The sequence below is a fragment of the Medicago truncatula genome, chromosome 6 (assembly GCF_003473485.1).
Source record: "Medicago truncatula cultivar Jemalong A17 chromosome 6, MtrunA17r5.0-ANR, whole genome shotgun sequence".
Classification (NCBI taxonomy): domain Eukaryota; kingdom Viridiplantae; phylum Streptophyta; class Magnoliopsida; order Fabales; family Fabaceae; genus Medicago; species Medicago truncatula.
Window position 1 is genome coordinate 32,498,698 of NC_053047.1, and position 62,851 is coordinate 32,561,548.

Below are 62,851 nucleotides of genomic sequence, written 5' to 3' on the forward strand. Positions count from 1 at the left end.
GGGCTACGATTTTGGCAGATTCCCAACCTTCAATTTTGAGTCACTTTCTAACATTTCTCCACCTTGACTCTAAATTAGTGATAATTCCAATTTAAACATCAATCACTTTTCTACTCCCTCCATTTTATTTTTCCTTGCTTCCAACTGCACCAAGTAGCTCCACAAGCTTCCAAACCCTTGCCTCTTCAACCCTCGGAATGCCTTCCTCCCTATTGAAGATCACCCTTGCATCCAACTACACTAGGCATTTTAGGTAGTTCGACAAGTCTACACGACAAACCTCTTTAGCTCCCCAGAGTGATCAAATTTGTCCTCCTGAAGATTCACAATCCATGCCATACATTTTTCAAATCCCGAATGCCTTTCGTCCTCTTGAAGAACTCCCTTGCTCACAACGAGCCTAGAACCCAAGGTCTCCATAGTTGTACCATTTCCAGTGTCATCAACTCCACCTCAAGTTGAGCTTTCTATATCTACCTCAACTTGAAATGCATTCATCCACTATGACTTTCACCTTGCAATGTATCAACTAATGGCACAAAAACAAGTTTCTAAGCTAACAGTTCTCCTAAGTAAAAAATAAGGATAAAAAAGTGCAAGTGTGAAAGCACATGGATTAATATACACTTTAAGAGAAAACACTATATTGCTTGAATTACAAGTTATTCCATGCCACGAATCTGGCCAACAAACAGTTAATTTTTAAACTAGAAAGCAATTCCTTCCTTTGAAGGAAAGTTTGAAGATACCATTAACTAACCAAACAAATTAATGTTTCTGTGTTATGGGGATGAATGCAAGTTTAATTAGAGGAAAAGATCAAATTGAATTTGTTTTCCTTTCGTAAATTGAATTAATGTGCTATTATCATTTTGATTATGCATCATTACAGCATTGTCAACGTCCCATGTGTTGAGTTTGGTAATATGAATACTCTGTACAATCAATTTGTTGAGAAAGATATCAAAGAGTTTGAAGCATTCCATCTTGCTATTCTTGATAACTTCAGCTAAGCATGAGCTTCCAATTGAAAATTAACCATATGTTAATTTATTGCCTTTGAATGTTTAGAAAAAGAAGATAATTCAAAATTATATTTCATAGAAATGTTATATTTAAAATACATTTGGATGATAATATGCGCTAATTTTAATATTTTGCACACAATCAATTTTATTATTTTATCATCTAATCATACCTATGGAAACAACGGTGGCAACATTACATTAGTTTGACTGGAACTAGAATCAGATCTCTTAAGAAAAGTCTCAGAATTCAAGACTTGAATGAAAAAATGTGGTTAGAGGACGACAAAAACCAGTGGATACTTCGCAACACCAATGAAGCATGATAAAATATGGCATAGTGTGCATTGTCACAATAATTAGTTTCACATTATCACCATAAAAATATTTATACTTGCAAGTAAATTTGATGCAGCACTATCAACTAGCTATACACGGGAAGCATTATGATGCTCCATCTATTAGAGTATAGTGAGAATTAACTAGAGTTACTTAGTGGTAACTATAGTAGAAAGTTAGTTAGGGAGTTAGTTACTCCAAATCACTATAAATAAGCTACACCTATGTACTATTTCATATCTTTTATCAAATCTAGTTTACTCTACTATGAGTTTCTATGAGTATCTCCCTCATGAGTACTCTTATGCTTGCTTTCTTGCTTATCACTATGATCTTTATCCTTGGGATTCCATGATTACTAACATGGTATCAGAGCGATACCCTAGGGATGAAGATGATGATGCTTCCGCTATCGATTCAACATACTGATGAGTAAAACCGCAAGTGCACGGTTCTACCGAAGTAGTAAAAATAGAGTATCATTCCAATAGGGAGTTGTTCAATTTAATTAACTTTTAGAAGATGCTTAGAAGAAAATTCAGTTCTAAAGGTTTGGTTTTTAACGGAAGAAAATAATAATAAAAAGAGTCTTGTGATCATTGGTTCATCTTAATGACAACCCCTTCACAAACAAACTCTAAACCTAAACTTTATATTGGACCTACTTTCTAAAGACGAGTTTCTCTTAAGCGTATAAAAGTTTTTCTCGAAATCATTGAGTGTGTTCCTCTAGCAATCACGCCTATTCTCATGGTTGATTGCTATTAGAATCCTTGAAGAACGAAACTTTATATGTCTCAAGGTGCTAAACTATTCTCATGTTTCCCAACCCTTGTCTAATTTCACTTGTTCCAATATCAAAGCTCCGCGTTCGCGTTATGAATTGATATTTGAGATGATGAATTAACAAATACTAACCCTCCGCATTCGCTTTATGAGTTTGGTATTTGTTAATTCATTATAAAAACGGTGAAATTAAATTAGAAAGTATATTTAAGGGTTTATGGTTTGGTTTGATTAGGATTACGTTATTAGACTTATCCAACAATCTCAATACAAGAAGAGTCTACTCACTCATGTTCATCGTAGACATAGAAGAGAAGAAGAAGAACATAAAATAACAAGAAAGTAAAAGAAAGAACTTTTATTAAGAAAGACAATTGTCACTATTGAATTCCAAGAACAAAAGATGAATTGTTGTGATAGCTAGCTACTCTATTTATAGTTTACAATGACTTAAGCTCTAAGAAATACATCACTAGAATGTTCCACAAGAAAACACAGGCTTTTAGGTCAGAAGTAAACGAATAGGTAACTTGTCTGGGAAGCAGAAAAGGAGCAAAAGAGATCCTGAAGGTTGGATCGATCGTGTGGCTGGTGGCACGGGCTGTGCCAGGTCTCTTACTTGGGGGATGTTATATTTTTGCACCGAATCTTCGTATTTTCATCCCGAATCAGCTCCAAATCCCTTTCTTTTGCTCCAAGACTCAATCTTTAGAATATTTGTTCTTTAAATTAAATAACTTAGAATTGAAGTAAAATAATTCTAAAAAGGAAATAAACTTAAATAAAATAAACTCAAATATATAAATAAAACGGACTCAAATATTATATTAAAAACACTAATTATCAACTCATCACATACGATGAAGAGGAAGATGCAGAATCTGAAGGTACTCTCACGGTTTCTGCACAACCTATGGAATATTCAGCTTCTCATGTTCATTTCACTTTCGGTAGTTTCGAGTCTCCAATTCAACCGATTTCTAATCCTTCAGTCGAACAAAAATTCGTTGGATTCTCCATCAAGATTGGTGAGATTTCTTGCGCAGTTGTCGATCCTTGCTGCAACATCGTCAAAGAAGACGATTGTGTGTTCGTTGATTCGCAAGAAAATGAGAAATTGGAGATTCTTGAACCTGAATTGAAGAATCGCTACTCTAATTTTGTTGTTTCTGAAGCGTCGCAAGAGTTCATCATAGCTTTACCGGTGAGATTGTGGAGCGCTGTTTACGGCGTCACCACCGTGAGGCCTATCATGATGTTGCTGGTATTGTGATGAAGAAATGTTCTTGTTGTTGATGGCCATATGAGGACAAACACCATTGATGTTTGCAACAAGTAGAAAACAAATTGTTCCTCTAATGAAAGAAGAAACCAAATTGTTGTTGTTGAAATTCAATTCCCATTTTAGTTTGAAAAATTTGATTAACAATAAACCATAGCTTAGATTTTCTTAAGTAAAAAAAATAAAAAATCTACTTGAGTCTAAAATATGTTGTTGGATGATGAATTTTATTGGTGTTTCAGTTTGAGTTTTGAGTATGAAGTTTTGTGTTGCTGCTGGAATTTTTTTGTTTGTTATGGGGATGAAGTTGGAAGATGAAGAGGAAGGTGAAGATTATTTGTGATTTTTAATTTTAAGAAATTAAAGAAAAATAAGGAAATATAATAGAAATTATCATATATATTGAGTCCATTGTATATTTGTGAGTGCTTATTAAATCCAACCATTGATTATCAATCTTAAGTGACATGTGGCAACAGTTAACGGTTTTGACAAAAAAGTTAACGGAGAGGACTAATTTGATTAACAAAGTATAAATAAGGGATCAAATTGAGACGTTTTAAAGTTATGAGACCATTTTGAAAAAAAGAATTAAGTTAAGGGACCAAATGATGTATTAAACCGAAAAAATAAGTCAACATAAATTGATGTATTTGATATAAATTTTAAACCAAGTACATTAGTTCTTGTTGACCGATTTATGGTTATATTTTGGGACGGTGTGAATATATTTTTAATAAATCTTCCTTAGCTGATTAAAAACAAAACTGATAGATGTTTTGAATGTAGGATAGTAAAAATATATTATTTTTTACGCAGGATTGTAAAAATAATTTAGAATCCTTTTCTATGACATTATTCGATTTAATGTAATAAACCAGATGATTGAATGAGAGTAATAAATTAATCTATCTGGTCACTTGATTAATATTCATGTTGTCATAAGAATAAGCTTGCCTTAAGAATTGCACATTTTGAGTGTTCTTTAATCTTTCTCACGTGTGTAACCTACTTTACAGATAATGAGCTGAATATAGTATCTCCAAACAAGAATAATGTGATCTTTGTCTATGTCCATCCCTGGTCTGGTTCTACAGAATATTCTCTGTAAAGGCTAATGACAAAGAGGAAAAAACAAATGGTGCTCACATTGTAATAATGATTGTTTTGTATTTAATTTGTTTGGCATAACTTAAAACAATTTATTTATAGAGTTGTTGTAACTTTGTTTTTTTGGTAACAGTTGTAACTTTGTTTGGCATAACTTAAACAATTTATTAAGTTTTTATATTTATTTATAGAATTGTACTAAAAATTAGGAATGAGTAGTTTGACTGGTTTGAGAGTCGGAGACTCTAGTTTTAACTGCAAACCAAGCAATGTGGTCAATAGTTTAACGGTAGTGTTAACTTGTGCTTTTAAGGTACATGTTAAGAAACATAAAAGAAAAAATATTCTCTAAAATTATGTGCATTCAATTCATTAAAAAGTTAAAGATTAAATGTAATGCACATTTTTCAATAAACTATTTATATTTGATTCATTCACTTGTGCCATAAGAGCACAAGTTAGTATTTTTCATAGTTTAATTAATCAAAAAATTATTAGTAGATTAATAATTTTTAATAGAAATTTGTTGAATATAAATTTACTAGCTGATTTTTTATTTATTTTTTGGGCTAAATTGCATTTTTGGTCCCTTAACTATTTAATTAGTATCGCTTTTGAGCCTTAGTTAAAATTTGATTTATTTTGGTATCTTAACTTTCTCTCCTTACACATTTTGGTCCTTTTCGTTAGTTTTAATTCAAAAACGTTAGATTTTCTTCATCCTCTTCTCCTCCTCTTCATCTTCACATCATCTCCGTCAACCTTCAACAACAAAAATTCGAGAAAAATTCGAGAAGAAAAGAAAGAAAATCTAACGTTTTTGAATTAAAACTAACGAAAAGGACCAAAATGTGTAACTCAGAGAAGTTAAGATACCAAAATAAATCAAATTTTAATTAAAGGACCAAAGTGATACTAATTAAATAGTTAAGGGACCAAAAACATTTAACCTATTTTTTTTCTATTTTATCAATTGATCAATACATACTCAAATAAATTACATAGGCAAAAAGAAACTCAACCATAAAGCATTAATTAGGGGCATAATTTAAACAACTCTAAATATTACATTTTTCACAAGTTTAATTTCTTCACAACTCATTTCCTTTAAGTTTAATTTGTCTATATCACTCACACTATCCACGGCAGTTGCAACATCGTAATTGCAATAAAATCCTTCATTGTTGGATTCATCAGCATCTTCATCACTTTAAGTATTTTCTTCCTCTACACCATAACTGTTGTCCAAGCCCTATAAGTCAAATTTTAACATCAAATTTATAACATTATTTGCATCCATTGAATTAATTTGGATCCTCTCAAGAATTTGAAAATTCCATTTCGAGAGAGATGGAGAGCATAGCACTATTTGATGCATTGAATAGTTTAATCACAAAATTACCTACTCTCTCTCTCAAAAAAAAACCGCTTAAATTTACTACTTCTTTTTAAGATAAGCTAATAATCCACATACACCCTCAATTAAATAAATAATCAAACAGAAAATTTATAATACTACACTACACTTTTCAGTTAAAAAAAATGTTCACCTCTTCTGGGTTACCTCCAGCGAATTCGGTTTCTGGCTCTTCATAAAAAATAGTCAAAATTTAATCTACATCCATTATGTCTTTAGATTGTAGTACTTGATCAAATTAATTTTCATTAAAACAAAGTAGCATAATAGTGAACTAATTCCATTATAAAATTTGTAATTTTCAAATGTCAATTTCACATTATAACATTTCAAAATCAATATAATTTATTTGTTAAAAAAAAAAAAACCTACAACATTTCTGCATTTGCATTTCTGTTTCAGAAATATTGTAAGATAAGAAATCAATGTAAATCTTACCTTTCTAGGAACGAAATTTGTGTCAGATCTAATTGTTTATGCCTGATTCAGCAACACTTTAACTTAATTCTAAAACTACCTTTGAAGAAATTAACAAGTTGTTGAACTAAAGAAGAAGAGTTGATGTTCTTTGTTCGAAACTGAGTAGGGTACGCGAGAAGAAGAATAGTTGATGTTAAGCTTTTTTTTTCTGGGTTTTCTTATGTTGTGAGTTCTTTGAGTTCTTTGCGGTACACGAGAAGAAGAACATAATTTGATGTTTTAATCAATAACCAGTGTGTGACAAGTACTTTGTGTAACGCCCTATTTGACTATTTGATTATTTTATTGAGTTTAGAGTCTATTTTTATGACTTATGTGATTTATATGATAATTGTGATGTGTTGTTGATTTACTAAGTGGCTTATTTTATTATTTAATAGAATAAGATTTGAAAATAAAATAAAATTAAGTTGTGGGGGCTGTTTTGGAGTTTAGAAGAGTTTAGTGGAATATTTGGAAATAAGATAAAGAGGGCTGAGGGAATAAATAGGAGAAAGTAGGTCATAATAGTTTTTACGTGAAACAATTATTTGGAGAAAAAGGGAGAAAACAAGAGAAGAGAAGAACCTAAGAGGAGAAGCTTGCAATTGACTAACCTAAGGTAAGGGTGGGACTAAACTTCTTTAATTGTAAGTTGTGTAATTCTGAAATTGGATTTAACATGTTGTAGGATGTAGTTTTGGAGATTTAAGAATTAGGTTAAAAGTTGGAGAATTGGTCAATTAGGAGTATAAACCTGTTAAATTGATGTAAAAATAGTGTCAAGACCTTAGACTATTCATAGAACAATGATTAGAATCAGTTTTAAGGTTAGAACCATTGAATTGGATGAGTTTTGAGAAAATCTGCACTTCTGCCCGAGCTGTCATTCATCGCTCGCCATAGCGAGCAGATGATCTCGCCTCGCGAGTGATGAACTTCATCGCTCGCCTTGTGAGTAAAACCCCTCGCCTCGCGAGTGAACTTTTTGTCGCTCGCCATTGCGAGTGAATCACTCGCCATAGCGAGTTGCCTAGTAAGGAAAACGTGATTTTGTGGATTGATGTTAGAGGTCAAATTTTAGATGGTTTTGAGTGTCTTAACCTGTTTAGGAATGATTATGAAAGTTTTTAGATTTAATTTGGACATAGTGAAGTCAGAAAATGGGATTTTTGAGTGAAAAATGTCAAACTCCCGAGAGCAATCAGATTTAGCTCGCCATGGCAAGTAGCTAACTCGCCATAGCAAGTACCCTTTTTCCTGAACTCGCCATAGCGAGTATAGTGGCTCGCCTCGCGAGCTACTCAGTGGCAGTCAACCTTGTTTAGGGTTCTTGCGATCTTTGTCGCGCATGATGTTGAGAGTTGATCTTGGGGTAGAGATGGAAGTTAGTTATTAAGTTACAGGCATACAGAGAACCTAAATCAAATGATTAATGACTGTTGAATTGTTTAAAATATTTGTATAATGTGTTGAAAATGTATGATATGGAAATTATTATTGTTTATATCATTCTAGTTATTATTGATGTTGCTATGTTGCAAGATATTTATGTTGATGTCTCTGCTGTTGATGAATCATTATAGTCATTAAGTTGCAAGTGTTGGTTTAAGTTGTAAAGTTGTAAGTTGTTATTCCAAGATATTGGAGTCATATAAGTTGTTACGTATTTATTATGATTTATGTTGAAGATTTGTTTAAACTGGATTATTAATAAGTTATTTAAGTTGAGACCATTGTGCCAACACGATGTTGAACTTAGTTGTTTTCCGCTGCAATAAGATTTAATTTGATGACATATGATGATTGAAATATATAGTAATTTTGCTATATTTATGATTATAAGAAGTGTAACATCCTGTTTAGTTGTTTTACTCTGATTTATGCAAAAAAATTCAAATTGGAAAAACGGGGTGTTACACTTTATGGTATACTGAAGAAATGAGGAGATGCAATAGTAAGCTTGAAAAAACATTAAAATAATAAATTGAGTTTTTTTTTATTGTTTTTGTTGCCAGTTCAAAATCGACAGATGTCCTGGGTAAAGGTACTTTTTCATAGTGGAAAAAAAGTCTCAATTCTCAAATTAAACGGCACCATAAGTTCATTGTGCTATTTTTTTTAAGGAAAGTTCATTGTGCTATTGAAACACAACTTTGAACACCAACGCCGTAGACCTACTAAATACACTATAGAAACGTTAGTCTTTCTCTCTTCCCTTCCATTTTTTCTTCTATCTTTCTCTTTCTACTTTTGCTAGAGTCGTAGTAAAATACATTTTAAATTTTGCATAATAACTAAATCTGATCACTTCCATAACCCAACAACATGATATAAAGAGTCCTAATTTTTTCTTTAAAAGCACAATCGATTTATTATTAATATTTTTCTCAACATAAGCAATAGACTTCTTAAATCTTGTTTTAGGCTACAAAGCTCTATTAATGGCATATAATTGTTGAGAGTGATAAAAGTGATAGAATAGATGCGAAAAATTGATGATGTGATCGAAAGAGAGTTAAAAAAATATATACTAAATATAAGTTTGAAAATAAACAGTGTATAAATCTTATATGGATAAGGCTAAAGAATGTCTTAAGGACATGTGTTAAGCATTCAAAAATTTATAAATATTTATAAAATAAAAAAAAATAAGTGATATAATCATTATATGACTAAAAGTACTCCTCCATCTTAAATTAAATGAATCATTTCATTATTTCACATATATTAAAAAAAATATATAACTGTAAAAGAGCGAAAATATAGTTTTAAATAACTTTGTTAAGTATTGATTGATTTGAGTTATGATAATATGAGACAAAATATTATAGACATATACGACACCACAATATTATTACATTTTTTATTTTTATTTTTAAATTTTTTTCCTTTTTCTCTTTCTTCCTTTACCTTCTATCTCTTGTATTTCTCTCCATCATTGCCGACGACCAGCATCCTTCATGCTCTCTATCACACCTCACTTCTCATCGACAACCAACCATCGACGCCGTCTTCGTCATTCTCTCTCGCACACACACACACACGTGACCTCTATAACCGCCGAGTTCTCACCGGAGACGACCGACCGACGTCGTTCTCGGCATCTCTCACACACTTCTCACCGGCAACCACACTAACAACATCAACATCAACATCGTTCTCTCGCTGCTGATCTAACTGTCGTTGCCTGAACTCTAAGTGGGATATGGAATTTTTAAGCCGTCGTAACTCCACCGTCTTCAACAAAACAGTGGTTGTATGGGTAAGAGAGCTCTGAGGAAGGAGAAAGAGATAGAGGAAGGCGTGTGAGATTCAGGCTAAATGGGAGAAAGTAATGCAGTTTGCAATTACTCCTTTGCCCTTTCTTATATGTCAAAATTACAGGAATACCCTTAAAGTGATACAGTGTCTGCATATCATTTATCATGCATTTAAATTTGAAGATATGAAATCAAAAATAGTAAAATTAATATTAATTAGAGTTATAGTTTAAAAAAGTAATTAATATTATACTCAAAAGTGAAATGAATCAGTTAATATAAGATTGAATAACATTTTATATTTTTAAGTAAAAATTTCTATCTGATTTAGGGTTTATTTATGGGTTTTGTTACCTTTATTTACATGATTTTGTTACAAGCCATTCATAAAGATGTTTTTTAGCAACCTACACCTTAAGGTATGATTTCCACTTTTTAGTTATAACTTTATTAAAAAACACCTTCATAAAAATTTATTGATCTCTATGTTCATAGAATATTTGTTAAAAGACACCTCGATAAAATGTGTCTTCTAACAAAAACCTTGTTTATTTATATATTTACCATGAGAACCTCGCGGGGTTTTTTTATTCAAAAGAATATTTGGGGAATTTCGTTGACCACGTTGAGAGCATAAAGAAAAGTATGGTGATATGATATCTAGTAGGTAGGATATCTGACATAGTAATAATAAGGGTACTCTGTTCCCTTCCTTCAAAAAAATAAGGGTACTATGTTCCCTCTAATTCTTATCGCATCACTCGGTGAATACAAGCAATAGTAATTTTCTTTATAGAGAATTCCTTCAAAAAAAAATTCTTTAGAGAGAATATTAGCCCACTCATACCTTAATAATAGATCTAGAAAAAAAAATAGTGAGAATATTAACGTACCTTCAAAACAATTATTCCCTCTTACCTTATAAAATTTATACTAATATTTCGGTGTATTTTGGATGTTATATGTAACATATGGGTCATACTGATGAAGCGTAAGATAAGCACAAAAGAGTTACGTTATTTTATTGAATTTTTTAGTTTATTGCCACGAGTTCCACTCACTCAGGGTTTCGTGGAATATGTTCAATTAATTATTTAATATATAATTGTTTAAGGAATTTAGGTTGGTTTAACCATGTTATAGAGATTAATTAAGTTGACAAAGAAATACATAATATATCTAATGTTTGAGGTTTAAACTTCGGCCACCGTAAAAAATGTTATCCTATAACCCTAAAACGTTTTTCTTTCAAAGTATAATATTTGATTTTTTGTTAAGAGTCCCACATCGGATAGGAGATGGTCTGACAATATATTTATAAGTGGGGGCAATCTTCACCTCACAAGCCGGTTTTGTGGAGTTGTGTTAGTCTCAACCATAATTTCTAACATGGTATCAGAGTGTCTTCAAGATCCATTGGCCACCTGCTATCAGGTTACCGCTATCAGACCACCCACCATTTATGTCAACGAACCAAGCTCAATAATGCTGATTGTGGGGAGTGTGTTAAGAGTCACACATCAGATATGAGATGGTTTAACAATGTATTTATTAGTGGGGCAATCCTCACCTTACAAACCGATTTTGTGGGATTGTCTCAGACTCCACCACGATTTCTAAGATTTTTTATTAATGTCAATTTTGGTGGATTGAATCTATAAAGAGCTTTACTCTTAAGTATAAATGGGGTCCAACAACAGATGGATTGCACCCGTGAGATAGTTTTCATTAAAAAAATTTATTTATCCTATGAACATCTCATATCCCACGTGCTTGTACCTTAATAATTAAATGAAATTAGTCTTGTTTACTTCTTTACTTGTATATATATAGAGTAGAGGTAATTGATCAAACCATCAAAACACATACACAATATTCATACTCATTAAGCAAACCATGAGTCCCGTTTTATCCCTAACCCTTTCTTTCTTCCTTTTTACTTTCATCACCAATCTCTCACCAAACAACGCTGTTCAACCAGTATTTGACAAACATGGTAACCCTCTTACCCCTGGTAACCAATACTACATTTTACCAGCAAGTGATAACCCTAGCAGTGGAGGACTAACCCTAGACAAAGTTGGTGATTCAGTGTGTCCACTAACTGTCCTACAAAATAATGCTGTAACTGGTTTACCAGTTAAATTCACCATACTAGAAAACAGCACTAGTAACATCGTTACCGGTACCGATCTTGAGATCGAGTTCATTAACAAGCCAGATTGTGCTGAATCTTCCAAATGGTTGATGGTTGTTGATCATGTCACTCAACTAAGTTTTGTTGGTATTGGTGGTCCTGCAAACTATCCTGGTGTAGAATTAATTAGTGGAAAATTTTTAATTTTGAAACATGGATCTGGTAATGCTTATAGGGTTGGATTTTGTTTGGATACAACAGGTGATTGTGCTTATCTTGGATTACAAGAGTTTAATTCTGGTGAAGGTGGATCACGTTTGATTTTGACTGCAATTAATGCTTATTCTGTTGTATTTGTTGATGCTGCTTCTATTAAATCTGGAAATAGTGCAAATAGTGCATTACCTATTTAGTATGGGTTTTAATGAATAAGTGGAGTAATTGTATTTATTCCTTTCTTATGATGAATAATTGTACTTGTTTTGATCAAAGAAGTTGATCTTGTATTCCATTATCCTATCTTTTTATTTTTTTTGTTGATCTTGCATATTTAATTAAGACTTTTCCTTAAAAAAAAAAATTAAGACTTTGTCCATGATTTATGACATAAAGTGATAAAGTTCGACTTTATAACTTTAAAGATATTATTTGAATCAGCAATGCTATATGGCGAGTTAATTCCTCGTGAATCCACACGAATGACCATACAGTTTGTGCTATATGATCGGATTGACAACATGTTTAATCTATCAAAGACATACATTAAGTATAAATCATATGCTTGATCTAGTGGTATTGGTTTGAGATCTCGGAGTATGCTCCTCCTCAAGATCTCAGGTTCGATGTTTTTATTTTATAAAAGTATAATTTGCTCGAATCAATCTTTAATACTCCATCCGTTTTAAAAATGAGTGTCGCTTTAACAAATTGCATACAGATTAAGAAATAGAATAAAGTAGTCAAATGTCGTAGCAATTTTACCAAATTATCATAATCAACTATTGATTTGTTTTTCATTAAAAAAAAAAAAAATACTTTGAAAATAATGTAACATAGTATTAATTGAAGAGTACAATTGAAAAGAAAAAATTATTATTACATTGAAAACTGAAAATGACATTTATTTTAAAATAATTTATTTTAGCTAAGTATTATTTTTCATGAGATCCACGCGGCTGGGTTATCATATTAAAAAGAATATCTAATTTCTGAATTCAGACATAAATAAATATGGTGTGGTTAGGATATCTGACATAGTGGCGATGTAGACAGCTCGATAGTAATAATGTCTCCCTCAATCCATAGCAATCACTCGGTGAGTACAAGTAGGGATGGAAGTAGGCCGTCTAGAAGGCCCTACAACCTAGTCTATAACAGGTTAAGTTAGGTTAGATTTTTTTTTTAAATAAAGTATGTTTAAGGTTTTTTTTAAATATATTTAATTTAAAAAGTCTGATCACAGGTCTCTTAAAAAGTTTCTTAAGCTTATTAGGTCGATCTATTTAACTAATATGATTAATATTATTTATTATTATATTATATTTTATACTTTGAATTAAAATATAAATATGTAAATTTTTCAATAATTATTTAAGCTTTATTAGTATATATTAATTTTTTGCATATATAAACGTATTATTATAAACTAAAATTGAAATATGATACAATATATAGTCGAATTCCCTAAAACCTCGTGTTGATTATCAAAAGAGAGTTTAATCTAATTGAACTATTAGTTCGCTAGTCTATTTAAACTTTAGATCACATTGCTTATTTAAAGATGTTCATAAGATATATCCTTTTAAACAGGCTAGCAGGCCGTATCAGGCTTACAGAAGGTCAGGCTAAAGCTTAAAAAGTAGGTCTATGACAGGCCGCAGGCCAGAGGCATTAAAAATATATGGCAGGCCAGGCTTAGACCTTGTAAAGCCTAGCTCGACCTAGCCTATTCCCATCCCTAATTACAACCAAACCATATAGTTTTGCTTCTTAAAAGTATGGAATACACTTGGGTGTGTTATTGGCACCCCAATGTCATACAAGTGCTACCTTATACTTTGTGATATTGTTTTCTTGTAAAAGAATATTTTCTACTCTACTTGTTCCAAATTATAAGTTGTATTAACCATTTCATACGTATTAAGAACTGTAATTAATTTTTTATGAGAAAGAGAAATTAAGATTTGATTTACAAAATTATCATTAATAATTGAAAGAATATAGAGTAATAAATTGTTAGAGGTATAATATAAAAATATCATTAATGTTTTATTGAAAAAGCAATTTATAATTTGAGATAATTTTTTTTTCCAAAACAACTTATTGTAAGTTCAGATTACTGTAATTTTTTTTCAAAGCGACTTATTGTAAGTTTTGATTATTGTAAAATTTCCATAATCAATTATGGTTTTTCAGTAAAAAAAAAAAAAAACATTTCATGTAAAATTACTATATGTGAAAATCAATGTGAGTGTGTGATTTATTTTAATGAGATTTTTAGGCATTGCTTCCAGGCACGGATGCAAGTTCATCAAATTGGGGTGCTATATTACTCTAATCTCATTAAAATAAACTTAGATCCGTCCCTGATTGCTTCAACAAATACCTCGAATCAAGTTGTCTGGTTCCGCACCCTCTTCAACCCTCAAAGCAAGCACCTTCCCATATGACCTCACCTTCTTCGGCTTCGAACACTTTGTACTAATATGACTAGATTCTCCACACTTATAACAAGTCATGGTAGGGTTCTTACAATCAGCAACACGATGTTCCACTCCACCACAATTGTAGTATCTAACTTCTCCCCCATTTGGATTAGATTCACCGGTCACCTTCTTCTTTCCTTTATCGCCTAAAGTTTCATAAGGCTTACCACGATCCTGACCCTTGCTCCTCTTATCACTTACACTCTTGTAGTATCTTGCTCTAGCCTTTCTATCTTCGTCATAAATCCTACACTTGTTCACCAAAGTCGAAAACACTCTAATTTCATGAAATCCAATAAACTGCTTAACCTTAGAATGCAAACCACTTTCAAACTTGATACACTTAGATGTCTCCGCTCCCACATCATTATAATGCGAGCAAAAGCGAGAAAGTTCCTCAAACTTAGCTGCATAATCAACCATGAACTTGTTTCCTTGCTTCAATTCCAAAAAATCAATCTTTTTCTCACTCCTGACATCTTCCAGAAAATACTTTCCTAAGAAATCTTCCTTAAAAGCTCCCCACATGATAGCAACCTCTCCAACTTCCATCCTCTTTTCGAGAGTTCATCCACTAATGCCCGACCTCCTCCACTAACATATTAGCCGCCAATCTCAAGTAATCGATTACCATAGGGACGTAATCGATTACTTCAAGCCAGAAAGTCAAAATCAGCTTTTTTAAACGCGAATTTCCCCAATTAAGCACTTTTAAGGCCCCTCAATCAACTCTAGCACACCCAAAACATCACCCATGAACAAAACACTTTAAATAAGCACTTACAACACTTCAAATCATCGATTATGTATCCAAATTCATGATTTATACTCACTTTTTGATAAAATTCATGAACACCACTTAACCACGATTAAAACATGAACTTATCACCATAAAATCGTGAGGACTGAAACATTCAATATATTGGGAAAAATCCAAGTCCCACATCAGATAGATAAGACTCTTGAGAAGAGTATATAAAGAGGAGGCAATCCTCACCTTACAAGCCGGTTTTGTGAGGATGAGTTAGGCCCCAAATTTCAAGATGGTATCAGAGCTTGTCGAATTCATGGGCCACCTACCGATTCACGCACCAAGCCCAAAGAGTGCTGGGCGTGACGGGGGTGTATTGGAAAAAACCTATGTCTCACATCGGATAGATAAGACTCTTTAGAAGAGTTTATAAAGAGGAGACAATCCTCACCTTACAAGCTGGTTTTGTAAGGATGAGTTAGGCCCCAAATTTCAACAGAATACCCAAAATCATAACAACAAGGTAGAGCACGAAATCAACATCACTTCATCATCAAATTTCATGAACTTCATTCATTTTAGCTTAAAACTCAAAAACACTAACTCAACATAATCAAACTTAGATTTTCACACATCAACAACATGGTTTCACTAATAATCTCATACCCAACATAACAACAACAACTTGAGCATGGAATTGATACTAGTTCATCACAAGATTCATGAAAGTAGAGAAAAATTATACAACACATGACTACCCAATTTCTCAAAAATCCTATATGTTGAAAATAATCTACTCCCGTACCTCTTAACTCTTTAATAAAGTAGCCCCCCCTCTAGCTTGAGTCACCCTCTCCTCTTGAATCCAACGTGACATAAGTCACATTGCGTGTCCTTTTAAAGATCAGACAACAGCTTATTTCCTCATTTCCTCTTTCACATCTAAAATCTCCAAAAACTCTTTCAAATCAACCAAATCCCTAATTTCTTCCAGTTCAAATCAAACAACACTTCAATAACAAGTAAGTTTTCATAATCAAACACTATTAACATTTTATGTTTATATGTTAGATATTTCCTCTTAAATTAGATATTGTTTAGTTTAAGGGTTTGTTTAAATTTAGATTTTTTTTTTTTGTTGCAAAATATGAAACAGTGTTTACATGTAAATGACTAATGTTGCTTAATTATTTAGATGTAAGCATGTTTATGTCGTAGTTTTGAGTTTTAGGGTTTATGTATAATTTTCACTCCAATTGTTTGATGAAATGTTTGAATGAGTTTTTAATTCGCTCATGTATGCTTCAACGGTGGAAACCCTTATTTGTTCAAGGTTCAGGTCCATGCCACGCTAAAGGATCTAAAGGATCAACTAGACGAAATCAGCCAAGGATTTAACCTCGAAGACTCAAGGAGGGTGGAGGACATTCAATATGCACATGCTAGTTTATTACAGTCCGACAAGATAATGCTAATAGACGATGACAGCGTGAGGAGCATGTTGTCCGTTTATCGTCAGCACCGCTTGTTCATGAGGATTGAGATGAATGCTACGTTGCTATGATCGCCCGAAGATATTATCAAGAGTTCCATTCTTCCACAAGATTAAGTTTAGGTAGCATCATTATTATGCAGTGTCTTTATTTTGTTGGAATTTAAATTTAATTCTTGTTAGTTTGCTGAATATGTTGGTATTGAAGTGTCTTATACTTAGGATAAAGGTTTGCAAGTCTTTTTCAAAACTCAAAAGAATGAAGAGAACACAACATGTATTTTACCAAATCAACTATATAGGTTTTCACATCGAATTCCTTTTTATAGGATGAGCGTCACAGAAGGGAATGCACTTCTAAGGTGTTGTTTTGTGTTTGATCATGCTCCGCTGTCAATTGAAACTTGTTAGTTGGTAGGGCAGTAAGATTAAGTACAAAAGAATATATTGGGATACATTCCTTTATGTGGTGACTCATCCTATATGAAGGGGTTCAATGTGATAACCTATAAAGTTGTTTTGCTATAATACATGTGTTGTGTTCTCTTCATTCTGTTGAGTTTTAAAACAAACTTGCAAATTTTTACACTAAGTATAAGACACTTCAATGCAAACATTTTCGACAACCTTTCCAAAATTTAATTGAAATCCAACATCATGATGATACTACATGCATAGGAATTAGAATGTAATGTAACATAGGTGAAATTAAAACTAAATAAAATTGTGTATTTTTTAAATTGTTTTTGTGTACTTGTGCAACTTTATTCGAATTTATTCAAAACACAACTTTATTCAAATTTATTCATTATTCAATACGCAACTTTATACAAATTTATTCATTGTTCAAATTTATTCAATAAAATTAGACATTACAAGCCTTTAATTTTAATCATCTCCCTGACCACATAAATCAATTGGGCTGTCCTCGGCAGTTCTTGCCTACTTTTGACTGCAGACCAAAATAACAGGTCATTCCACTCCGTCTCATCTTGTTGAAATTGTACACGAACACACTAGCCTTGCTTTTTTGTCCGGATCCTTCACATTCGATTATGTGCCATGTCACAGTCGATTTTGCTGTCATCTTCTCACCCTCATTTTTCAATTGAACATCACCCTATTTCTGAGACATATCTACACAATGCAAACATCGAAGATCAAAACCTACTATAATCCTAAAAATTCTACCACAAATTTCTAACAATTTCAAACAATTCCTTACAATTTCTAACCATTCCTAACAATTTCTAACAATATATACCACAATTCAATTAATTATACTCTAATCAACATCTAATAATTCAATCAAATCATAAACATCTAACATCATGAAATCAAAAATAAAAAATCATTAAAACCTAAATATGTGACAATTTATTCAAAAATTCTAACAATTCAATCAAAAAAAAGTCAATGCTACATGATAATTAACACTTACTTGATTTTTGGATTGTAATTGGCGTTGAATGGCTTAAATTTGGAGAAAATCACAAGTTTGTTGATCAAAACCACAACAATGAAGTTTTGGAAATTCCTATGGTGTTGTTGTGTTTTTATAACAGAACCCAACATGAGTTTTGGAAAATAGGATGTTTTTATAACCATAAGAAGAATGTAGACCTTATTCTAAAGTTATTGGCAAACCAGGTTTACAACTTAAGACCTAGGACCTACCCGTCTAGATTTCAACCTAGGAACTGTAACACCCCGTTACCCAAAAACAATTAAATAATTAAACATACATCAGAGTAAATCCCAAACGGGCATGTCACACTACATTTTCAAATTTTTCTTAAATAGAAATATAAAACTATTTAATTAAACCTCAATAATCTGCAGCGGAATATTTGCATTAAAAGCAACAACATTAACTGTTTAATTCTCCATGATAATCCTTGGCATAAAAGCCTCAACAACATAAATTCAACCACTAAAAAGGGCTACAACATCAAGTTTCAAAATATGATACATAAGGAATGAAACATAAATAAGGTAAACCCATCCCAAATGTATCAGAGCCCTAGACACTTGAGCCACCACCAACTACTCAGGATCACCTGCAAGTTACCCATAGGAAGGGCAACATTTTCAAGCAGAAGGGGTGAGATTCACAACAATAAGATATAGATATTAAAATTCGTCAATTGAATCTAACACCCTAAATATAATCAGTTCATCATCTTACATGCATATGTATATATACTTCATAAAACAACATCATCATCATCAAATCAAATCATCATCATATAGGTATAAATATATACTTCATCAAACAACATCATCATCGTCAATATGGCAACTACAACCAACAACACCGACTAAAACAACACCCTAGACTCCTCGATAAATGCCAATATGCATGTGGTACCATAATCAGGGCCGTGACCCACACCGCTGTCGAATGGTTAAAGCATTCTCATCAGGACCTAAGTCCTCACCGCTCAACACCGCTTTTGAACAACTAGTGTTCCACCGCTTTGAACGACAAGGCGTTCCAGAGCCGAAGCTCTCCCACTTTGATGCTATGCAACTACCCAACTTGTGTATATCTACATACAACTCAACAAATGCATCTATATATATATGTATATGACTCAACTCTCCATAACTCCACACTTGTATGATTTAATGAATGTAAACATACAACACAGTCATCAATAGTTCATCATTAATCAATCCAACAATCCAGAAAAATGCACAATTTATCTTAATCATGCTCATACATCAGGCTCCATTCAAAACGTTCAAACAGAATTCAACAACTCAAAGATATTAGTAATCAACAACATCAATTATATTAGCTTAGATACATTGAGAGGCTATACCCTTATAGACAACTTCCATCCCTACCCCAAGGATCACTCATGAACTCATTAGACCCTTATACAACTTATATCTTTCCTAAAAACATCTCTATATGTTTAGGATAAGGTCCCTACACTTAGGAAGAAGTTTGGAAGCATTTGGAGTGAAGAAAATTGCATTTTTAGGGTTTATTTGATGACAGCATCGTGGCACGTTGGTATCCCATCGTGGCACGATTTTTCCAGTGTCAAACGAACTAAATTTCTGATCAAAATCGTGGCACGTTGGTCCCGAATCGTGGCACGATCCTGGTTTGACAGACAGCATCAGATTTTCGACCTTCACGTTTTCGCGCGTAAAAACCCAACCGTTAACCCGTTTTCGATGCCGTTTTCGCCTACACGCTCATGAGACATAGCTCTATCATAATCTACCGAAAAACTAAAGTTTCAACTACCAAAAATCGATTTTCCCAAAACCCACATGATCTCTTATTTGTAGAATGTTGGACACTAACTTTTCAAACATAAAATCCCAATTTTCATTAACCCAACCCCAAAACTGATTGGAACATTAGACTATGAACAACCTATAATCAGAGTACCATCTGTACACAAATACTATGGATTTTCTATTTGATTAACAACTAATGACGATTCTCCAACCCTAATTCCCAATTACCAAACCTAAGAACAACAACATGTTAAATCACAAATTCAGAATTCAATAACTATATTACTGAAGCAAATCTCACCCTTACCTTAGAATTGCAAAGACAAAGAAAACACAGCAATCGATTCCCTAGTTCTTCTCTCTTGGTCTTCTCTCCTTGCCTTAGCTTTTCTCCTCCCCAACTTGTTTTCACGTTAAACAGTTTTCTGACCTTTTCTTTCCTTAACTTCTCAAAACTATAACCTCTGCTATTTCATTAAAACCTCCCTTATTATTATTAATTTCTAATTAATCCCTATCCTCCTAAATAATTCTACTATTTTTATTATTCTATTTATATTAAATAAATTATATAAATAAATACTACACACTACATAAATCATATAAATTAATTAAAAACACCCAAAAGACTCTAAACAATTCTAAAAATAATAAAATAACGACTAGGGCGTTACAGGAACTCCTGGATCTGAGATCCCATCTCACTATCCTACAATCAATCACAACTCTTGTGATTATCAGATTTAAACACAAAATGATGAAGTTACCTCCAAACACAAACGACAACCTTGCTTCAAAGCTTTAGTGTAGTACACGAGTTACAACTCAATAAACAATACTTAACATGTATCAAGGTGATACAAAAAAGGCTCACAAATAAAAAACAGTCCTAGACTTGCATCAAAACGATACAAGAGAAGAACACACAAAGAACACGACTCAAAACCCTGAAAACTATTCTTTTAGAAATGACGGCTTGAATCAATAATTAGATCTTGAAGTCTTCCTTATATACTGAAGCAATATGAGCTCAATAACCTTGTTGGGCTTCATAACAATGTAGATCGTTCAGCTGCTCTACGTAACAAGAATTAGTAACAAATATGGAAAGTCCTAGAAGGTAGGAACTTTTTTAGGAACTTCCAAGCATATCCAAATATTCCCTAAAATATTGTTACTCCTTTAGGAAGAAAACCACCACTGATTCTTAACAGATATGCGCGTTGCTTGGTCAGCAAGATATGAGGATGTGGATTCCTTAATAAGATAAAGCGCGCGTACAATCAGGCATAAAACAAGGCACACTGAATCGTGCTAGGATATTTGAACATCACATCCAACATCCTGTGAAAATGCCTAAAACATGTTGGAACATGGTATCCAACATCATAATCATGGATATTTATTTTAGCAAAAATGCAGCCAATACAAATATCCAACAGAGATTTATCCTAGTTTATCCAGACAGGCTACTTTCAGTCTCCACACTTCGTATGAGATTGTCCACTATAATATTCAACTACTAGAAACTTCTGAATAACACTATATGTTCTTGATCACATCAGATCAATCTGTTACTCTCTATTTCTCAACACATGTTTGAGATTTTCATAAAAAAAAAAAACTCGATGATTATGATTTAATGATATAGTGAGAGAACTTGGAGTTTGTTTTATGTGAGATTTTATGTGTAGTGAAGATTTCATTCAAGTGAGAATAATTTTGGTTTTCAAACTCTTGTTTTGATCCTTCAGTTCCTCTTGTATCTATAGATGTAGAGAGGCTTGGAGACCAAGTGTAAAGGGTACATCGAAATCCAACTGTCATAAGCTCCTCTTGATTTCTCTTTTCTTCTAAAAATAAAGCGCATACTGTCTAAATGGTTCTTTTACACATTCATAATGATCAGGATGTCCAACCACTTTGTGCAGTTCACGTAAAAGGCAGCTAGCTGTAGTGAGCTGTTTGTTGTTGTGTAGAAGTGACATGTCCATGTCACTCTCTTGTACTTTGGTGATGTCATGTTAAAAAATAATAAAAGGTTGTTGCGAAATGAGAGAAGAAGGGAACATATTTATTTGTTATTATTATGTATTTTTATTAAACAATTTTTTTTTTTAATTTAAAATCTCAACCGTTAGATGTTTTTTTGCCACATGTCTTACATCTAAACCCTAAATGGAGCTTAGCCTAAACTTGTCGATCTACCATTTCCAACCTTTCTCACCACCCCCTCTTTGAACCAATTAAAATCGATCCCCTCCACTAAACCACACAAATCTTTCCACAACTTGGATGCCAACCTTGGGATGTGCCTCATCACACAATCCCAACCTACCATCCCTCCCCCTTCGATATTTATCCGCTAACACCATTTTCCATAATGATTGATCATCATGAATCAACCTCCATTTCCACTTCGCTAAGAGGCTTAAATTAAACAATATCTCATCCTTAACCCCGAAACCCCCTTTATTTTTCGGATGGCACATCTTCCTCCACTTCACCCAACAAAGTTCCCCCTCCCCCCCAAATAAACTTCCTTAGGATACGAACAATCATTTTAAGCACCTTCACCGGCACTTTCAAAAGAGATAGATAAAAAATTGGGATTGAATTCAACACCGAATTTAGAAGGACAATATGCCCCCCAAGCTCTTTAAAAAAAATTAACTTTTAAGCCAGAATCCATTTCAAACCCCCTTAAAATCGCCTATAATGTCCAAAGACTTTGGATCGACGCCTCTCCTATGCAAAGCATGTCATCCGCATGTTGTAAATGCAACAATAAAGTACCTCCATTATTCACCTCAAACCCCCTAAAAGTAAATCATTGTTTATATCGCGATAATGCAAAGGTTTAATTTGAGCATGTTTATGGAGTGATGATCTAGAAATTTTGGTGTATGTAACAGATGGTCATGTAGAAAGCAGCGGAAATGATAAGCACGAAAGAGTTATTTTATTTAAATTTTACATTATATTATATTTGCCATGAGTGCCACTCATGGTTAGTTTATTCAAAGTAAAAGTTGGGGAATTTCGTGGAACATGTTGAATTAATTTTTTATTCTATGAAACATTGCACATGCTTGTATAAAATACAATCGTAATAATTTAATCATCGAAGCCAAAAATCTTGCCTATTCTTTACTACTATATATATTAAGAATAGATAATAAATCAAAGCTCCAAAGCTCAAACAATATTTACAATCATTAACCAAACCATGAAACCTGTTTTATCCCTAACCCTTTCCTTCTTTCTATTTTCTTTTATCACCAATATTTCACCAAACAATGCTATTGAGCAAGTATTGGACATAAATGGCACCCCCCTTACCCCTGGTGGCCAATACTACATTTTACCAGAAAGTGATAACCCTAGTATTGGAGGACTAATCCTAAACAAAATTGATGATTTAGAGTGTCCAGTAACCGTCGTACAAGATATTACTGTAATAGGTTTACCAGTTAAATTCAGCATGTTAGAAAATAGCACTAGTAATATCTTGCCAGGTACTGATCTTGAGATTGAGTTCACTACGAAGCCTGATTGCGCTAAATCGTCGAAATGGTCGATGTTTGTTGATCATGACACTCAACTAAGTTTTGTCGGTATTGGTGGTTCTGCGAACAATCCTGGTGTAGAAACAACCAGTGGAAAATTTTTAGTAGTGAAACATCAACATGGATCTGGTCATGCTTATAGGATTGGATTTTGTTTGGATACAACTGGAGATTGTGGTTTTATTGCATTGGAATTTTTCAATTCCGAAGATGGTGGACCACGTTTGATTTTTACTGTGAATGATGCTTATTCTGTTGTTTTTGTTGATGCTGCTTCTATTAAATCTGCATCACATGCATTGCCTATTTAGTATGAGTTGTAATGAATAAGTGGAGTTATTTAATAATTATACTTGCTTTGTTGGAATTGATGATTTTTTTAAAGAGGAGTTGATGATCTTGTATTCCATTTTCCTGTCATTTTATTTGTTCTTGATGTTAATAAAAATTGGGAGCCACATGTTCAGTTGTGGATCAATTTCACCCTCCATTCATCTCAATATCTAGCACTTCCTAAATAAAAAGATCAATTTCAGATAATAGAAACCTTAATTTAAGGATATAGGATTTATATTTAACGGATTATACCAAGTATTAGCATTTTACAATGCAAAGAAAAGAATCACAAGGTGTTACATTCCTTAAAAAATAGAAAAAAGGTTTTACAACAAAATGAAAGGTAGAATAAAAGATGAAATTATTGTATGATCGAATGTCTTTGAAGTTCACAAAACTCCCTAAAACACCACAAATTTTGCATCCACCAAGAGAGAGAGTAAAACCTTGATTATGTTCAAATTCTTCTTTTTATTCAAGTTGATATCATTCTAATTGGATTTCTATGAGGAGAATTGATAGAGTTGTTGTATCGGAAGAGTGGGTGAATTTGTGGGGATATTTTTTCTCTTTGGATTCTATCAAGAGATGCGACTGATCATTGTCCGCTAGTGGTGAAAGTGAGTGGTTGGATTTGGGGCTCAAAACCTTTTCGATTCAATAATTATTGGATTGAGAACCGAGGTTTTAAGGTGGTGGTGGAAGATTTTTGAAGGAGTCAAAATAACACGAGGAGGAGGAATTTTGTTGAGCGAAAAATGTAACGCGTTAAAGATGAGATTAATATTGAGGAATAAGGAGAAGTATGGAAGTATGGAGGAGAGAATATTGATTTTGGTGGAGGAAATAGCTTTGTTGGACGAGAGAAAGGGGAGAGAGGAGGGTAGAATCAAGAAGTGGTGGAAAGTAGAAAAATTAAGTTTGGGGATCATTGAAGACTTTTATAGGCATAAGACACGGTAGTGGTTTGAAGATCTAGATCGAACTGGTTTAAATACGGAGACCTTAATTCAAAGTACTTTCATAGGTGAGTTAAGAAGGGGAGGAGTTCTAATACTATTAGAGTGTTAGGTTAATGATGTGTGGGTGCAATCACCTTTGGAGGTGCGTGAGGAGGTTGTCGATATTTTTAGAAATCATGTCAACTCATTGGGGAAAGGCCGGAGATAGATGGAGCTCCTTTCTCTAGACTATCTACGAAGGAAAACAAATTTTTTATTAGACTGTTTTTGTTGGAAGAAATTTAAAGTGTGGTCAAAGGAAGTGATGGCAATAAAAGTTCGGGTTTAGATGGCTTGAATTTTTCTTTTATAAAAGAGTTTTGGTATTTGATGAAAGATGAGGTGCGCATTTTGTTTGATCAATTTTAGGGTAATGAGGTAGTTCCAAGATGTTTATTGGCTTTAATTCCAAAATTTGTTACTCTGTTCACTATGAAGGACTTCTGACCAATTCCTTTACTAAGAAGCCTCGATAAATTACTTTGGAAGGTGTTGACAGTGAGGTTGTCGGGGATAATGAATTCTATTATATCGTCTTCTCAAACAAATTTTTTAAAGGTTAGAAATTTGGTGGATGAGTGTTGGTAATTAATGAAGTGGTTGATTTTGCCAAAAAAATAATTCAGAGGAAGTGTTTGATTCTTAAAGTTGACTTTGAAAAGCCATATGATTCGGTGGATTGGAGATTTTTGGAGTAAGTGATGGTGAGAGTGGGTTTATGTCCAAAGTGGGTGGCGGGGATGAAGGTTTGTGTGCGTGGAGGAAGTATGTATATCATAGTTAATGGAAGTCCAACGGAGGAAATTAACACGTAAGGGGGGGTTAAAGCAAGTAGATCCTCTTGCTCCTGTTTTGTTTCTTCTAGTGGCGGAAGGTTTTAGCGGGATGATGAGAAATGTGGTGAATATCAATACGTTTAAAGCTTTTAAGTTTGGTTCGGAGGGGATGGAAATATCACACCTTCAATATTTTGATGACACGCTTTGTATAAGAGAAGCAACAGTGGAAATCTTTGGATTTTAAAGGCATTGTTAATGGGTATTTAGATGAAATCCGGGTTGAAAGTAAAAAAAATCTCAATTTCAAAGACTTTTCGCAATTCCCTAGACTTTATGTTTGCAATTCCCTAGACTTTTAGCAATTTCAAACCATCAGGAGGTATCTGTTCGGGACATGTGGGTGTTGTCTATTGAGTTCGGAGACTTTGCTTTGTCTTCGAGGAGGAATTTATTTGTGTGGGAGGAGAAGTGTTGGCGAATTTGTTAGAGGTGTTGGAGGGAGACTTTTGTACCCAAGAGGAGGATTATTGGAAGTGGAGACCGAAGGATAATGGTTTGTTTTCGGTAAACTCTATGTAGAAGAAGGCGTGGGGATACTTTTGGAAAGGACGAGCTCCTTTAAGGTGGTGGTTTTTTACTTGATCGTATTTCAGGTGGTGATTTCGTGGAAGCTTTTACTTGATCGTATTTCAACAAAAGCTAATCTTGACATTCGTAACATTCTACCTCTAGAGGATTTGGGGAATTGTGTGTTGTGTGATAGTGAAGGGAAAATCATTTGTTCTTGTGCTGTGATATGTAAGGTGTGGACGTCGATAATGGAGTGGTTAGATTTTACGTTTATCACTCTTCCAAATTTGTTCGTTCATGTGGAATGTTGGAGTAGTGAGGCGTCAGAAAAGTAAAGTTGTGATAAGGGTATTGGCTTATCTAGCATGCGACGAATTGGATGATTTAGAAGTGCGTAATCAGATAATCTTCAAGAATACATTTAAGGAGGAGGAATTTGGTGGAGGAAATTAAGGCTTTGTCTTGACGATAGACTTTGGCTAGATTTAAGGTTCCAACTTTTTGGATTATGAGTGGTTTTGGAATCCTAAAAATTGCCTCCTAAGATGATATGGAGTGAATATGTTGCTGCGTTAGTGGTTTTTACTAGGCTAATTATTGATCGGAGGGTTTTTTCACAGTGCAGGAGGGGTTTGTTGTTGTCAATAGGTAGCTTTTTGTTGTGCACCTTTCGATAGAGGACTTCTGTTATGCTTTGTGTCTGTTCCGTTTTATTTTTTGGGGAGGGGCAGCAATGGTCGTTCTTGTTTAGGGCAGGTGTTGCTGCATATTTACGGCACTCGTTTGTTTTGTATTTTATTCCGTTCTTGCTTGTTTTGCGCGTTTTGTGCAAGCTTGACCTTTCATAAACTTTTACTGTTTGAAAAAAGACACTTTACATCCTTTAGGAGAAACCTTGAAGATAATTTTTTGCAACTAATTCGCTATTTCTTGTAAACACCGGTTGATAGAAGGTTGAAGAGCTTTTTTCTTGTCCAGACGTAAGCCAATTTAGGCCAATTTGGATTAAAAAAAATTGGCGTAGTTGTTCGAAATGGTTGATATTTTTATTTTTTATATTTATGGCCGAGGTTTGAACTACGGACCTTACATATAGTATGCATTGTTCTTACTAGCTGAGTTAAATTCACGAGGACAATGGCCGATGTTTGTTGATCATGAATCATGATACTCAACTAAGAGCTTGTATTATATAAAGAAGTTTGCAATGGAACAATCAGAGGAGACACGATCATCACAACTCGATAGATAGCTTTAAAAGTTCATGCCCAAAAGTAACAGCTTGATCTCCCAATTCCGGATCACTTTTTGCAAAACTAGATCGTCCACCCGTGCTGCCACACGGGTCATATACATTGTAAGTGTAGTAGATTTAAACAAAGGAATTTAGCATCAGGGTTAAAATAGTAAATTTATGCAATAGGTTTAGGTTAAAATTAGGGCTAAAATATGCTTCTGTGTTAACTTTAATATATAAGAAGATGTATCGAGAAATTGAAAAGGGGGAAAATTCAATAAGGTTAAACAAAGGAATTTTGCATCAGGGTTAAAATAGTAAATTTATGCAATAGGTTTAGGTTAAAATTAGGGTTAAAATATGCTTCTGTGTTAACTTTAATATATAAGAAGATAAGAAGATGTATCGAGAAATTGAGAAGGGGGGAAATTCAATAAGGTTAAACAAAGGAATTTAGCATCAGGGTTAAAATAGTAAATTTATGCAATAGGTTTAGGTTAAAATTAGGGCTAAAATATGCTTCTGTGTTAACTTTAATATATAAGAAGATGTATCGAGAAATTGAGAAGGGGGAAAATTCAATAAGGTTAAACAAAGGAATTTAACATCTAGTAAATTTATACAATAGGTTTAGGTTAAAATTAGGGCTAAAATATGTTTCTGTGTTAACTTTAATATATAAGAAGATAAGTGATGGATCGCTTGAACATCGGTTCTAGTTTTAGAGTAACCTACAAATTCAAGTGATTACCAATCATCTTAAAAATAAGTCATTAGCAATAATCTTAATTAAGCTTTTATACATTATAAAAAACATGATGGACTGAAATAAATTATTTATTAATTAGTGGAGAATTAAAAAAAAATTATAACATAGTTTATCATCTCTAATAAACTAAGACAATTTCGATGCTACTCAAATATTTTTGTGTACCGATACACTTGATGTATAAATTAATAATTAAATGAGTTTTTTTTTATAAATATTTTCTATCATCAGAATTACAATTAGCTAAATCTTATCTACTAAAAATGGTGATTTAAAATTATAATAAGTTATACGCATAAAAGTGAACATTGATTATTTTTTGCGATAAAATGTATTTTTTTTTGTATGATTCTTATAAACATTGGATTTTTGTTTTTTCAAATGAAATGATATTTCTTAAAAAAAAATTGTGTACTTTGTCATTATTTATAAGCATCTTTGACCCAGTCCAAAAGATGTATATATTTTTTTTTTGGGTAGATAGACGAAATGACAAAGTCATTATAAACTTACACACACAAGTGGAGGGAACGGGGTTCGAACCCTGGTCATGACATCTGGCCTAACAATTTCGACATTTTTTCAGTTGAGCTAGGACTTCTAGATTTGCTTTGTGAAAGAAGTACGGAGAAGAAGTCACCAATATATTAACAAGATCTTCCTACCATTATTTTTTCTTGTCTCCAAAGAATTGGATTTGGGATGGAGACCATAAGAAAGATTTGTGATTAATTGTCATTATATTTGGATAGGGAGTAAATCTCTTTTACCCAATTTTCCTATACTCTTTTCGTTATTCACTCAAAAGAATAACAAGGTTAGTCAAATGCGTCAGTGGATTGATGAAGAGTGGTGTTGATACTTTGATTGAAGAAGGGATCTTTTTTGAAGAGAGGAGAGCTTGATTCTACAAACATCTTCATGGTGAAATATTTTTATCTCATTTTGAGTGGTAAAATTCTTCCTCTAACGGATTTGAATGCGACACCTAGAAGAAGACTAAGGGGAATTTGGACTACTTTGCCTCATTAAAAAGTCTAAATTTTAAGTTGGCAATTCAGTTTTGGTAGACTTCTGACTCACTCAAACTTATCTCGTACAAGAGCTTTGTTGGTTGGTGTGACTTTGGATTGTGTGTGGTTCCCATGTATTTAAGAGGTGGAGGATCACTTGTTTTGACGGTGGAAGTATTGGTAAACTATTTTTAAATTGATCGGAACAGGGGTGATTTTACCTGGTAATATTGTTTCACTCCTTCACAATTTTCATCATCTTCTTTGGCTAAAAAACATCGAAAGGGGCTTACACTCATTTGGCATGCAACAATTTAAAAATTTTGGGAAGTTCGGTGTGGTAATTTTTTCTTTTAAAGCTTCAAAAGCAGAGGAGATCGTAGAAGCAATCAAAGTTACCTCTTGGAGATAGTTTATTTATGTTTTTTTTTTTTTTTTTAAGAAATCAAAATGATATATTGAAACAAAGAGCCATCTTCCAGGTACAAGGTGTACCATAGAAAATGCTCACAAAATACAATCAGTGTTCAACAACAAAGGAAAAATTAGTCAATTCCTGCACATAACAAAGGATTTTGGCACCAGTTGTAAAAACTATAATGAAAAGATATAAAACTTGTTTTAAACCACCAGAAGTAAAGTTGTTTGACATTCTCCAGAAGTTGCATATGGGAATTCTGAGTGTCTCTGAAAATTCTAGCATTTCTTTCCTTCCAAATTACCCAAGTTGTAGCAAACTAAATCAAATGCATAAAAGAGCATCTAGATTTACCGTAACCTATAAAAGAACCGAACTGAATGAAGTGATCCAAAATATGGGACGGATCCGCTAAGTGAACACAAAGCCAATTCCTTACCAACTGCCAAAGATATCCGAAAAAAGTACAAGATTGGAATAAATGGCAATCAGATTCATTAAGACCGCAACCACTGACACAGTTACAAGCCTCAGGAAGAATGATACCTCTACAGAACAAATTTAATTTTGAAGGTAGTCAGTTGCGAAACAAACGCCAAGCGAACACTGAAACCTTCAAAGGCACATCTTTCCTCCATAACAGCTTGGCCGGAATTTGTTCATTGACCTGCGTCATATCTGTGAGTAAGCGGTATGCACCACTAGCCATGTAACCGTTGGCTATGTCAGGGGTTCACCTCCAAGCATCAGCAGAATCAACCTACAATGTAACTGTTAACAGAAAAATCCTACACTTCTCTAACAATTCCTCCTCCCACACCCAAAGCATCCTCAGCCACTTCCAAGCTTCCCCACCAACACCCCACCCCCATTGAAACATTTGCACCATAGTAGCTAATTTATTATCAGATAAATCATATAAGCGACAAAATTTCTCACAAAGGGGGACATCACTCACCCATCTATCCAACCAGAACAAGGTGTTAACACCATTACCGACTCTAAGACGCAAGTTGTCTGAAAACCAACTCCCCAACACTGAACTACTGCGATCATGAATATTGACAATATCCTTCCACCACACTGACCCATCCCGACTACAGGGCTGAAGCCGCCCCTCAACCCCACCATATCTAGCAGACAAAACTCTAAACCACAAACCATCTCTATCCACTACCATCCTCCAACACCACTTTCCCAACAGCGCCAAGTTAAACTCCCTAAGTCTCCTAACCCCAAAACCTCCAACCTCCTTAGCCAAACAGATGGCCTCCCAATCAATCCAGACGATGATACCTAAGGGAGCTTTGAAGAAGGAAAGAGCCTAGATAGGGAGAGAGGTCAAGACATACTTAAGAAGAACAAGACGACCACCAAAATGAAGATGTTTGTTTTTCCAACGGGACACCGAGATTTTATGCAATTAACCACAGGATTCCAAAAATGCAGTCTACGCGAATCACCTCCAACAGGGAGGCCCAGATACAATATAAGCAAACTACCAATTTTACAATTTAAGACATCTGCAGCCTCTAGTAACCAAGATTCAGGAAGATTAATACCCACCAACTCACTTTTATGGAAGTTAACTTTCAAACAAAACATAGCTGCAAAATAGCGCGTATTGCCTGAACATTAGCCCAACTTTTTTTTCCCTAAAATGAGAATGTCATCTGCAAACTGAAGGTGAGACACAGATACAGAACGACCCGAACCAACCTTATAACCAGTGAAAATATTATTTGTATTCATGGAATCTATCATGACATGAAACCCCTCCGCCGCTAAGAGGAACAAAAAAGGGGAAAGGGGATCCCCTTCACGAAGCCGTCGGCCCAAAGAGAATTCATCATTGGGGCTGCCGTTTACTAAGACCGCCGTAGTAACACATTCACGCATCCACTTCCTCCAAAGAGTCGGAAAAGACATTTTCCCGATAACATCATCCAAATACTTCCAGTTGACAGAGTCATAAGCCTTCTCGAAGTCAACTTTAAGAAGAAGTAAATCTTTTTTTAATTTTTTGGCCTCATCTACTATCTCATTTGCAACCAGAATTCCATCTAAAATCTTTCTTGCTTTCACAAAAGCTGATTGAGAGTCTGAAATATGACTACTGATAACAGACTTCAACCTATTTGCTAACAATTTAGCCAGCACCTTATACAGACTTCCCACCAAGGAGATTGGACGAAAATCATTTAAACTTTGCGGACAATCTTTCTTAGGAATAAGAGTGACGAAGGTGTTATTTATACCTTTCAAAAGCTTGCCATTTCGATGAAAATCTAACACATACCTCATCAACTCCTCACGCATATCCAACCAAAACTCCTTAATGAAGCCAAAATTAACTTCATCAGGCCCCGAACACTTATAACTATCACAGTCTCAGACCGCAATTTTAAGCTCCTCCAAAGTAAAAGGTTTAATTAAGGCCGCCCCCTCCAAAGTAGATGGTTTATTGATGTATTACGAATCGTTTTCGAACCCTCTTAATTGTCTTATTTCTTGATGTTGGTTGTTTGTGTTTATGTGGGTAAAGTACCCCCTATACTTTTTTCTCGAATTGTTGGATAAATACTCTTTGTACTTCTCTCATTATTTAATAAAATTTGATGCTTATAAAAAATTAAAAAATACCACGGTAAAAAGAGGAGAGGATTTATTTCACAAGCCCCAAGCCTAGAACTAGAAAGATGATGATACAATTTAACTAACGATTTAAAAAAAAACGTATGCAACTAGACAAATGCATCATCCACTTTGTTTGTTTGTAAAATAACGTTATTCATTCTAGAAGCTTTATTCAGGAAATGATCAAAAAAATAATCATGTGCAAGGTCAACTATTTTAAGTTTGTTTATCTCCACAATAAACCAAAAACCACTAATTAATTATCTCAATAATGTACCCAAAAAAAAATTATCTCAATAATTGGTGTCTAATTTGCAAAATGAACTACAAAAGACAATTAATGAAACAAATTATTATGGTAGATATAATAACAATACATTTTAATTGAAAGCAGACAATTAGTTTATAATTTAAACTAGCATACAATCAGTAATAAATATGCCTCGTTAATGAAAATATTTTTATAAATTCAAGTCTTTAGCTCCTTATATAGGCAAAAAAAATAGACGTTGAGAATGTGCCAGCGCATAATTTGAGTCTTTGAGAAGCTTCAATCAAGAATGTCGGAATATTACTTGATATGGATAATGTCGTTGACGTGACATTTGAAATTCCTTTGATGCAACTGGAATTATCTGTTCATTCCTTTTGTCCTTGAAGTTCTTTATTTATATATGCATGTGATCAGAAGAAGACAAGTTGTACTATCTAAGTATGATAGAGACAACTTCAGAAGAAAACAAAGTTTGACGTGGCTTCTAGGTCCCTCAAAGTCTTCTGTCTTTCGGAGTTTGGCGATCTTCAGGTTCTGGTAGACTTCAGAGTCTCATGGTCTTCAAAGTCTGATGCAGATCTTCAGCTTTCTTAGTTTTCAAATGCTTTTGTATATATTCTTCCAGGATCAAAACTTGATTTTATACTATGAATTTTAGTCTATGGTCATGCACATTTGAATATATATACTAGCATATCCAATTGTTCTTGAATACTTTGTTATCATCAAAACTCTAGAGGTATTGTACGAATTAAATTTTGTTCCAACATGAAGTAAAAGTGTTATTTGATCAATTACACCATAATGATTGCCTTCAAAGAGGATTCTCTTCTTATTTTGTTACCTTAATTCTGAAGACCCTCGATGCTCACACTCTTCGGGAATATCGTCCAATTTCTCTTCTTGGAAGTGTATATAAACCGGACCAAGTTCTTGCAACCTGATTAGCCACGGTGATTGATTCCTTAATAAAATGTGACTAATCGGCTATCCTTAAAGGAAGTCTCCATGTAGATGGTGTATTGGTGGTTAATGAGGTGGTGGACTTAGCTAAAAGATCGAAAAAGGAATTTTTTATTTTCAAGGTGGATTTCAGAAAGGCATATGATTCGATAAGTTCAAAGTTCTTAGAGTACATGAAGGTGAGACATGGTTTTTGTCCTAAGTGGATAATTTGGATCAAAGCTTGTGTTTTTGCGGGGAATCTTTCGTTTATAGTTAATTGTTGCCCAATTGATCAAGTGGAAATACAAAAAAAGGATTAAACAAGGAGATCCCTTAACTCCATTTCTTTTTCTCTTGGTGGCAGAGGGGCTAAGGGCCTTGATGAAGGAAGTAATATCAAAAGGTTTTTTTGAAAAGTTTTCAAGGTCAGAAAATCAGATGTGGTTATCTCTCATTTGTAATACGTTGACGATGCTTTATTTATTTGCGAGGTTGGTGTGGAAAATCTTTGGTGTATGAAGGTTATCTTTAAATTGTTCCAATTGATTTCGGGTCTAAAGATCAACTTTTCTAAAAGTAGCTTGATAGGTGCCAGTGTTGAAGACCCTTATATCATTCCAACATCCTCTTTTCTTAGTAGGTTCTCTCCCTTTTACTTATTATGGATTGTCGGTTGTAGCAAATCCTAAAAGTCTTGATACTCAGAAATCGGAAATTTGTGCTTTGGAAAAAGGCTTGGTCGGTGGAGGAATCAGTTTTGAAAAAGGCTTGATTTTAATTATTCCTTTCTTTGGGGCGGGGGGCAACTTTGAAGAAGAAGAATTCTTGAGTGAATTGGAAGGCGATATGTAAACCTAAGGATGAAGGGAGATTAGGTATCAAAGATCTTAAAATTTTCAATTTGCCTCTTCTTATAATGTGGAGATGGCATTTGATAAGTTACAATAAGGCTTTGTGGAAAGATGTACGTTGAAGGAAAAATATGTTAGAAATTATGATTACCCTTCAAATCTTTTATGTAGAGATAAGATCAAACTTCCATCTCTTCGGTGGAAGGATTTATATGCTTTAAGAGAATACTAAGGGGAATTTGGACTAGTTTAGCTCCAAAAAAAAGTCCAAATTTTCTCTTGGAAATTAATTCTTGGTAAACTTCTGACTCGTTGAAACTTAACTCGAAAAGGAGCTTTGTCGGGTGTAACTTCAAATTGTGTGTGGTGCCCGCGTATTCGAAAAATGGAGGATCACTTGTTTTGTCGATGGAAAGATTTGGATTATTATTTTTAAATGGAAAAGAACGAGGGTGATTTTACCGGATATACTGTTTCACTCCTTCAACATTATTCATCATATTCTTTTGTTAAAAAACATTGAAAGGGGCTTACACTCATTTGGCATGCAACAATTTAGAAAATTTGGATTTTCTCTTCTAAAATTTGAGAGTTGGAGGAGATTGTAGAAGCGATAAAAGTCATCTATTAGAGATGGTTTATTACTAAAAAATCAGGGTGTCCTTATTTGTATTACAAATGGTTTTTGAACCCTCTTATTTGTCTAATTTCTTGATGTTGGTTGTTTGTGTTTATACGGGCCCATGTACTCTTTCTGAATTGTGAGATAAGTACTTTTTTCTCTTATTATTTAATAAATTTTGATGTTTAAAAAATTAAAAATACCACGGTATTTTAATAAATTTTGATGTTTAAAAAATTAAAAATACCACGGTATAAAGTTTACACCAGAGAGGATTTGTTTCACAAGCCCCAAGCCTAGAAAAGATGATGATACAATTTAACTAAAGATTTAAAAATCGTATACAATTAGACAAATGCATCATCCACTTTGTTTGTTTGTAAAATAACGTTATTCCTTCTAGAAGCTTTATTCAGGAAATGATCAAAAAAATAATCATGTGGAAGGTCAACTATTTTAAGTTTGTTTATCTCCACAATAAACCAAAAAACACTAATTAATTATCTCAATAATTGGTGTCTAATTTGCAAAATGAACTAACTACAAAAGACAACTAATGAAACAAATTATTATGGTAGATATAATAACAATACATTTTAATTTAAAGCAGACAATTAGGCACAAGATAAATAAATTTAATCATGTGATGATTCCCTTTCTCCTGAAGACATGCAAAAGAAATGTGTTATGTCATAACGTAGGTCAAATTACTATATATAATAACATCTTGGGATCCACCCAACTACAGTTATATAATGATAAACTAAGAATATTTTTAAAACCATTTATTCAACTAATCTTCTTTAGATTATCATAATAGAAATTAATCCTTCTTAACAATGTCACATAACTCTAAAGAACTCACACAATAATCACTATTTTTCCTTTCAAAGATGGCTAATGAAACGGTTGTGCGGTTTGGTATTCTTGGGTGTGCTCAAATCTCTATCAAGTTGTGCAAAGCCATAAGCAAAGCACAAAATGCCACACTCATAGCAATTGGAAGCCGTTCTCTAGAGAAAGCAACTGCTTTTGCGGCGGAGCAAGGGTTGCCGGAGGTGGTTAGGGTTTACGGGAGCTACGAGGCTGTTTTGGAAGATAATGAGGTAGATGCAGTCTACATCCCTCTTCCGACAGCCTTGCATGTGACTTGGGCAGTCAAGGCCGCCGAGAGGGGGAAACATGTGTTGTTGGAGAAGCCGGTCGCGATGAATGTATCGGAGCTTGATCGGATTCTTGAAGCTTGTGAGACTAATGGAGTGCAGTTTATGGATGGTTCAATGTGGTTGCATCACCCTAGAACTGCAAAAATGAAGGAGGCTTTGTGTGATGAGCAACGTTTTGGTCAACTCAAATGGGTATGTTTGCATAATTTGATATATGTTTGATCATTTTATTCAAAAAAATTTACATGAATAGATTATCACTGAATTGCCCTAAACAATATTAGATTGTTTTTGGATTTAATTAATATTAAAGGTTGTTTTAAATTTAATATTATGAAATGTTTTAAATTGTGTTTATTATAGATAGATAGGGGTTTTAAATTATGGACTAGATCACAATTATGTTGCAATATTTATTACAGAAGATAATCTAAAGGATCTCTAAGGCTTAGCTCATAGCTCAAATGGTTGAGATTAAATATTGAGATTGGTTAAGAGATTCTAGGTTCAACTATATGTGTAAAAAGAAGCTGGTATACGGATGGGTTGGTTGGTTTAATTTGTGCATAGTCATAATGATTAGAAAGTCAACTCGTGACGTCTCCATAAGCATAACTCAGTTGGTAAAATATGCATTATTCTATGTAGGAGTTGGAGTTCGAACTCACTCACTCCACTTATTCACTTTAAAATGTGAATTTTATCCACTAAACTAGATTATTTTACCAAAAATTAATAAAAATCAACTTGTTGTTTTAACTCTTCCAATGACATACTCATTTCAATCGTTCTATTTATATGAAACATTTTGATCGACAAAAATTGATATATTTAGTCCAAATTTTGAACAAAATTTATCAATTTTTGTTGATTCAAATGATTTCTATAAATAAGACCAAAGAGGTTGTATATTACACACTAACTATTAAAACCAAAAGAAGAAAATTACTAATATTAGTATATATTAAGAGTTATAAAAGCTTTGTGGAGCTAGCTTTCTTAAAAACAAAGTGAATTTATTAGTAGTATATTTTTTTTTGGACCAAATTAGTAGTATATTTTAATTGAGAACACGAAATAGCTAAAAAAACAGAAAACAAAAACAAATTGAGAAGAGTAATAGTACTAAATATACATTACAGAACTTAATTACCCTAATAAATCCAGCTCATACACAACCAATAGACAGCTATATATAATATATGTGGAAATTTTGAATTCATGATCTTGCTAAATGAAGATTGAAACAATTTGTAATTTTTTAGATAATGGAATTCCTATACACATGCATGAAAGGAATCATATGAGTGTGAATGCGTGTGTAATGAAGAGTACGTTAATTGAATAATAAACAACTTGGTTTAAAAAACAAAAATTGCACAAAGATTAATATTGGTTCCATGCTCAATATATCTCTCCTTTTCAGGAAAAAATGGACTATATATTCAAATTACATAAACAATTAATGTAAAAAAAATAATGATGATATTTTTCATTAAGCTATAAAATATATATTAAATGTCAATTTTTTTCTTTGAGTGATAAAATATATTAGATACTACTTCCTATGACAAAATGTGAAGATCTCTTAGGTGTCTGATAAGTAAACGTTCTTTGAAGATCGGGGTTTGTCATAACCCTGATGAGCTCTTGAAGCCCTACTCACCTAAATTTGTTTCATGATAATAAGAGTCCTGCTAACTTTTGGTCTTAGAGCACATGTTAAGAAGTTAAAAAAATGAATTAATCAATAAATACACAAGTTAACAAGATAAAATTGAAAGTTTTCAAAATTACGAATACACAATTTTTAAGATTTTATTTCCACTTTTAGTTTCTTATTTTGTTCTCTTAGAGCATAAGTTATCATTTTTTTTTTTAAATATCAAATGAATTCTATAATTCTCACAATTTATTTTGTTCTTCTCATTTTCTTTGCTATTAAAATAATTAATTTTTGTAGGCACATTTACGAATACCATAGCTTTTTTTCTAGTTTTTTTAAGATCTTTTTTGTTCTTTTAGATATTTGATGTACTTTGTTTTGCTCAAAACAAAGGGTAGATACCCCATTTTGGGGAGCTTTGATCAAAAGAAATGGATAAATCCTAGTGAGTAGGTCTCTTTTGATGTCAAATGTTTGCCAATACTTTACTAGACATGATTGTATCAAGTTTAAGCATATTGATAAGAATGTGAAGGTTAAACCCGACAACATTTTTATTATACTCAATTAAATTAAATTAATACTATAAGAATAGGTAGCTTTTTCTTGGTAACTAAGTCTGGCATCACTCAAAATTCTATAAGAATGAATATGTGATGAGAAAAGTGTGGTGGGTCATTTTCTATGGGTTTTATAAAAATATATGAACATGTTCTCACGTGTGTCTAGCATTATATTTTTCGTCTTAAACAATTAGTACGGAAAATCCGAAAGTTAAAGGATCGGTTGCATTCTTATCGATCTATGGGTCAAGAATTTCCTCAAGAGTTTTGTCTAGAAAATAAGCCATTTCAATCCATATACAGACGAAAAATTCTAAAGATATCGTTTGAGAAGTTCTAAAAGAAAATTGTGAATTAAAAATGTAAATCAAAAGATATATTAAATTACTATTACAGCACTTTTTATGTAAAAATTATACCTTAGTTCTTTAAACAATGTATGAGGGTATTTGTTAGAATTTTCTTATATAAATTAAACACACAAATTAAAAAGAAGCCAAAAGTTAATTAAAATGTGAAACAGAGAAATTGATAGTTTAACAGGTTTGAGCTAAGAGATTAAAAAGTATAATGTCATAGATAAAACTAATCTAATAATTTATTACTAACATATATCTCATTAAAAGTAAATAAACAAAGTGATAAACACGTCTTGAAATAAACAACCTTCTATTCTTAATTTATTTAGGAGAGGCAGTTGCTACTTGCTAGGCATTGTTGTTGTGGTCAATGAGGTGTTTTCTTTCTAATAGATAGTGAGATACTTTTTTTGAGGTAATTTTGGAAAGACTTATGATTAACGAAACTAAACTTAATTTAGCAGTAGAATAAATGTTGGTGAAACTTTGTTTCAACATGTGGATAATATGGATATGGATTTTCAATTCACATATATGTGTCTATTTTTTAAAGTCTTTGGTGTTAGTTAATAAGTGATATGCATAAGAAGTTAAGCTTTACATGGTCGGCAGGGTTTTAGCCCTTAAAATATGGGTCAAAAAATGATTACAAAATTAATTTAATTGTAAATACCTAATATGATAAATGTATTATACATAGATGTTTGTCGTCTATCTGAGTTAGTTAAGATGATGATCTTATCTCCTTAAAAAAAATATAAAAATAGTGGTCTTATATCTTCTTAATTTAGGTTCAAATCTAGAGCGAATTTGTTTAAGCGAAAAGTTATTACCAATTTGTATTTTTTATGGGGTTTTGTATCGTGTCAGTTGATCATCTTTTTATTATATGTGGGGTAGCCTTTAAGGTCTGGTATTTGAATTGTAGGTTGTTTGGTTGGCCGTTGGTAGTGTGCCAGAGGATTTGGTTAGTTTTTCTTAGGGCTATCTACGGTTAGCTGATATAGATAAAATTAGATGTGATTTTTTATTGATCTGACATGCGGTTGTGTTGACCATCTGAATAACCCGTAACTATTTTGTGTTCTCCGATAAGATTCTAGATGTGAAGGAATTAGTCAATAAGGTTCATTTCTCACTATGAGTGGATGGTGAAACCAATTCTTTGCTTGTGCCGGTAGTTGATGTGTGGAGGGACTCGTTTGGGTGCTTTTGAGTAGGGTTTTTGGTCTTTTTCCTAATTTCTATGTTTTATTTCTTTGCTTAAAAACCTTAAATTCTTTATCACTTGAACCAACCTATTGAACCAACCAATTTAGTACACTAGGCGTACTAAAAACGTACTTATAGCTTTATTTATATTATTTCAAGAGAGTAGACAGTATTAATCTTAACATTAAGTTAATTTTTTTTTCTTAACCAAAAAATGTTGAAATAGTGACGAAAATTTAGAGACGGAAAAAACATAAAATTTGTCACTAATTAATTATATCGTTAAATGTTAGTGATGCATAACTTGGCAACCAATTTTAGTATTTTCATCTCTAATTTCTGTCATTATTTCAACTTTATTTATTAATATTTGTTTTCAACATCAGATACATAGTTGCATGACTTACAATCCTGGTCCTGAGTTCCTCAAAAACAGCATCCGAATGAAACCAGATTTAGATGGTCTTGGTGCTCTTGGTGACATAGGTTGGTACAGCATCCAAGCAATTTTATGGTCTGTAAACTATGAGCTTCCGAAATCAGTTCTAGCATTCCCAAAAGCCACACTCAATGAAGACAATGTAATAATATCATGTGGTTCTTCATTACATTGGGAAGATGGAAAATCTGCCACATTCCATTGCTCTTTCTTAACATATGTAAACTTTGATGTAACAATTTTGGGAACAAAAGGGTCGCTTCGTCTTCACGATTTAACGCTTCCGTTTGAAGAGAGTTTAGGGTTTGGAACATTTTCGGAGTCGTCCGAGATTGATTATGCAAAGATTGAACAAGGTAGGTGGTGTCCTAGGGCAAATGAACATGTTGTTGAGACAATGTTTTCTCAAGATGTTTGGATGGTTAAGGAGTTTGCTGATTTGGTTGGTAAAATTATGAGGTTGGAAATGAAACCTGAGAAGACATGGGAAGTTGTTAGTAGAAAGACTCAAATTGTGTTGGATGCTGTGAAGGAGTCTATTCAAAGAGGTTATGAATCTGTTGAAATTGTGATGAATTAGGTTAAATAAAGTGAGAGATGATTTGAAAATGTGGTTGGATTGTGAATTTGTGATTTTGGAATTACATTGTGATCTTTGAATTGTGAAAAATGACAATATTATTTTGATAAAGTCTTGCAATTAACTAATGTTAAAGTTGTAATGTGATTTGTGAATGATTCTAAAAATTTGATGCAGTTTTCTAAGTTGACAAACACTGCATAAATCTATTACAATTACTGCTGCTATGCGGCTCACCATATCATGAGAATACACAAATGTAAATTCATTCATGTTAAAATATTCATATGATGTTTAGAACTGGTGCTGATTTTGGTATTGGGTTGACGATCAATCCATTCGCCAAAATTAAACCCTATTTGTTCTTCACATATATTCATTTTTCATATTTTTTGTAACATGGTTTTATGGCCGTTCGAGGGTTTGCTGAATTGTGTCCGTGATTAGTGCTGATTTTGGTACTGTGTTCACGGTCAATCCATTCGCTGAAATTAAACCTTACTTGTTCTTTACATATTACCACTTTTCATTTTTTTTTTAACATGGTTTCATGGCCGTACGAGGGTTTGCTGGATTGCGCCTATTATTAGTGAACTTTTTGTTACGATAAATTAGGACTGATCACTAGAACATATATATAACAATGTATCTCCATTTGAATTGTACCTAGGTCAGATCTAATGTCCCTTTGTATCTTTTTATTTTCATTGAATATAATGTTCCTTTTCACTAAAAATAAGAGGTGTTGTTTGAGTCATTTACTCTCTTTATTACTTTAGAAACATTTATGACAACCATTGTTTTTAAATGAGAGTGGACATCTATTCTTCATTAAGTGAGAAATAACAAAACATCATGAAATAATTTAGAACATTTGCTAGTGTGAACAGAAGCAATAGATTTTTTATTTCCTCAAGAATTTTGAATTTCCAAGTTTGACCTTGTTTTGAATATCTCCTATCTATATCCAAAGAAGAGACTTGGTTCAATCAACATGTGGATTGTGCATCCATTGGCAATATACTTTACATCTTTTGAAGATGAACTACATGCATATGTTGTTAGATTTTCACTATAATCTAAAATCAATTCTATGAGTAACAGCGGAAACGAAATTATAGAATGAAGCACATACCTCCGGGTATTGCTCTTCCTTGAAGATGATGAGACTCTTATAAACTTTCCATAAGTGCCGGTCTAAGGGCCAAGCAATCCAAGCAGAGGTTTTAGGCCTTAAAATTTTGGGTGAAAAAAATGCCTCTAAAAAATTAATCTAGTTATAAGTATATTATATGAGAGATAAATTACAAATTTACATAACATAACTAATTAACAAAAATGCTTTAACTACTCTTGGTCATGAATTCAAGTTTTGGTCTCCAAAAAAATTAATTTTATATAAATATTCCGTTAAAAAAATATTTTTTTAAAGGCCACGATAAAATTTTTGCTTTAAACCTCTTAATTTGTTGGGCCGACCCTGATTTCCACAATCTTAATTTGATTGCGTAAATTTCTCAAAGAGACTTTAGGCTTGGAGAACATCACAAATTAACTGCACTCATTTTGTCAAAAAAAATAAAAAATATAACTGCACTCATATATTATATGTAACTTATGTCGATCAAGAAGTTATTAAACGTGCAACAATTGCTTCTCATTCCAAAGGGAGTTGGGTAGTTAGTGTTGGAAATCAAGTATGAGTCATTATGTCCCACCACATCAACTAGAAATGAAGGAAATGTTGGATATGCAAAGAGGACACATATACTTAAAGTCTTGAGGTTGTTGGCTGAGATGTGGTGCCCAAATCTCGTGGCGGTGAAGATCGTTTGTCATAAATATTTATACAAAAATATATAAAACCATAACCATTAAAATGATAACGTCATTACCATTAAGCAAAACAGTGAAAATTACAAAAAAAAAAAAAAGTATATTACTATATCAAAAAACTAAATACACGAAGAATTACAATTGCCCTCTTCGTGACGTCATATTTTTAAAGCGTTGTAAGATTTTTTTCATTTTCAACACTATCAAATATATCACTCTCAATCTATGTTACCAAACAATCATTCAAAAACTCATCTCTCATACGGTTGCCAATTTGATTCTTCACAAAATATATAGCAGAGAAACTCCTTTCAACAGTTGCATAGCCAGAGGTAAAAGTAATGCTAACTCCAATGCAAGCACAAGTAAGACATAATAAAAATTGGGGCAAAAATATTAAACCTAATAATGTAGTATAAGTCAAAAATTGGGGAAAAATACTAAACCTAATAATGCAGTATAAGTCAAAAATTGGGGAAAAAATTAAATCTCAATAATATAATAGAATTAGAAGACAAAAATAAGAATAAAGGTAACAACTTACATGGGATTAATGTTTATTAACAAAATAACAACAACAACTTCACCTTACATGGGATTGAAAACTTATAAGAAAATATAAAAGGTAGAAAAGCTTAATTATTTTTTGATTTTGTGATTGAGAATTGAGATTGACATAGTGGTATGGTGTGGAACTTGAAGTGAATCGCTACATCTGTCTACCTACAGTAACATAAGGTTTTTGCAATTGCTATTTCCTGCAGACACTCATAATCTTTTTATAAGTGAGTTTGTGACCACTACTTTTTTTTAATATTTTTTTCAATGTGTAAAGTGAAAGTAATATTACTATTTCTAACATATATAATATAATAATTTATATTGTTTATTTCAAGTATATAAATTGAGTCATGTGTGAGCAATCTAAAAAATTAAAGAGGTCAAACATATAAAAATATAGTATTATTGGTTAAAAAAATTGACAAAGAGTGGGGTCAGCTGAACTTCTGCTTGCATCCATGCCTGCCCAACAGTTAGTAGATAATACTATAATTTATGCACGTTTTGAGTGACTCCACGAGGGGGGCAGTGTGGGCACATCTGTCTATTTTATGCACGTTGCAGACATACACTTTTCTTAGTGCATGAGAAAAGCCTGTGATGGCAAACCATTCCACCATAACATAGGACTATGTCATATCATCAATCAAATCTGTTTTGATACAACATGTTTAGGTCGAAAAGGGTTATATATTCTCTTGGATTAGTTAAACTTCTAATCCTTTAATTTGGACTGACTTTGTATATGTTTAAATTTATAAACGATTCTCCATGAGTTTAGTAAGAGCAATACTACATAGTTTCAACAAAACACAATCTTATGGAGGCTTTTCTGAGTGGTATGGGTGGATTATAGTCACATAATTCTATTAATATGTTGTGAACTGCGAATTGATACTTACATTACATACTGGTTCGTAGTGCTTTTACGAATTGTTTTGCATAAATTTTCGTTATAATTATTTGAAATTGTGAACCGGCGAATCAAATTAACTGAAGATCAAAGAAAGAGGAATGTCTCATAAAATAACACCAATAAAAAAAATAAAGAAAAGTGAGATATCAAAAAAGATTATGATAAGTGGATACTATAAGGATAAATTGTTCTTTTATTGCTATCGGTATCACCAAAACATAGAAAAATCGAAAGAAAGTATTGTATGACAAAGGGTAGCACTTAGGTGACATAGAGTTGGGTGACATTAGTGACATTGGTCAATCACAATGTCACAATGCTTGTGTTTCTCGCTTTTTCACAAGCATTGTGACATTGTGAACACATGGTCCTTAATGAAAAAATTATCGTACGGTACGTTCTTTAGGAAACACATGCTGATGTTGCGGTACATGTTCCTCTTGATGCACATGATCCAGTGGCAGATCTGTTCTTGTTCAACCTTCCATTGTTGTTGCTGCTGAAACTCTTTCTCTAGCTATGGATACTGCTCAATCATTTCTTGGTGCGACCCTAAAATAATTCATTGCGCTAAAGTATGGGTCTTACACCTTGTGTATGGCCTCATGCACAAGATGTGTGAGGCAATGGCGAATTCCACGAAAATGCACTAAAAAATTGTCAATTGATCCATCTTCATATTTCTAGTACCTTGGACAATAAGAAACCACTTTTTCACTTTCAAACATGAGATTTTAAAGAATAAACAACAATCTTATGTTGCAGCAAGTTCTTAGGGTTTGAGAGGAAAATGAAATGAAACTTTGTTTTTTATTTGTTAGAATTAAGGGTATATTAAGAAGTTTATGGTTTTTGTAAAGTAGGAGTCAAATTATAAGGGTACGATGTAAAATTTCCTTCTGGAACACTTTCGTGAAAGCACAAACATTGCAATCTTGCATAACCTAACTTTCGGTAGATTTGTTTGCATGTCTTACATTTTGAAGGATGGTATGTGTTTGGTAGGCCATATCTTGGCAACATCTCCCGAAGTATGAGAAAGAATTTTTCATCTTTAAATTAATTAAATAATAAACAAATGCAAATTTTTTTAGTTTAATTAAAGTCTCATATTTGAACCTGAATTTAGAAATCAACTAAATTAAAACTCTTAATTGCCGTCTATTTAGATCCAACAAGCAGGTCTGAGGTATTAATCTTCCTTACTACTTGGGAAAAAAAAAGTTGATCTTTTTATTCTTAAGTTCGTCATGCATATACCAGCTCGAGCCAAGAACAATAAGGTTGAGGCATGAACCTCAAACCAATAGATCACTTGGGAAGTGTTGGAACATGTGTGGAAATTGAGTAAAAAGACTAAACACAAATTCCCAAAGGTTCTCACTTATTAGTTTTGAATTTTCTCTATAAATAGAGAGCTCACACAGTGCATTCCACACACCGAAATTCACAGTTGATGCTTCCTATGTTTTTCCCTCTCTTCTCCCTCCTTCGACTTGTGTTAAGAAGTCCTTCTCCTTTTTCTACCTTTTTTTGTCCCTTCAGAATTAAAAGTGTTTTTAAGACCATATAGTTCATTTTCGGTATATTGTCCCTTCGGAATCAAGAATGGTCTTAAGAGCATAATCCCTTCAATTATTTATGTCTTTTTAGAATAAATAATATTTTAAGATCACAGTCCTTTTTCGGTATAATAAGAATGATCTTAAACATATATATTCTTCTTCAATTCATGGAGAAGTTAGATGTTAGAATGGTCGTAGCACCATATTTGAGTGGTTGAAATACCATATTGATATTTGGAGATGTTAAAAATTAGAATGGTGGTCTCAACACCATAATAGAGTGGTTACATTACCATATTGGTTTCAGTATTAAAAGAGTGGTCTTAGTACCATATTGAAGGTGTAATTCTCGAACGGTTTTCTACAATGCAGTAGTTAACCGCACAGTTGTAGTTGGACTTGTTTTATCCTGGAGACGGCGTGGTTGATAGTCTATCTTGCACAATTTTGGAAAGTGTCACGAAACGTTTTAAAGAGAGCGATCTGATCGTGACTCAACTTAGTAACAACTTCGATAGATGTTCTCTTTAGAAAATAGAATTTCGAAAACCAAAATACAACCGTTTTAAAATCCAAAAAACAACATGAAGAAACCCAAATTTTAACAACAAAAAAAAAATCTCGCAAATTGCTTGGGAATGCACATACGATTCTAACCATTTTTCAGAAAGTATAAAGTTCTAACTTTAAAGCCCGATCAAGATAAAGGTATATTAATTGATTGGATTTATTAATCTTATTCATAATTTTTAATTTTATATATATATATATATATATAATATTGTACTAGACTTTGTTATTTATAGTAGTCTTATAAAAATATGTAAAACTTGGTTTAAATTTTGTTTGTTAACAATATTGGGTTTCAATAGAGAATAGAGAAGAACACAAATTGGCTAGGATTTCTTAGAATATCAATAGCTTAACATTATGTACTATAGAAAACCTAATGTACTATTAACTTAGTAATATAAATGCCGATTAACCAATATTTTACTATCTAACACAAATTAATTTTGAATTATATTTAATTGTAGTCAAGATTAAGAAAAAATGTATATAATGGTAATGTATATTTTATTATCTAACCTTATATTGAATTAATTTTGAATTATAAACTAGATTAACAACAAATTTATATCAACTGCTGCTCAAACCATTAATAGTATCATATCAATAAGAACCATATATCAACAAATTCACCCTTACTAACTTTTCATTCGAGAGCTTAGTGAATTAATTAACTTTGGTCCATGGCTCAATCTTTTTCGTCTATTAATCAGCCAATTTGAGTTGCTATAACAGCCCCAAAAGAGCAAAAAAGAGCCACAAAATATAGTCCCACATCAACCAAAATATGTAACATGATATTGTTTATAAACTTTCAGTGTCCTGTATAACCAGAGTTGGATGTCACCCTTGGTTAACATATTTCTTGTTAGTCATGGGTGTATCAGACTTTTAATTATTTAGCCGAATTTTGTTTGTCTAAATTTATTTATGTCTTTCATTTTCCAAAGTTTTTAATGCAAATTATTTTCTTAATTTAATATTGTTATATTTGTAATCATATAGTGGAAAAATTCTTCAACTTTTTTTTTTACAAAAATAAAATCATATTTATTCATTCATATTGATTGAGTACATCATTCATCGTCGATATAGACGTATAAGATGAATCTGCGAATAAACTCAGGAAATTCAAGTTCAATAAAACAATATTTATTCATTCATATTGATTGAATATGTCATTGAACGTCGCTAAAAACGTAAAGAATGAATTTGTCAACAAACTCAAAAAATTCAAGGTAACAGTATACAACGGAAAAATGTCTATAAATAATAATATAATAAAATTAAAGTGATTGGAATTCACATATCTTTGATTCTGCAACTATGCCGAAATCAAATATTGAATAGTCGATCTTTTCAATAAAATTTGGACATCACAACAAGACGAAAAATCGAATAGTATCATTTATAACTTTGCATTATAGTCTTTAAGAAGTCCTTTAATTGTAGTCAAGACTAACAAAATCTTTAACAAGTCGAGCTCAAACCATTAAAACTATAGGTCAAACTCAAAGCTTTAAGCATTTGCAACAAATTAGGGCTTCCTTATCAGCACCCCTTCATTTTAGGGTCTGATTTTTTTTGAAGAAGCACATTTTAGGGTCTGATAATTTTGTATCATTATCAAATCCTAGACTCTAATATTTTATTGCACATGGGCATTTAAGAATATGAAAACTTAACTAATTCAAGTCATGCCATACACATGCATATGGAGATGGTAAAAGTCACCATCAACCCAACACAAAGGCAAAATAAAAGATCCCTATAACAGATCTCTCCCATGCCCTCCATGATATGAATGACACAAAAAGAGGAAAATTGAAAAGTGGGTCCAATACTTCTTGAATTGGTCCCATATTTGCTATATCCAATCAAGTAATTGTTTTTGAATGAAATTTTTAATGTAGCAATCGGTCGGTGTGACTTTCTGGCTTTTGGTTGGCAAGTTAGGCCACATGCTACTTTTGGAATTTTTGTGAAGGGACCATATGATATAGTGTTGTTATAAGCAAGGAAATCATAGGATTTACAACTTCAATAACACCTTGTATAAATCTTGTTGAATTAGCTCCAATATGTATCATATGAAGCACAAGTATATCAGAATCTCCTAAGAGGGACTTACATGAAGAGGCAGAGAGAGTAATGCAGCCAAGGATGACTTGCCGACAACATTGGCGAATGTTCATGTGATTTCTGCCTCATTGTGCCGGCAAGTTGTCCTTGGCTATGTTAGTCTCTCATCTTCTCATGTCAGTACCTCATTTTAGGTCAGTCGTGGTTTTAAATTATGTTCTCCAACTACAATATTACTAATTTTTAAGGTCTCTATAACGACATCACAACCACGAATTTCGCCATTTTGCCTCGTTTTTCTCCAATATAAATGTATCACGCCGGGGTCAATCAATGGAACACTATTATGAAGTCCTAATTCCCTTGAGTAGAGGTAAGATAATGCATCTCTATTAGATTATTTAACTTTTTTTGGTAAGTACGAAAAACTTAGTTAATATATATGATAGTTTTAATATGTTAAATGTCCCTTTCTTTTTGGTCAAGTTCTTCTTGAAGTTGATGTTTCAACTGAAAGATTTATATATAGTTCGATAATGTAGTGTGAAAGCTAAATTGAATAGCAGATGAAGATTGCTGGCCGACATAGAGCCAAGCCAAATATCAATGAAAGTGAGAAGGAAAATCTTTGAATTTTTCATTAGAGAGCATATATAAATATGATTTGATTTTAAATTGTGATCACTTTCTTGTTGTGATCTTTCTTTATGTTTTGAAAAAGGGAGTTTTCCACTTTAAATTTAGGTATACTGTTGCACTTGTTTCATAAATCAATAAATTAACGATTATTTTTACGTAATAAATAACATTTTTGAGGAATGTAATAAATAATTGTTTGTCGATGTTTGTATTTTAGAAAATAAAGAGCTATCACAATGTGATACGCTTATATTGTTTACTTATTTTAGATTTCATCACAAATCTTCATAGGATAATAACAAGGTTCAAATGGGTAAATATATAAAAAAAAAAAAAAGTATACACACCTTGTTTGATAATGAAGTTTGGCCAGCGTACAATTTCTTTATATTATTTCAAACTTCGGATTTATAGTGTACAATTTGTATTAAATACTATGGTTTAAATAACATTATTCATGTACCAATTAATTTATCAGTAACTAGGAGTCTTATCTAACAAAATAAAATAAAAAATCATGTTACGTCATATGTTATCCATGTCATTTTCATAGACCAATCAAAAAATATATATTTGACTGTGAGTGAATAGAAAAGTATAATAATTTTGTCAAAAAAAAAAGTATATTAATTAGCTAACTGCTTATAAAAAAAAATGTATGCATGATTTTCTTACACTGTTGGAAAGTGATATTTATCTGTTTTCTGTCGTAGCCATGTGCAACTAATATGGTTGCATGCACAAGTTGAACTTTTAGTACATGGGGAGCATTTCAAAATGGACCACACCTACAATCATACGTTATATGTCTGCTTGTTGTGTGCAGTCTGAAGTCTACCAAATTTTGCATAATGTACTATGTAATATGTACTTTTATGTCATAACCATGTAATAAAATTGAATTTTTCTTTTAGATTTGCTCAATTTTTTTATTATAAATTGGTCTATTGTTTTATTAACTAAAATAAAGCTAGTGTGAATTTAGTCTCAAAATCGCACACCAATAAAGTTAGATGTGGGGAGAAAGTATCAATGATAATCAACAATTAAACAATTCCAAACAACCACAAGAAACAAAATGTAAAACAACACCACAATCGAATCAAGAACAATAGGATAAAGATAGTATAGTAAAGGAACATCACACTAATATTTGTTTACTCATTTCGATCCAACAATAACCTATATATGGGGAGAGAGCATATCTTCAATCAACTATCAAAGAATCATTACAAAGAGTTTCAAGAAATTATTTTCAACATGTTTTTCAAGAACAAATATAATTTATACCCTTTGCGCACTATTTTCCCTTGATCAAAATAGTTACAAAAGTGGCCCAAGAAATTTAGCTATCAATGTTCTCTAAAAACATTCCCAAGAAATTTCACTCATTCAAGGTGTTTGCAATGTTTCTCCAAGTGTTTCCCAGCTCATATATCTCTTCCCAAACGACACCAATCTTTTTCCTAAAGTTTCCCTTTTTTGGTTCCCCAAAGATTCATATTTTTCTTGCCATTCAAATCTCATCCAAAGATTCTCAACCCTAAGCATATAAGGTTCCTACAAGTTTCCTGATTTTGTTTCATGAAATTCTCAATGAAACTATAGAAAAAAAAAATTCTAAACAAAAAAATTTGATCCTCCTTCACATTTCTAGTGCCTTGGACAACAAGAAAATATTATACCACATTCAACATAAGATTTTAAGGCATATCTCAACAAAAATTGTTGCATTTTAAACTTGATAAATTTTATTATAAAAGGTTTATATACCTTCCCGAATTGTCTTTGCTAACATAAAAAAACTTGTCTTGATCATTCCTCACTAACATAAACCAAGTACTAAAGAATTGTTATGATTAAAAAATAACGTATCAACGTTACATTTGTATACTAGTACAAAAAACCCTTTTTAAGTCGGTTAAAAAAGGCTTTTTAAGTCGGGCGCGCGGCTGACTTAACAGCTCCCGTAGTAAGAAGTTTCTTCCTTTTAAGTCGGGTATAGCAACCGACTTAAGGCCTCATTGTTTAAGTCAGTTAAAAAAGCTTTGTAAGTCGGGCACGCGTTCGACCTAACAGCTCCCGTAGTAAGAAGTTTCAGCTTTTGAAGTCGGATTTAGCAACCGACTTAAGGCCTCAATGTGTAAGTCAGTTAATATTTACCCGACCTAAGATATTAACTTCGTAAGTCACACAGTTTTAACCGTCTTAAAAAGTTAATACTTTTTCTTTTTTTTTTATATAGCACACATGCAGAATTGGCTTCCATTTTTTTTTTGTCCACTGCATGCATGCAGAATATCCAATGCACTATATTGCAGTGTAATAGGAAGATACATTAAAGTGCATAACCAAAATCCACATGTACTATTTAAAATAAACCATTGAACTTCAATGTCATTAGAAAGTAAATATTGCCACTGTGCACCGACAGATTAAAGTACATATTAGAACCAAAATGCAAATAATATAAAACTCAAAACAGGGCTAACACTAAGCTAAAACCCCAATTGCTAAAAAAAGAAAACCAGTCTCACTAAAGCTTACTCCCCCCACCTGCTCCAAAAACCAGTCTCGCACTACAATGAATCCTCATTTGCTTCGATAAGTTCCAGAATCAAATTTTCACAGCGTTCTTGAACATTTTTAACTTCATCCTTTTGAAAGGGAGTTGAATCCGCAAATATCTAAATAAATAAATGATGACATAATATTAGTTTATCATATTAGCATGTAAGAATAAAATTTATTAATTTATAATATTTGTTAAAAAAATCTTATACATACTTGCATCCATGAATCCACAACACCACTGGATATGATGTTCAACATATGTAGCATGACAAAGTATCCGCTCTCGTAAGAAACTGATTGCCTTCGACTCTGAAATTGAATATGATCAAATGTGACCGACTAATCGGTAAATATTATTACAAACAGAAGCTATTTAATATAGAAACACGACAAAGATGATAGATGAAGTAGTAGCATGTGTAAACAACTTATGGTGGGATAAAACCATACTACTTTACTATGCTTTCTCACCCCTTGTAGCTTATAATAACCTTCCAAAGCTCTACAATAATCAATACTTAATCGTTAAACTTATATCATTAAACATATGACAGTTCATGTATAATAAATAAATTGAATACTTACGAATCAACAATGACTAGTAAATTTTTATCCGACGGCTTCTTTCCTAATGAACAGAGAAAGGTTACCTCACGCTTCTTAGGATTAATTATGAGCAACTGCCAGTGACGACTACAAGGGCATTAAAAAATTAAATTATTTGTAAAATTCAAATCTCTATATTACAAGTGATTGAATATAAAGAGAGGGGAAAAAATTACTTGTTAAAGTAAGGAGCTAGGTACAAATCCTTTTTATTATGGTCCATTGTGTTTTGAATGTAGGTTTGAACACTAACTCGGTCATTTTGACCAAGAGTGTAATACGGATCAAGAAATCCGTACATTCCACTTTTGCCCAATTCAACACAACGACGGTGTAGATACCTAAGATAGTGCAACAAAATTTCATTATAAATAAAATTAAGTAATTGAATGACCATTAAATTTACAAACAAAATATACTTACGTGAGCCACACTTGCAAAATAGTCAAGTGTAATTCTTTTTTACCCAAACACAAGTCCATGATATCATCCCTTGGTAGCTCAATATCAATCCCACTATGTTTAGCCTTAAACTTCAAATCTTGTTCCATGTACATTGCCTTCACTATCAATTTTTGACAAATAGGTTCTGACTTTTTTTGTGGAACATCAACTTTCATAGGTATATCAACATCCTAAACCATTATAATAAAACATTACACAAGTCTAAACAGTATGAAGTGTAAATAGTGATAGACACAAAGATAATAAATACCTTATTAGTGATAACTCGCAAAAGTCTTTTTGGCCATTTAATGAAAGTGTTGACGGCCTGAGCAATTGTTGTCACCTCATCAGTGGGCACAGGTACTTGAGCCTTTGCATCTATCACCTTGGTAACAGCCACTCTAACCATATCATTAGCTAGCACCTGATTGTGTATAGTGGGCCCTAGGTTGTACACATTAGCATGTGCGACCACATAATTGCTTCCATCAACATACAATTCACACTCTTCTGGGATATCGATATACTCTTCATCATCTGGTGTCTGTGGAACAGTAGAGCAACTGTCCTTTGTGCTAACATGTTGAGTGGTATTAGGAGAATAAATTGGGAAATTTTGATTTGGTTGAGTGCGAAGAGTCTGTAGCACGTCCTGTGTAATCTTCTTAGTCAATGCTGCTAGTTGGGCACCACTGATAACAGACGGGGTGGAATGAGATTTTGATCCAAAGTATTCTCGAATTCCCACACCTCGACCAACAGCACGAACACGACCAGTGTGTTCATCTTGCCCAAGGGCTTTCACCAAGATGTCCTCACGTCCATTTTGCACAAATCCGTCTGACACTAGAGAATCCTACAACATCAAATTTATCATTCTTTATAATACACACAAGACTGACAATGAAACTATGCATATATATATAATAACCAATTTAGAAAAAGAAAATTGCAGCTCACATGTTTCATGGTCAAATACAAATCCATATGTCCCCTCAAATGCGTTAAATTAAATAGTAGTAGATATGAAGACATTTTGTGCTAGTTTAACACACTTTCATGAATCAACGTGGTTCTACTAGGCAATAACATTTGTGTCTGTGATTATTGGAAAATTAGCATTTCTGTTTGTGATTCAATGATTTAATAATTTGAATGATGATGGATGATGCAACCATTCCATAGAAGAAATACAACTTAAAAGCTACATGAGAAAGTAAATAAACTTTCACTTTTATCGATGTTAAAAAATGGCATTACATATTGGTCTATAAATAAGAATCCCTATATATGATTACACATTTTTTTGCTCATTTTTTGTATCACAAATACAATGGAATACTACCTTCCTGATCTATCATCACAACCTTATAGGTAGTTTCTATTAATAAAATATATGACAAAACAATTGCTTGTTAATAAACTAGCATGAGCACAACTACACAACCTCCATTAGTTTCAACTGGACCGTGGAATTGACCAATAGCCAATACATAATCACAAACACAATCAACAATAAAAAGAAAAAATATAGCTATCAAATTTCTAATGTTCTACCAAGATAAGGCAGTGAGAATTTCCATTGATTGTTTATATATAGATCATTTTTGTTGGATCCTAAGTGCTTTTAAAAATATCTTTTTGCTTTTCTTCAAATCATTACTTTGATCCAATATATTTACAAGTTGGAAAAAAGAACTTAAGCATTTTCGATGCCCAAGATAAACAGTCTTTTTTCCATGTTTTAATTGTTTGAAGCATGTTTCTTCTTCACATATAGGGCAACCTTTATGTCCTTTAACACTATAACCACACAAGTTCCCATATGCAGGAAAGTCATTGATAGTGCAAAATAACATTGCACGCATCTTGAAATTCTGCCGAGAATAGCCATCAAACACATCAACACCTTCTTCCCAAAGCATTCTTAAGTCTTCAATCAAGGGACTTAGATACACATCTATATCATTTCCTGGCTGCTTTGGGCCCGATATCATCATAGATAACATCATGTATTTTCGTTTCATGCATATCGAAGGAGATAAATTGTAGATAACTAGGAGAACGGGCCATGAACTATGGTTACTACTTAAGTTTCCATATGGATTCATTCCATCTGTAGCAAGTCCAAGCCTAAGGTTTCTTGCCTCTTTACCGAAATCTGAATACAATTCATCAATTTTCTTCCATTGCAATGAATCAGCTGGATGACGAATTTGTCCATCATCTTCCCTATCACATGCATGCCATCGAAGATTCCTTGCATCATTTTCATTAGCGAATAATCTTTTGAACCTTGGAATTATTGGAAGATACCATAACACCTTTGCAGGAGGACGCTTTGAGCTTTCATCATCATCACCATCCTTCACTTTGTAGCGTGATAGCCCACATGTAGGGCACTGCTTCTCATCCTCAAACTCGTTTCGGTACAATATGCAGTCATTAGGACAAGCATGTATTTTCTTGTACTCCATACCCATCGGACATAATATCTTCTTTGCATCATAGTTACGTTTCGGTAATGTGTTGCCTTTTGGGAGCATTTCGCACAACAGCTCAAGAAGTTCAGTGAAACTTTTATCTGTCCATCCATTTTTCGCCTTCAACTTGAACAATCTCAACACTGCAGATAACTGCGTGAAGTTCTTGCACCCTGGGTACAATATTAATTCATTGTTAGCGCGTAAATTGTTATGTGCATGTGCACGCTGAAAATCCTCCTATCCAATATCGCAAATCATGTCCTCCATCTGATTGTCCATGTCAACGTCCATGTCATCTCTTTCCGAGACATCTGGGATGTTTGACGATTCACCATGCCATATCCAATTGGTATAAGTTTCGCAAACGCCCTCACAAATTAGATGATTTCGTAGTTCTTCAACTGAAAGTAATGGAAGTCTATTCCCACACTTAACACAAGGACAATGGAACTTCCCGTTATTGTTAGGAAGGTTTTCACAATATTGTAAAAACTCTTCCACTCCTTTCTCATACTTTTCACTCAAACGATTAGCTTTCATCCAACTGCGATCCATATATTGTTTCTGGAAAAACCTCCTTGAAGGAAGTGAGTAGAAGTCTGTCAGTTTAGAAGGTGTGAACCTTCGTTATGTAAGTCACTTAGTATGTGACTTACACCTAGGCAGAGATTAGTCTAGTTATCAGTCCAAAAGACTGAAACTAGTGGAAAGACTATGTGTAGCCAATGGGGTGCCAAAGGTCCTAATTACGTGCCTTCAAAACAAAAAAAAAGTGAGTGAATATTTTTGGAGGCCTAAAGTAATAACTTCAGCATATGCTTTCTCATAGGAACTGAATGATTCTAGAAGATAAGTTCACACATCTCATATATGCCTAAAGTTTTCTTTTTAAAGTCCATGACTATATCTAATAAGTTTGTTAAATTAAATTAAATTTTTTGTTTTACAGCTCACATAATTATACTTTGTTAATGATTGAAAGAAAAGTGAAAGTTCAATATGTCCATATATTTGTTTTTCTTCTAAAAGACTAAATGCCTAATTGAAGACATTGTTTCTAAAACCTTTGCTTTTAGAAAATGACGCCCCACATACATATATTTTTGCTTATAGTTTGTATTAAAAATAAATAATATCTTTAGCCTCTAATAAATAAATAATACCTTTTTGACTACATAGGCTTAAATTACAACAATTTGACTCGGTTAATTAATCTTGTTTGAATGAAGATGAATGGTGAATAATAAAAAAGAAGTATGCGCAAGAATGTTGCACTTGGCATAATCTTCATTCTAGTACATTTACTTATGTTTCTTTTGTATATGTTGAACATATTTCAGTTGAAACACATTGGGTAATATCTACATTTACCGTTCCCTTTCCCTACTAGAAAAATGAAATCTGTTTATAGAGATTCTTACTACTATAAGGACCTTCAATTTTTTTTATGGACACCTCTCATACCATCTTATTTTGGTTTTATCCTTTTTTTTTCTTTTCAGCTGCAGCCACTGAATTGTGTATGTCAATTTAGATCTTTGTAAATCAATTTAGATTTTTGAACATATCAAAAGAAACTGGTTCCTACCTTAGTTTTAGTTGTAATTTGGACATATTATGATTTTTTGAATTTCTCTGATTTTGTGCAATTTTGTTAGCACAAAAGTATCATACAATAGTTCTATGTATAGCTAAGATGACAAAAAATAAATATCAAGGTATTAATCGTATGTAGGGTGGTTAGAGTTTCATAATTTAAGATTTTTGTGCAAGTGCATTCAACCTTCAGATTATAGACCAGACACAAGATCATTGATAAGGTGGATCCAAGCACTTCCTAGCTATGTTATACACTCTGATACATATATGTAACACCATTTTATCCATTATGTCTCTATCTTCTAACAATATTGACGATGTCCTATACTAGTCACAACTATTTTCATGACTATTCAAATGAGTTCCAAATCATAAGGCTTAAATCAAAACAGAACAAGGTAAAGGAATTTTTCACCTTTCCTACCATATGTTCACTCATTCAACTCAAAATTATCAAAGTTTTTTAGCAATTTATACACACAACTATTTTCATGACTATTCAAATGAGTTCCAAATCATAAGACTTAAATCAAAACAGAACAAGATAAAGGAAATTTTCACTAATCAATTGAGGTTTATATATTGTAGTCTCTAAGTTGAAGAAAGTCAATTAATTTAGTATCAATTACTAGCAGGGAGTCAAATACTAGCAGAATTCGAATAAAATGCCCTAATGCTATGAGCACTTAATTAAACATTGTATCGAAACAGGGCTTAACACAATTCCCTAACAAAACCACCACTTAAGCTAAAACTAACTAGCGAGTACTTAGAGTTTAAAATCTAAAAAAGGGGTTTCAAATTAAACATTGTGTCCAAACAGGGCTTAACACAATTCCCTAACAAAGCCACCACTTAAGCTAAAACTAACTAGTGAGTACTTAGAGTTTAAAATCTAAAAAAGGGGTTTCAAATCTCGATCAATCAAACAAAACAACAAAACCCATTGGAGGAAACTTTGGGTTAGACAAATAATCAAACACTTAATGGTCAATATGGAAATCACACGAAATCAAATTAATCACTGTCACCACTACTATCATAGAAAAATTACAATGATAATTACGAGAATCATTCTAATAATCAAGTGGATTAAATTAAATACCTAACAGTTGAGGTGAATCTGGAACAATGATCGATCGTAATGACAAGGACGATGTTGCTGTTGTTGCTGCGATGAACCTCACAGTACGAAGTAGACTGAAGCGAGACGAACTTCTTTTTAAGAAAAAAATGTTTATTTTTTGTTAATCGATCGCGATGAAAAGGACAATGGTGCTGTTGTTGCTGCGATGAATCTCAATCTCACAGTACTAAGTAGACTGAAGCAAGAGAAACTTCTTTTGAAGAAAAAAATGTTTGTTTTTTTTTGTTGAGACATAAAAAATTTTTTTTTTTTTTTGTTACGGAAAAAAGGTCATATAACTATTTTTTTTGTCAAACATATAACTATTAATTAATTTCTTTATTAAAAACAACTATTAATTTAATTAATAAATTTAATTAGTTTATTTATTTAATTAATAAATAAATAAAAATAGTGAAAGTTGATGATTCACCTAGAAATAGAGAGAAAAATCCTTAGGTCGGGTGTTGAAGGGACCGACTTAAGAAAAAGACTTCTTAAGTCAATTGGTCAGCCTAGTGACTTAAGGAATTTATTAAAAAAAAATCTTTTCATTATTCTATCAATCTTAAGTTTATAACCGACTTAAGGAAGTTTAAAATAATTACGAAACTGCCACCGTGTCACTTCTTAAGACGGTTGGCAGAACGAACCGACTTAAGCACGAATCTATAAAGTATAATTAGACTTCGTGGATTAACTATGAATGAATCTTGTTGCTGAATAAATGAATCTCTAGTTCTCAGTACTGTTTTTGCTGATTAGCAATCTTGTAGGTTACTATGTAGTAGCTCTTTCCAATAATTTTCAATGTCAGAATTAGGTGCAAGTGATGTGGCATTGAATCTCCTTTTTATGCAAAGGGGCTCTGCCTCTATTCGCAAGACAGATCCTGCATAATCTTCACATAAAATTCATAAATTTAATACCCAATTTTAGCTGCCATAAGTTTTTCCAATCTCTCACTTTTGTTATATTTTAGAGTTTAAGATACGTACAGTCATTTAATTGGAATTTTTCATGTCAACAAATTTTAACATTTTTTTAAAATTATATAATGAAATGACATTTATGAAGATATAATTTGCTGACAAATGGACTTGGATGAAATGAGAACTAATAGGATGATATACACATAATTCATATGAAGGATGACAACTTGATTCACAACACGACAATCATAACCCACTCCCAAATTAAATTTAAGTAAGAAAATTGTAGAAAAAATGATAAGTGAATGAAAATGTCAAAGAGTGCAACGCTGTTTATAGTCACAAAATGTTCCTAAACTATAATTACTATTAAAGGAAACGTTTAAAATGAACTAAACATGTCAATCGTTCAAATTTTACTTGTAACACTACAGTCAACATTCTGGGATGGTTTGAATTATATAATCATAAAAAGTTTCCATAATATTTCCAATAATATAATCTGAAGCAGACTCAGGCTATGTTGGACATTAAGTTTAGAAGATTTATCATGGTTCAAATTAGTTTGAATTATATAATTTCAACCGTGAACGCAATAATATAAAATAAAAAAATTACATTAAATTACATTATACAGCAACCTACATTAAATATAACAATTTTTACAACATAATTGCAATAATGTAAAACAATATAATAAAAAAAACGCTCAAGATTATGGATTAGCTAAACTTAAATCTACAACTGGTCTATCCATGCAAGCCTTATTTCTTCGTAGGTATTGGGCCGAATCAAACTTTCATGAATATCGTGCAAAGATTTAACCAAAGAAGTGTATAACTTGATCGGTCCCTTCGAACTATGCTGGTCAAATATAGAGGTCACGTCATTGGTGTTTTAGAGGTTCATATAGGACAACAAGACGTTTTCACTTAAGTCGACGGACGGCGATTCTCAACGTTATCCACCCTCCATGTGTCTTTGTGGTAGAGACAATCTTTAATTTTATCCAGCTGATCCTTCAAAGAAAACAGTGTGACATCAACATATACCCTAAACAGATTAGGTTTCCAGCCGTTGTAGTACACTACAGCTAACCTTGTGTTTACATCAACTGGATAAGTGTTCATGGTTCTATGGTGTGATTTTCAAATGATCCAAACATGTTAATTTATAGAAGTTTTTTTGTGACGTGGACCACAAAAATTGTCGATGTGATATTGACCACAAAAAAATCATGTACTTAACTGACTCAAATTATGAAATCTAAAATGTATCAAACCGTCTAAAGTACAAGTTTTAACACAATATGTGACACGCTCGGATTGTATAATCCGGAATATTCTTTGAATGGTTCTGATTACATAATTTGAAATATGTAAGAATGTGGACAGTGGCTTGGCCAGCAAGTCTGGATGGTTCTAGACTCATTTAACATGTGTGTTTTCCCCTTGACTGGTCAGCATGATTGACAACTTTTTTCACTTCCCTTTACTGGTTGTTGCACTCTATGTCTGCATTGTCCTTATAAATATCAACACATTCTTCACAAATTCTCTATCCAACTAACATTCTCTTCTTTTGTTTCATACATTTCGTCTGAGTAGTTTGTGATGACAATGTTACACCGTTGGTATTTCATAAAAATGTTCTTGTCATCTTGTAGGAAAAGTATGAACGCTCAATGTGTGATGGTCCACTTTCCCAAACTTGCAACAAAGATTAGTCTGGATATGTGATATGTCTAAATTTGGGGTTGCTCAGCAGAGTCTCTTTCTCCCTTTTTGGCATCTTGTATTCCTATCTTCTCTATCACGAGGATGTGCGAGAGTTGACAAATCTTTCTTTCATTCCCACTTCATCTTCTTGTACCCTGATTTAGTATTAGTTGTCTAATATTTTTTTTGTAATAATCATTATGTTGATATAAATATATTAGGGTTAATGGTGCTTTACCCCTTGTAATATAGGTCATTTTTTGTTTTCCCCCCTGTAAAATATTTTTTTTGATTTACCCCCCTGTAAAAAAAATAATTTGGAATACCCCCCTAATAGGTCATAAAAAAATGAATTTTTTCGTTTTTTTATGACCTATTAGGGGGGTATTCCAAAAAAAAAAAAATTACAGGGGGGTAAATCAAAAAAAATATTTTACAGGGGGGAAAACCAAAAATGACCTATATTACATGGGGGTAAAGCACCATTAACCCAATATATTATGATTTATTGATCAAATAATATGTGTTCAATTCTTGATAATTTGTATCATGTCTCTTTACATTTATGTAGGCATGACAACAAAATCCATACACGTGGTTACCCACCCGAACGAAACTCAATTTGACGGTTTTTCCCTGTTTTGACTGGGTTTGGGTTTTCCCAGATTTCAAAACATGGGTATGTGACGGGTAACAGGTATATAGATACCCACCCCGAACCCATACCCAAACCCATCACGAATGTAGAAAATTACTTTATGTTGATGTGCCATGTTATTTTGTTTGATAATTGACGTGTTATAAAAACTACCATTGATATTTAAAGGAACAACTAAATCAATCGGTCTAACAAATGTTAAAGTGAGCATATTGCTCGATATGCATTACAGCATTTCTCAAGGGTTGCAAAAAAACTTCTATTTTTTATTAATAAAAAAAATAAATGCGGGGATACCCGAACCCCTCGGGGACGAGGATGTGGCTCAATTTCTCATCCTCATTAGGTATGGGTAGGGTAACGGATAAGTATTAAATTTCTATCCTTAGAAGCCGTTTTGTTGGTGTGATTGATTTATTGTTCTATCCAGGTGTTTTTGTATTGTCTTTCCCCTGCATGTCAGTTTTGTTCAGATGGGGAGTATTAAATAAATGGCTAAACTTCACTTTTCGTCCTTTAAGTTTCAAAATGTTGCGATTTTGCTCCCCTATTAAAAAAAATGGCAAAAGTGACCCCCTATGTTTAGGGAAATATGCTCTTTTGACCTCCTAACATAAGGGAAATATGCTTTTTGACCCCTTATCTTTACAAAAAGTTGCGATTATGGCCCCTTTTTTGGGACACATGGCGTCTTCTCAGCAATTTTGGGATGAAGGGGGCCAAAGTTGTCATTTTTTTTAATAGGGGCCAAAATCGTAATATTTTAAAACATATGGGGCGAAAAGTACACTTTAGCCTAAATAAATTTGTTGTAGTCTTTGTTACATTTTTTTATGTTGTCATGGTGATTTTATGGACTGATAGGGTGCAGATAGCAATTGTTTTTGTGGTGGTTTTTTAGTTTCAGGCTTGCTAGTTTTGTAGTGTAGTAAGGACTTGTTTTTTTTTAGAGAAGTAGTAAGGACTTGTCATTGGAGTATTACTTTTCCACCCTATGACCTTCTCCCGCACCCTGTAAATTTTTCAAAATGCCCTTGTGCAGTTCGGATTTCATAATCCGGATAATTCTTATGATAATTAGCCATCAGACTCTCTCACATTTCAGCAGTTTTGAGTTTTGCTTTTAAAAACAAGAAAAAAACTAAGTAAAAAATGTTAAAAACCTGTCAAATAAAATCATAAAAAATACCACTAAAAAATTCTAAAAATCAAATAAAACTAATGCAAATTTTTTCGAATTTTTCTAAGAATATGAAATTAAAAAAAAAAAAAAAAGGGTCTAAACGGTGGAATTTTGGATTTTGAGAGGCGGAGTTCCGCAAGAAGTCCCTTCTAAGGGAGTCATGATCCTTGAATTTTTTTTTATTTTCTAGGGATGTTTAGAAGCAATGTGATCAAGTAGCCCAAAAACCCGATTTTTGACTAAGAACAGGTAACAATGACTCAAAACAGAAGGATGAAAGTTAGGAAGATTAATATTGTCTCTAAAATGACTATCTTTGT

General features: G+C 32.8%; 4 protein-coding genes and 2 long non-coding RNA genes across 6 annotated transcripts; 4 read left to right on the plus strand and 2 right to left on the minus strand.

Annotated features, from left to right (window-relative positions):
• Nucleotides 1-5,559: 5,559 nt before the first annotated feature.
• On the minus strand, nt 5,560-6,682 carry LOC112422884 (uncharacterized). Its single transcript, XR_003013308.2, has 2 exons — nt 6,398-6,682; nt 5,560-5,794 (listed from the first exon to the last, which is right to left on the minus strand). It is a non-coding gene; the product is annotated as an uncharacterized lncRNA (long non-coding RNA).
• A 4,839-nt stretch (nt 6,683-11,521) lies between these two features.
• On the plus strand, nt 11,522-12,345 carry LOC25496609 (kunitz-type trypsin inhibitor-like 1 protein). Its single transcript, XM_013597173.3, has one exon. It carries the CDS (start codon nt 11,578-11,580, stop codon nt 12,229-12,231), a length of 654 nt encoding a protein of 217 aa, XP_013452627.1. The 5' UTR covers nt 11,522-11,577; the 3' UTR covers nt 12,232-12,345.
• A 10,860-nt stretch (nt 12,346-23,205) lies between these two features.
• On the plus strand, nt 23,206-24,084 carry LOC25496610 (kunitz-type trypsin inhibitor-like 1 protein). The gene has a single exon (XM_013597174.3). The coding sequence runs from the start codon at nt 23,257-23,259 to the stop codon at nt 23,905-23,907; it is 651 nt and encodes a 216-aa protein (XP_013452628.1). The 5' UTR covers nt 23,206-23,256; the 3' UTR covers nt 23,908-24,084.
• A 6,395-nt stretch (nt 24,085-30,479) lies between these two features.
• On the minus strand, nt 30,480-32,038 carry LOC112422834 (uncharacterized). The gene is made up of 2 exons (XM_024786520.1): nt 31,439-32,038; nt 30,480-31,043 (listed from the first exon to the last, which is right to left on the minus strand). Exons 1-2 carry the CDS (start codon nt 32,036-32,038, stop codon nt 30,480-30,482), a joined length of 1,164 nt encoding a protein of 387 aa, XP_024642288.1.
• Nucleotides 32,039-35,798: 3,760 nt separating this feature from the next.
• Nucleotides 35,799-41,218, plus strand: LOC25496611 (uncharacterized oxidoreductase At4g09670). The gene is made up of 2 exons (XM_013597175.3): nt 35,799-36,406; nt 40,401-41,218. The coding sequence occupies exons 1-2, from the start codon at nt 35,942-35,944 to the stop codon at nt 41,031-41,033; spliced, it is 1,098 nt and encodes a 365-aa protein (XP_013452629.1). The 5' UTR covers nt 35,799-35,941; the 3' UTR covers nt 41,034-41,218.
• Nucleotides 41,219-48,447: 7,229 nt separating this feature from the next.
• On the plus strand, nt 48,448-50,115 carry LOC112422467 (uncharacterized). The gene is made up of 2 exons (XR_003012768.2): nt 48,448-48,936; nt 49,916-50,115. It is a non-coding gene; the product is annotated as an uncharacterized lncRNA (long non-coding RNA).
• The last annotated feature ends 12,736 nt before the right edge of the window (nt 50,116-62,851 follow it).

Excerpts from the sequence above, each read along its gene's own strand:
- LOC25496609 (XM_013597173.3), top strand. The coding sequence starts at position 11,578 with ATGAGTCCCGTTTTATCCCTAACCCTTTCTTTCTTCCTTTTTACTTTC.
- LOC25496610 (XM_013597174.3), top strand. The coding sequence starts at position 23,257 with ATGAAACCTGTTTTATCCCTAACCCTTTCCTTCTTTCTATTTTCTTTT.
- LOC112422834 (XM_024786520.1), bottom strand. The coding sequence starts at position 32,038 with ATGCGTGAGGAGTTGATGAGGTATGTGTTAGATTTTCATCGAAATGGC. Across the intron at positions 31,044-31,438 it reads ATATTTTCACTGGTTATAAG|GCTCTTTCCTTCTTCAAAGC; the intron begins GTTGGTTCGGGT and ends CTCCCTATCTAG.
- LOC25496611 (XM_013597175.3), top strand. The coding sequence starts at position 35,942 with ATGGCTAATGAAACGGTTGTGCGGTTTGGTATTCTTGGGTGTGCTCAA. Across the intron at positions 36,407-40,400 it reads GTTTTGGTCAACTCAAATGG|ATACATAGTTGCATGACTTA; the intron begins GTATGTTTGCAT and ends TTTCAACATCAG.